At 42.5% G+C, this 72,089-nt stretch overlaps 2 protein-coding genes and 1 pseudogene across 8 annotated transcripts in view; 1 reads left to right on the forward strand and 2 right to left on the reverse strand.

Moving 5' to 3' along the window:
* Window positions 1-12,999: 12,999 nt before the first annotated feature.
* Window positions 13,000-52,460, forward strand: LOC129825403 (uncharacterized). 4 transcript variants are annotated; one of them, XM_055885492.1, is made up of 16 exons: window positions 13,000-14,190; window positions 20,754-20,807; window positions 20,959-21,013; window positions 21,135-21,223; window positions 21,329-21,466; window positions 25,367-25,423; window positions 25,591-25,661; window positions 26,021-26,082; window positions 29,305-29,366; window positions 29,458-29,535; window positions 29,970-30,038; window positions 31,762-31,928; window positions 35,124-35,263; window positions 38,025-38,058; window positions 38,198-38,285; window positions 50,502-52,460. In XM_055885492.1, the coding sequence occupies exons 1-16, from the start codon at window positions 14,107-14,109 to the stop codon at window positions 51,684-51,686; spliced, it is 2,433 nt and encodes an 810-aa protein (XP_055741467.1). In that variant the 5' UTR covers window positions 13,000-14,106; the 3' UTR covers window positions 51,687-52,460. The 4 variants fall into 4 exon arrangements, with proteins under 4 accessions (XP_055741467.1, XP_055741465.1, XP_055741468.1 ...); XM_055885490.1 differs by having other exon boundaries at window positions 13,001-14,190; window positions 31,711-31,928; XM_055885493.1 differs by having other exon boundaries at window positions 13,001-14,190; window positions 29,970-30,026.
* A 3,115-nt stretch (window positions 52,461-55,575) lies between these two features.
* On the reverse strand, window positions 55,576-60,145 carry LOC129825405 (kelch repeat and BTB domain-containing protein 11-like; annotated as a pseudogene).
* An 8,013-nt stretch (window positions 60,146-68,158) lies between these two features.
* The window catches only part of LOC129825406 (disks large-associated protein 2-like), a 183,097-nt gene continuing 179,166 nt past the window's right edge, over window positions 68,159-72,089 (reverse strand). For all 4 annotated transcript variants that reach the window (XM_055885494.1, XM_055885497.1, XM_055885495.1 and 1 more), the window contains one exon: window positions 68,159-72,089. This exon is cut by the window's right edge and continues 7,545 nt beyond it. The gene's annotated coding sequence lies outside the window, so the exon portion shown is untranslated.

Raw genomic sequence — 72,089 nt, forward strand, 5'->3', positions numbered from 1 at the left:
ATACTGTTTTAGTACAACCTCACTATACTGTGTTAGTACAACCTCACTATACTGTGTTAGTACAACCTCACTATACTGTGTTAGTACAACCTCACTCTACTGTGTTAGTACAACCTCACTATACTGTGTTAGTACAACCTCACTATACTGTGTTAGTACAACCTCACTATACTGTGTTAGTACAACCTCACTATACTGTGTTAGTGCAACCTCACTATACTGTGTTAGTACAACCTCACTATACTGTGTTAGTACAACTTCACTATACTGTGTTAGTACAACCTCACTATACTGTGTTAGTACAACCCCACAATACTGTGTTAGTACAACCTCACTATACTGTGTTAGTACAACCCCACTACACTGTGTTAGTACAACCCCACTATACTGTGTTAGTACAACCCCACTATACTGTGTTAGTACAACATCACTATACTGTGTTAGTACAACCTCACTATACTGTTTTAGTACAACCTCATATACTGTGTTAGTACAACCCCACTATACTGTGTTAGTACAACCCCACTATACTGTGTTAGTACAACCTCACTATACTGTGTTAGTACAACCTCACTATACTGTGTTAGTACAACCCACCATGCTGTGTTAGTACAACCCCACTATACTGTGTTAGTACAACCTCACTATACTGTTTTAGTACAACCTCATATACTGTGTTAACACCACCCCACTATACTGTGTTAGTACAACCTCACTATACTGTGTTAGTACAACCTCACTATACTGTGTTAGTACAACCTCACTATACTGTGTTAGTACAACCTCACTACACTGTGTTTTTACAACCTCACTATACTGTGTTAGTACAACCTCACTATACTGTGTTAGTACAACCCCACTATACTGTGTTAGTACAACCTCACTATACTGTGTTAGTACAACCTCACTATATTGTGTTAGTAAAACCTCACTATACTGTGTTAGTACAACCCCACTATACTGTGTTAGTACAACCTCACTATACTGTGTTAGTACAACCTCACTATATTGTGTTAGTACAACCTCACTATACTGTGTTAGCACAACCTCACTATACTGTGTTAGTAGAACCTCATATACTGTGTTAGTACAACCTCACCATGCTGTGTTAGTACAACCCCACTATACTGTGTTAGTACAACCTCACTATACTGTGTTAGTACAACCTCACTATACTGTGTTAGTACAACCTCACTATACTGTGTTAGTACAATCTCATATACTGTGTTAGTACAACCTCATATACTGTGTTAGTACAACCTCACTGTACTGTGTTAGTACAACCTCACTATACTGTGTTAGTACAACCTCAATATACTGTGTAAGTACAACCCCACTATACTGTGTTAGTACAACCTCACTATACTGTGTTAGTACAACCTCACTATACTGTGTTAGTACAACCTCACTTTACTGTGTTAGTACAACCCCACTATACTGTGTTAGTACAACCTCACTATACTGTGTTAGTACAACCCAGCTATACTGTTTTAGTACAACCTCACTATACTGTGTTAGTACAACCTCACTATACTGTGTTAGTACAACCTCACTATACTGTGTTAGTACAACCTCACTATACTGTGTTAGTACAACCTCACTATACTGTGTTAGTACAACCTCACTATACTGTGTTAGTACAACCTCACTATACTGTGTTAGTACAACCTCACTATACTGTGTTAGTGCAACCTCACTATACTGTGTTAGTACAACCTCACTATACTGTGTTAGTACAACTTCACTATACTGTGTTAGTACAACCTCACTATACTGTGTTAGTACAACCCCACAATACTGTGTTAGTACAACCTCACTATACTGTGTTAGTACAACCCCACTACACTGTGTTAGTACAACCCCACTATACTGTGTTAGTACAACCCCACTATACTGTGTTAGTACAACCCCACTATACTGTGTTAGTACAACCTCATATACTGTTTTAGTACAACCTCACTATACTGTGTTAGTACAACCCCACTATACTGTGTTAGTACAACCCCACTATACTGTGTTAGTACAACCTCACTATACTGTGTTAGTACAACCTCACTATACTGTGTTAGTACAACCCACCATGCTGTGTTAGTACAACCCCACTATACTGTGTTAGTACAACCTCACTATACTGTTTTAGTACAACCTCATATACTGTGTTAACACCACCCCACTATACTGTGTTAGTACAACCTCACTATACTGTGTTAGTACAACCTCACTATACTGTGTTAGTACAACCTCACTATACTGTGTTAGTACAACCTCACTACACTGTTTTTTTACAACCTCACTATACTGTGTTAGTACAACCTCACTATACTGTGTTAGTACAACCCCACTATACTGTGTTAGTACAACCTCACTATACTGTGTTAGTACAACCTCACTATAGTGTGTTAGTAAAACCTCACTATACTGTGTTAGTACAACCCCACTATACTGTGTTAGTACAACCTCACTATACTGTGTTAGTACAACCTCACTATATTGTGTTAGTACAACCTCACTATACTGTGTTAGCACAACCTCACTATACTGTGTTAGTAGAACCTCATATACTGTGTTAGTACAACCTCACCATGCTGTGTTAGTACAACCCCACTATACTGTGTTAGTACAACCTCACTATACTGTGTTAGTACAACCTCACTATACTGTGTTAGTACAACCTCACTATACTGTGTTAGTACAATCTCATATACTGTGTGAGTACAACCTCATATACTGTGTTAGTACAACCTCACTGTACTGTGTTAGTACAACCTCACTATACTGTGTTAGTACAACCTCAATATACTGTGTAAGTACAACCCCACTATACTGTGTTAGTACAACCTCACTATACTGTGTTAGTACAACCTCACTATACTGTGTTAGTACAACCTCACTTTACTGTGTTAGTACAACCCCACTATACTGTGTTAGTACAACCTCACTATACTGTGTTAGTACAACCCAGCTATACTGTTTTAGTACAACCTCACTATACTGTGTTAGTACAACCTCACTATACTGTGTTAGTACAACCTCACTATACTGTGTTAGTACAACCTCACTATACTGTGTTAGTACAACCTCACGATACTGTGTTAGTACAACCTCACTATACTGTGTTAGTACAACCTCACTATACTGTGTTAGTACAACCTCACTATACTGTGTTAGTGCAACCTCACTATACTGTGTTAGTACAACCTCACTATACTGTGTTAGTACAACTTCACTATACTGTGTTAGTACAACCTCACTATACTGTGTTAGTACAACCCCACAATACTGTGTTAGTACAACCTCACTATACTGTGTTAGTACAACCCCACTACACTGTGTTAGTACAACCCCACTATACTGTGTTAGTACAACCCCACTATACTGTGTTAGTACAACCCCACTATACTGTGTTAGTACAACCTCATATACTGTGTTAGTACAACCTCACTATACTGTTTTAGTACAACCTCATATACTGTGTTAACACCACCCCACTATACTGCGTTAGTACAACCTCACTATACTGTGTTAGTACAACCCCACTATACTGTGCTAGTACAACCCCACTATACTGTGTTAGTACAACCTCACTATACTGTGTTAGTACAACCTCACTATACTGTGTTAGTACAACCCCACTATACTGTGTTAGTACAACCTCACTATACTGTGTTAGTACAACCCACCATGCTGTGTTAGTACAACCTCACTATACTGTGTTAGTACAACCTCACTATACTGTGTTAGTACAACCCCACTATACTGTGTTAGTACAACCCCACTATACTGTGTTAGTACAACCCCACTATACTGTGTTAGTACAACCTCACTACACTGTGTTAGTACAACCTCACTATACTGTGTTAGTACAACCTCACTATACTGTGTTAGTACAACCCCACTATACTGTGTTAGTACAACCTCACTATACTGTGTTAGTACAACCTCACTATATTGTGTTAGTAAAACCTCACTATACTGTGTTAGTACAACCCCACTATACTGTGTTAGTACAACCTCACTATACTGTGTTAGTACAACCTCACTATATTGTGTTAGTACAACCTCACTATACTGTGTTAGCACAACCTCACTATACTGTGTTAGTACAACCTCATATACTGTGTTAGTACAACCTCACTATACTGTTTTAGTACAACCTCATATACTGTGTTAACACCACCCCACTATACTGTGTTAGTACAACCTCACTATACTGTGTTAGTACAACCTCACTATACTGTGTTAGTACAACCCCACTATACTGTTTTAGTACAACCTCATATACTGTGTTAGGACAACCCCACTATACTGTGTTAGTACAACCCCACTATACTGTGTTAGTACAACCCCACTATACTGTGTTAGTACAACCCCACTATACTGTGTTAGTACAACCCCACTATACTGTGTTAGTACAACCCCACTATACTGTGTTAGTACAACCCCACTATACTGTGTTAGTACAACCTCATATACTGTGTTAGTACAACCTCATATACTGTGTTAGTACAACCTCACTATACTGTTTTAGTACAACCTCATATACTGTGTTAACACCACCCCACTATACTGTGTTAGTACAACCTCACTATACTGTGTTAGTACAACCTCACCATGCTGTGTTAGTACAACCCCACTATACTGTGTTAGTACAACCTCACTACACTGTGTTTTTACAACCTCACTATACTGTGTTAGTACAACCTCACTATACTGTGTTAGTACAACCCCACTATACTGTGTTAGTACAACCTCACTATACTGTGTTAGTACAACCTCACTATATTGTGTTAGTAAAACCTCACTATACTGTGTTAGTACAACCCCACTATACTGTGTTAGTACAACCTCACTATACTGTGTTAGTACAACCTCACTATATTGTGTTAGTACAACCTCACTATACTGTGTTAGCACAACCTCACTATACTGTGTTAGTAGAACCTCATATACTGTGTTAGTACAACCTCACCAAGCTGTGTTAGTACAACCCCACTATACTGTGTTAGTACAACCTCACTATACTGTGTTAGTACAACCTCACTATTCTGTGTTAGTACAACCTCACTATACTGTGTTAGTACAATCTCATATACTGTGTTAGTACAACCTCATATACTGTGTTAGTACAACCTCACTGTACTGTGTTAGTACAACCTCACTATACTGTGTTAGTACAACCTCAATATACTGTGTAAGTACAACCCCACTATACTGTGTTAGTACAACCTCACCATGCTGTGTTAGTACAACCCCACTATACTGTGTTAGTACAACCTCACTATACTGTGTTAGTACAACCTCACTATACTGTGTTAGTACAACCTCACTTTACTGTGTTAGTACAACCCCACTATACTGTGTTAGTACAACCTCACTATACTGTGTTAGTACAACCCAGCTATACTGTTTTAGTACAACCTCACTATACTGTGTTAGTACAACCTCACTATACTGTGTTAGTACAACCTCACTATACTGTGTTAGTACAACCTCACTCTACTGTGTTAGTACAACCTCACTATACTGTGTTAGTACAACCTCACTATACTGTGTTAGTACAACCTCACTATACTGTGTTAGTACAACCTCACTATACTGTGTTAGTGCAACCTCACTATACTGTGTTAGTACAACCTCACTATACTGTGTTAGTACAACTTCACTATACTGTGTTAGTACAACCTCACTATACTGTGTTAGTACAACCCCACAATACTGTGTTAGTACAACCTCACTATACTGTGTTAGTACAACCCCACTACACTGTGTTAGTACAACCCCACTATACTGTGTTAGTACAACCCCACTATACTGTGTTAGTACAACCCCACTATACTGTGTTAGTACAACATCACTATACTGTGTTAGTACAACCTCACTATACTGTGTTAGTACAACCCACCATGCTGTGTTAGTACAACCCCACTATACTGTTTTAGTACAACCTCATATACTGTGTTAGTACAACCCCACTATACTGTGTTAGTACAACCCCACTATACTGTGTTAGTACAACCTCACTATACTGTTTTAGTACAACCTCATATACTGTGTTAACACCACCCCACTATACTGTGTTAGTACAACCTCACTATACTGTGTTAGTACAACCTCACTATACTGTGTTAGTACAACCTCACTATACTGTGTTAGTACAACCTCACTACACTGTGTTTTTACAACCTCACTATACTGTGTTAGTACAACCTCACTATACTGTGTTAGTACAACCCCACTATACTGTGTTAGTACAACCTCACTATACTGTGTTAGTACAACCTCACTATATTGTGTTAGTAAAACCTCACTATACTGTGTTAGTACAACCCCACTATACTGTGTTAGTACAACCTCACTATACTGTGTTAGTACAACCTCACTATATTGTGTTAGTACAACCTCACTATACTGTGTTAGCACAACCTCACTATACTGTGTTAGTAGAACCTCATATACTGTGTTAGTACAACCTCACCATGCTGTGTTAGTACAACCCCACTATACTGTGTTAGTACAACCTCACTATACTGTGTTAGTACAACCTCACTATACTGTGTTAGTACAACCTCACTATACTGTGTTAGTACAATCTCATATACTGTGTTAGTACAACCTCATATACTGTGTTAGTACAACCTCACTGTACTGTGTTAGTACAACCTCACTATACTGTGTTAGTACAACCTCAATATACTGTGTAAGTACAACCCCACTATACTGTGTTAGTACAACCTCACTATACTGTGTTAGTACAACCTCACTATACTGTGTTAGTACAACCTCACTTTACTGTGTTAGTACAACCCCACTATACTGTGTTAGTACAACCTCACTATACTGTGTTAGTACAACCCAGCTATACTGTTTTAGTACAACCTCACTATACTGTGTTAGTACAACCTCACTATACTGTGTTAGTACAACCTCACTATACTGTGTTAGTACAACCTCACTATACTGTGTTAGTACAACCCACCATGCTGTGTTAGTACAACCTCACTATACTGTGTTAGTACAACCTCACTATACTGTGTTAGTACAACCCCACTATACTGTGTTAGTACAACCCCACTATACTGTGTTAGTACAACCCCACTATACTGTGTTAGTACAACCTCACTATACTGTGTTAGTACAACCTCACTATACTGTGTTAGTACAACCCACCATGCTGTGTTAGTACAACCTCACTATACTGTGTTAGTACAACCTCACTATACTGTGTTAGTACAACCCCACTATACTGTGTTAGTACAACCCCACTATACTGTGTTAGTACAACCCCACTATACTGTGTTAGTACAACCTCATATACTGTGTTAATACAACCCACCATACTGTCCTGACAATGTTTGCAGCTGTCAGTGTCCTTCCCTGATCAATTTTCATTTCCCTCCATTCTCTCTGAAAACAAAATGAATTGATCATCACAATGAAACCATACTGAATCTGACTGCTGTACGTACACTATGCACCATTGTCCTTATTGGTGTTTTTCCCCCTCACAGGAGCCAATGAATGAACAAAACTTTGACACTTATGTGAGTACTTTGACAGACATGTACACCCATCAGGACCAATACCAGAGTCCAGAGAACAAGGAACTATTGGAGAACATCAAACAAGCAGTGCAAGGCATCCAAGTGTAGTAGCCTATCTTCTGGCCAAAAGGCCCAGTCTGAGGCCAAATCAAATGATGTTAAAGCAACAAATTAAAGTCAAAAGAGAATGAATTATGATTGTTGCTGCTGTAATTTACCGTAGTATTTATTTGATTCATTATGCTGTAATGCTCTGAGCTCCATTGTAATGGGTTTTTTGCCTTGCTTTAAAAATAGTTCCCAATGGCAAAAGTTTCAAAGAACATTCCCGTTTTGTACATTTTCATATGACCTAATATAATGTGATGTACTGTTTATAGCTGCTAATGTATGCACATTTTAGTGTATATGTATTTATTAATTGTAAGCTTGTATCATTCATTATTTTAACGATATTGATAAAAAGGACAAAACTGAGTGCCACGGGCGGGGAGCCAGATGAGGGCAATGTGAGGACCAATCAAAACTGAGTGCCACGGGTGGGGAGCCAGATGAGGGCAATGTGAGGACCAATCAAAACTGAGTGCCACGGGTGGGGAGCCAGATGAGGGCAATGTGAGGACCAATCATTTTTAGATAAGCTTTTCTCTAAGTATGTCATAGAAAACAAAAATGACCTTTGGTGTGAAGATTGTTTAAATGGATGTAAATGTATTGATTTTTGTAACAATGTTTGAAAAACTCTTTGTCTTCAGTGGTCTGTGAACACTAATAATAATGTCTGTGTTTAAATCAAGTCTAAGAAGAAACCATGTATAAATATGACACATTTGAAACATCATGACACGGAAACTACTAACTGGTCCAACTCCCATAACCTAGAAGGACTATACTTCATTTAGTTAGAAATAAAAAGACTTAGTAATCTGTGTTGTTAAAAACACACAGCGAGATGTCCAACGACCATGGCTATGGAAAATATAAAGGAGACAATCTAGCATTGCTCATTTATTTTAATTCTATTGAATACTTAGTAGGACCACTTATCAGCAATATTGGTATAACAATGATTACACCACTTGTTTAGATATGAGATGCAATCGATATAGAAAAAGTTTGGGTATATGCAATTTCTTATAAATGAAATTATAGCTGATAAAAATCTTTTTACTAACAATGTAAATGTATTAAGTTTTGTATAAATCTTTTAATACAATCATGTTTTAGGAATTCAACAAGGGGAGATCAGTTCCAAAATGAACGATGGATGAGTTAATGAGTTTCGTTCTTTTCGTGTTAAATTTTGCACAGGGACACCTTTGTTTCCATGTTTTGATGTTTTGATTGAAACTTAAAGAGGTACTTGAACGCTCAAATTGATGGTCAGAGGTTTTGTAGAAAAGTTATCTTTATAAAGGCTGATTGATGCGCTCGACTTACAGGGTCAACGTCCTTCATTAATCATAGTATATTATTGCACTTGTTCAGTTGAAATGGCTTTGCGATCATGCATCTATGTGTCTGAGCCACAACACATTACATGAGATAAAGACTGCTCTTTGATTCAGTCCTAAAAGTGGATATATTGGTAAAAAAAATATGTTATTGATATCAAATATAACAGCAAAGAATGCTAACCAACAACAGTGATATTGGTAATAGTGGTCCGTGATTGTTTCTATGATTGATGACAATTTCATGAGTAAATTGCAATCACTTTCTAGGAGACACCCGTAATAAATATATTCATAGTACTTAAAGGCCCAATGCAGTCAAAAACATGATTTTTCTGTGTTTCATATATATTTCCGCACAATGAGTTTGGAATAATACTTGAAATTGTGAAATTGTGAAAATTATGATAATGCCCTTTTCGTGTAAGAGCTGTTTTAAAAGACCGCCTGAAATTTCTGCTTGTTTTGGTGGGATGGAGTTTTGGCCATAAATTAGTTAAAAGACTAATAAGAAAGCGAGTTCCAAATCTCTCTGCAAATAACAGCTAGTTTTCAGTTTTCCCTTCCCCACTCAGACCACTCCCAGACAGTCCAAGAAACATTCTTGCTTGAGAAATTGCTATTAGCTGAGAAGCTATTTTTGTTTATTTTTGACCATTTTAATTGAAAACAATCACAGTAACCTACTTGTTGCCCAGAAAGGATTTGATATTGAGATAAAAACAGCTGAATTTGACCTTTAAAACACCATTATAATGCAATGTAAGTGTCAATGTCAGCCCCCTATAATGCCGTTATCTTTTAAACATCAGCCAACTGCAGTAATCTATCCTTACATAGTATGTACTTATTACTAATTCAATTTCCTCTACAAATTGGCATAACCATGTTACTTGCACTTGCTGAAGATGACTCTACTAATGGATTATAAATGTGTTCTTTAATACAGTTTATCGTGCATGCACTTAATGCGAGTATGAATATGGGTAAATAGAGAGAATGATTCACGTAAGACGTTTGTGGAAGTAAGTTAGTGTGTGGAGTCAACGAGACAGAGCTCCGTGAGTCAAGTTCACTTCAGACATCCCTTTTTGATAGTCAACCTGAGGGTGCTATAGTCATTGACCTGATCTCACAGGTGGAATGTGGACTTCTACTAGACTAGAGGTCCACATTCCATATGACTCCTCATGTCCGTGTCTAAAGCTTTGTGTCAGCAGCTTATTGCCAATATAGCAAAGCTTTAGATAGATCGACAGCTTCTACTATTTTTCTTTAGTCAATTATTCTTACTAATACAAAGGAAATGGGAATTTTAAGCACAAATCTGCTGCTCACCAACAGTCAGTTCATATTGTAATATCAAATGTTAAAATTTATCTGTAATTATTTACATACAGAACACTAACATGTCACATGCTAGAATGCAGAATAATTTTCGTATGAATATTTGGGAATTCATGAATTTATTAAACTGCTACAATTATAATTTATTTTGAGTAATGCTTTGATGAAAATGATTTTATACAAAATGTATTTCCTTCTCTCCTTTCCCCTGTCCCCTCTTGCAAACTTTCCAACTTAATTTTGGTACCACATGGCATGATTTTTGTTGATCTATAATTTTTGTTGTATATGTTTAAAATCACATGTTGCTATGATATTTCATTTGAAATTGTGACGTTTGTACGATTTTTATCATGCTGGTGTTAACATCTCTTACTCTGAATAAAACTTGTGTTGCAACACTAACTTGTACTGTTTCCTCAAATGATTGCCTCAAAATTGTTAAAGACATACAGTATGAGAAGAGAAATAGCCTAGTCAGAGAGCATTGGTGCAGTCACTTACCTGACTTGGTCAGAGCATGCATGCAGCTGCAAGTTATGTGAAGTGTTGATAATTGGATATGGAGAAGGGTGAGCCGGTCAAGGATCGATTCAGACAAGGTGATAAATTGTATGACAAGCGACAGTTTAATTATGAGTAAAGATATCTGGTACAAGCGTATACGGTCTCGTTCCTTTAGCTCATAGAGAACCTCCAGAAAAAGCCCAGATAACAGAATGCATAGACATTTTATACAACACAGAAAGTAGGTTGAGTCTGGAAGTTCTGGTCCTTTGGTTGGTTCTGGACAGGTTGTTGTCTTCACAGATTGGTCCTGATGAGCTGGGCATCATCCTTCTGAGTCTTATAGCAAAAGTTCTTTGTTATCAAATGTTCAGCTAAACAGGAGATTTTGTGTGTGCGTAGTCAGCCCTCTGTCCTTGGGTATGTGTGTGTGTGTCTTATTATCTCGTGAAATGCGGGCCCAAGCACCCTTTTCTTATCAGTGTTTATGAAAGGTTTACGTCAGCCCTCTGTCCTTGGGTGTGTGTGTGTGGGTCTCTGTATCTGTTTATAAGTTTGTGAGAAACCCTGTTTATAAAGAAGTTAGTTATAACAATGTAACAGCAATATGCTTGTGTTATTTTAAATGGTATTTATTACAGAAGCTAGCCACAAAAAAGATTAGCCACAATAGTGGAATTTGCAGTTTGCCTTTCAAATAAATGAAAGTCATGCAAATAATAGAATTTGTGGAATCATGCCATAATGGAATAGATGATGCTAAACAAGGTTGGAATGTTCTTATATAAATTCAACAAAAGACAAAAATGTGTTAATTTGACAAAAATCTGTTGAAACCACATTGGATGTATTAGACTTTAGAATAGCATTAGGGGCATACTTATTTCACTGTACAGCATCTTCTATAGATTGTGGATCAATGACATGGGGTATCAGTCTACTGACTCCGTGAACTCCAGAGAACTTTAGCATCGTAGCTCTTATTGCAGAACTCTGAAACCACTGTGAATTGAGCCACATTTATTGTACCAGTCAACCTACTATGTGTATGTCATTGATTCCCAATCATTAAGTAAAGCTGTACATTGCAATGTGAACGTCAATACGCACAATAGTCTGACTGGGGAGGTGATTTCCCACAGTCAAAGTCCCGCAATAAGAGCTAATATTTGCCTAAACACTTCACAGTTGTGTTCTCTGGGTGTCAACGCTTAGACTGATACCCCATTTCATTGCTCCGCATTCCAACACTCCATTCATGTTTAACATTACCTCGTCTAAAAATGGCATGATTCCACCAATTGTAACTTTCTGCGTTACTTTCAAATATGGATTTTTATTTTGAAGGCGAACAGCAAATTCCACTATTGTGGCAAGCTTCACAATACAACCCGGTCTGGTCAAGCCATAGTAGCTAGATGAAGCTAGCTGGCTGCTTATAAATGTAGTTTTGGGCAACAGGGTTAAGTAGCTGGCTAGCTAGTTATTTCAATAGGAGAACAAGTGGATACCTAGCGAATACTTACTCACATAGATTCCTAAATCATTGCTAAGAATATTGAACATGACTACAGTTTCTACTGTTCATTGTTTTCAGGCTGGTTGCATTGGTGCTAGCTAGGTACCAAGCTAAAGCTGTCTAGACACCCCAGAATTTGCTAATAACAAATGTATCAAAGATATTTGCAAAATAATGTATCCTGCTCGTTTGATCCTGATCTAATTTCAAACGCTCACACAGATGTTTTCCCATTCGATCAAACAAATGATGCCTTATTACCAACGCAGTATTGTACAGATTTGACAGTGATCTTAGTGGTGCCGCTTGGCTTGCACGTGCAAATTCAGCACACACAACATTCTATAATATAATTGTGTTATTTGACGTGTCAAATGAAAAGCTTATTTGAGTGTCGAATAGTGTTATTTGACGTGCATCTTTTTTGACACGCAAAGATCTAAACGGCGTGGGCTCCCGAGTGGCGCAGTGGTCTAAATAGACACTGCATCTCAGTGCAAAAGGCGTCACTACAGTCCCTGGTTTGATTCGAGGCTGTATCACATCCGGCCGTGATTTGGAGTCACATAGGGTGGTGCACAATTGGCCCAGCGTCGTTTGCGCTAGTGTGCACACAGCGGTTAGCCGGGGTAGGCAGTCATTGTAAATAAGAGTTGGTTCTCAACTGACTTGGTTAGTGTTGATGATTCTTAAAGGAGGAAGGAGAGTCGGTCAAGGAGCGATTCGGACGAAGTGTTAAATTGTATGACAGTTGACAGTTTATTCAGAGTAAAGATATTTGGTACAGCGTGCACAGTCTCGTTCCTTTAGCTCAGAGGGAACTAGCAGAGCAGAGCCCCTAAAACAGTTTGTTTACATGTTTTATACAACACAGAAAGTAGGTTGAGTCTGGAAGTCCTGGTCCTCTGGTTGGTTCTGGACAGGTTGTTGTCTTCTCAGATTGGTCCTGATGAGCTGGGCGTCATCCTTCTGAGTCTTGTAGCAGAAGTTCTTTGTTACCAAATGTTCAGCTAAACAGGAGATTTGGTGTGTGCGTTTGTGTGTTCCTGTTTCCAAAGTCTGGTGTGTCAGTGTGGCTCATGTTGTCACAAGGTATGTTGTCAGTGGTCAGCAGGGGCACTTCCCGATATTCTCAGTGAGTGGAAACATTGGGTCAGTTTCTGTAAGTTGTGTTGTGTCAGCTATCTGCTCTTCTGCAAGTGTGTGTAATTAGCCTCTTGTGAAAATAGGGAAGTCCCATGTGTTATAACAGCTTCATCATAGTAATATGGTTATTACATTGCCAGGCGCATGTTTAAGCTAGGAATTCCTACAAATTAATAAACTGTAGCATGGAGGAATTCTTACATTAGTTAAATAAAGGTTACATTTTAATAAAACAATGTTATTGTAAAGGCACACAACTGTGAGAGAGAACACTATGGAACAAATGTCACGGCCAACCATTCCCAACCACCCACAAAAAAAGCACTCAAACCTTAGGACTGTGTAGCCTAAGACAGGTCTGCAAATCAACAGCAACTTCAATCAAAAATATCTGATAGACAATTCAATTCAGTCATATCTCTCTATGACTCAGAGTCATTGTGGCACTAAAGATATGCAAGTCTCCGCAGTTTCGCTCGTGCAAGGAGCAGGCGCTGAATTTGCTGGTTACTTTTTCCTGGAATCGGTGTTGCTGAATTATCAGTAGCTGCCCTGTCCTCAGTGTTTGTTTTGGTTGTCAGCTGAAAGAAAGATGTCTGCAACGGAGGACGACACTGAGTTGCGGGATCTTTTGATCCAAACCTTAGAAAACAATGGGGTGTTGAATAAACTAAAGGTACGTAGCTACATAACTTGTAAAGCTATGTCGAAAGGACAGTTCTAAGACTGAGAATGTTGCTGTAACGCAGCTAACGTTAACATGTCGCAATAGCTACATAGATAGCACAGTGGAAACGTTAGCTGGCTGTCTGGCCCGCGCTGAAGTCCCCGGCTTACTGTCATGAGATCTAGTGAGCTAGCTAGCTTCTAACTTTGGATAACCAACTGCTAGTCAGCTAGCTAACTCATTTATAAGTATACATATTGTAACGACCCGGTATTGTGTTCTGTGTTTGTGGGTGTGTTATTGTTCTCATGGCTACTAGCAGGGGTTGAATATGTCAGGACAGATGGAAAGGTTGGGGGGGTATGATGGGTAATACCGCGGGATTTGGAAATGCATAAATAGGGATTACTGTCTCATTGTTCTCTCTCTTCTGTTCGTGCCTTGATCTGTTCCTATGAGAGTGACTCTTGACCCGACAGGGTAACATTGTGTACGTTCGGCATTTAGCGGCGTGGGTTGTGGCCGGAACAATAGCCCAGTTTATGAATAAACCTGTGTTCTGACCTGCACACCTAGAGTCCGTCTCTTTTCCCTTTATGACCCAGCCGGGTCATTACATTGGTGTCAGAAGTGCTTTCGAACTACGGGATCGTGACTAGGCGAGTTAGCTGTTCAGTATAGGCCGGGTTGGCTTTAGCGTGACTCGCATCTACGGTCATGTCGCTTGGGGCGAGGCGGAAAATTAAGGAAGAGTCGGACAAAGTGTCCGTTGTGGGCTCGGGGGTACCCGGTCGGGAGGGTCAGGCGGCGACTGCCGTAGGGAAGCTGGAGAGCCACATGGCGGGAGTTAAATTGTCAGTCAGCAAGATGGCAGAACTGGCGGGTTTTCCTTCGCATCGCTCGAGAGCTGACGTCACGGCGACGGGGATATCGACGTCACCGGGTGCGGAAATGGCTGGGCCTGCTAAGGTAAACAGAGATGGCGGCGACCTATTGCCATTAGCCACGGTAGCGGCTAAACTACCAAAGTTCAATGGACAAGGTAAATGGGAAGTTTTTTTCACTCAATTCGAGTTGTTGGCTAGAGCCGGGAGGTGGTCTGACGAGACGAAAGCGTTACAGCTTGCCCTGAGCCTGGCGGAGGAGGCGTCGGAATGCCTGCTAACGCTAGCCCCGGGCGATAGGGGCGACTACGGTGCGCTAGTGGAGGCATTGGGGGGCCGTTTCGGCAGCGACGCGCAGCCCAACATGCTGCGTATTGAACTGTGTAACAAAAAGAGACTTCAGGGGGAATCATTAAAGGCGTTGGCAAGTGGTATTCTGAGCCTGACCAGGCGGGCTTATGCAACTATGCCGATTGGGGTGCAAGACGAGCTGGCACGGGACAGTTTTATTAGAGCGCTCTCTTCCACCGAACTGGGTAAGCATGTTCAGATGGCGGACCCACCATCTCTGCAGGCTGCAGTGGAGATAGCCAGGAAGAGGGAGCTGATCTGGGGTGAGGGAGTGAGAGTGGAAGTCACCAGTCAACCAGAGGTGAGAGCAGCGGTGGCTGGGGTGCCAGGGGTCACAAAGCCAGAGTGGGTTGACGAGTTGGGCGGGCTGGTCAAGACTGCTTCGCTTGTCATGGAGAGGGGCTCAAGGCAACGTCGCAGTGTCAGCTCAACTCCTATTGTCTGCTGGGGTTGTGGCCAACCTGGCCACATTCAGCGGGAGTGTGGCAGATTCCCCCGTCACCAGGGAAACGACAACGGGTTCTCGCGCAGGGGGCAGCGCGGATCCACCCCCCCGCCCCCGAACCCACTGTAAGCAAAGGAGGTACCCAGCAGCGCAGACAAGAGGGTGGGGTCCTGCTCCCCCAGGGTGTAGCTGCCGCCGTGTTTCCTAGTCCGGTAGTTGTGGTGGGACGTACCACCGTTGGGGACTTCTGCAATGTCGTCGTCAAGGTAGAGGGGGTGGAATGTTTGGCCCTGGTCGACACGGGCTCTACAGTAACCCTGGTGAGACCAGACATACTACCTGTTGGGGTGCGGGTGGAGCCGACCCATGTCCAGCTACGGACTGTCACGGGGGAGCTAGCCCCCATGTTAGGGAAGTGTCAGCTATCTGTGACTGTGGGGGGGAGAACTGTGGGGTGTCCGGTGTGGGTAGCAGCGGTGCAGGACCCCTGTATACTGGGAATGGACTTTTTGAAAAACTGTGGGGCTCAGTTGGACTTAGCGTCAGGTACTTTGAGGCTGTCGGGGGGGCCCACAGTGGGAATGTCGCCTTCGGGAGGGCCAGCAGGTGGCAGGGCTGTTCCTCCGTCTTCCTCCAAGCTTGCAGAAACTCCACCGGTCATCCCGGCTGCTCCCTTGGTCGTTGTGCCATCCCAGCAGCTGTCTCCGGCGGCGACGGCCTTCACTCCCCATCATGGTGCAAGCACAGGCAGCCCAGTAGCCCAAAACACACTGGCCCCTTCAACCCATCAGCCCGACGGGGGGAAGGAGGAAGCTATCGACGCCGTCGAGGCTGTGTGGCTGAAGAACTGTCAGGGTCTGGATGAGGGACAACAGAGACAGTTAAAGCAGCTGCTGTTGGACTTTAAAGATAGCTTCGCTTGGGGGGAAGATGAGGTAGGACAAACGCACCTAGTTCAGCACGAAATAGACACTGGGGACGCCCGACCCATTAAAATTCGGCCCCGTCGTATTCCCCTTGCCAGGAGGGAAGCAGCAGACACAGCTATTGTTGACATGTTGCGGGCTGATTTCATTGAGCCATCAGATAGCCCATGGTCCGCGCCGGTCGTCATGGTGCCTAAGAAAGGGGGTAAACTTAGGTTTTGTGTTGACTACAGGGGCCTAAATTCTGTCACCACTAAAGACTCTTATCCCCTACCGAGGATTGATGAGTCGCTAGACCACGTGAGAGGGTCCTCGTGGTTCTCCTCCCTTGATCTGCGCAGTGGCTACTGGCAGGTGCCCCTCTCGCCAGGGGCACGTGAAAAAACGGCCTTCTCCACAGATAGGGGCCATTGGCAGTTCAAGGTGCTGTGCTTCGGGCTCTGTAATGCTCCTGCCACCTTTGAGAGGCTCATGGACAGAGTGCTGGCGGGGGTTCCGAGAGACGAGTGTGTTGTGTACCTAGACGACATATTGGTGCACGGCACATCGTTTGAGGGGGCACTGGGGGCAATTAGGCGAGTGTTGGAGAGAATCTCGGGGGCGGGGCTAAAATTACATCCGGGAAAGTGCCATTTCATGCAAAGGGAGGTGGCGTTCCTGGGGCATCAGCTGGGTGGTGAGGGCATCAGCACGATGCCAGACAAAGTAGAGGCTGTGAGGGGGTGGCCAGTTCCAGGGGGAAAAAAAGAGGTTAAGAGCTTCCTGGGACTGGCATCCTACTATCGTAGGTTTGTGAAGGGGTTTGCGGGGATAGCGGCTCCTTTGAACCAGCTACTCAAGGAGGACACTGTTTTTCAGTGGACCGAAGAGCACCAGCGGGCGTTTGAGGCCCTCAAACGGGCCCTGATGGAGGCCCCTGTCCTGGCCTCACCAGACCCGAACCGTCCGTTCATCCTGGACACCGACGCAAGCAATGAGGGGTTGGGGGCTGTGCTGGCTCAGCGGGGTCCTGATGGGGAACACGTAGTAGCTTATTACAGCAGGACTTTTGATAAGGCTGAAAAACGCTACTGCGTGACAAGGAGAGAGCTTTTGGCTGTCGTGGCAGCAGTACGCCATTTCAAGTACTACCTGGGGGGCCTGCCGTTTGTGGTCCGGACGGATCACTCCGCCCTGCAGTGGCTTCTCTCCTTCAAAGAGCCAGAGGGTCAGATTGCCCGCTGGCTGGAGGAGCTACAACCCTACGACTTCCAGGTGGAGCACAGAGCCGGCCTTCGCCACAGCAATGCAGACGCCTTGTCCCGCCGCCCGTGTGCTGAGGATGGCTGTGGGTACTGCGCCAAACGGGTGGAGCGAGAGAGAGAACTGTGCAGGGAGGAGGGAGTCACCGCCACGGTGAGTCAGCTGAGTGTGACAGAGTGCCGGGAGCTTGAGGCTGTGGACGTTGGGGAGTGGAGGCGTCGCCAGGAGGAGGACGCAGAGCTGCGTCCTGTGCTGCGGTGGGTGGAAGAGAGAAGACGACCGCCGTGGGGGGAAGTAGCCCCTCTATCACCAGTCACCAAAGGACTGTGGGCTAAATTCACAGTCCTTAGAGTGGCTGAGGGAGTGCTCCAGAGGGGGTGGAAAAAGCCAGCGACTGGAGAAATTACGTGGCAGGTAGTGGTGCCCAAAAGGCTGCAGGGGAGCGTGTTACAGCAGCTTCATGGGGGAGTAGGCGCAGGGCATTTTGGGGTCTCCAAAACGTTAAAGCGCATGCGTAAAGGCTTCTATTGGGCAAGGCACAGGAGGGATGTTGAGGACTTTTGTAGGCAGTGCGACGAGTGTGCTGCTAAAAAAGGACCTCCAGGTCAGTCACACGCCCTCCTACAACAATTCCCAGTAGGGGAGCCCATGGAGAGACTGGGGGTAGACATAGTAGGGCCGTTTCCAATCACAGACAGCGGTAACAGGTGGATTCTAACCGCCATGGACTACTTCACCAAGTGGCCGGAGGCTTACGCTCTCCCAGACCAGGAGGCGGGGACAATAGCTGATGCGTTGGTGGGGGGAATAATCAGTCGGTTTGGGGTGCCACAGTCTATTCACAGCGACCAGGGAAGAAACTTCGAGTCACGGGTGTTCTCAGAGTTGTGTAGACGGTTGGGCGCGGAGAAGACGCGCACTACTCCGCTTCACCCGCAGAGCGATGGGTTGGTGGAAAGATTTAACAGAACATTAGCACAGCAGCTGGCCATCGTTACCTCAAAACACCAGAGAGATTGGGACACCCACTTACCGTTTATTCTTATGGCGTGTAGGTCGGCTGTTCAAGAATCGACTGCGTGCTCCCCAGCACTACTAATGTTAGGTCGTGAGTTGCGCACCCCAGCCGAACTAACGTTTGGCCACCCTCCTGATAATGACGACGGGGTTTTGCCTGGCCCGAACTATGTGTGTCGTCTGCAGAACCGGTTAGAAGCGGCTCACACCTTCGCAAGAGAGCAACTCGAAAACGCAGGGGTGCGCCAAAAGCGCCACTACGACTCGCGCGCTAGGGGGAGGCACTTTGGAGCGGGAGAATGTGTGTGGCTTCACAACCCCACGCGCAAGAAGGGGCGGTGCCCAAAGCTGGACAGTGCATGGGTGGGGCCGTGTCTGGTGATAGAGAGAGTGGGGGAGGTGACGTACCGGGTGGAGGTTCCCCCACGGAGCAGGAAGGTGGTGGTCCACCGGGATCGATTGGCACCCTACAGAGGGAGGAAAACGGTAGGGAATGGGAGTGAGGGCTCTGATGTGAGCCCACGGGAACAGTCTAACGAGGAGACTCTAGCACAACCTGAGCCTGGGGAGGGGGCTGCTTCTTCGGAGGGCGCTGGAAATGACATTGGGGCAGAGGAGCGTTCTGGGGGGCCACCGCTGAGAGTCACGGGGAGGCCCAAGAGACTGATGCGACCTCCGGGTCGTTTTAAGGATTTTGTTGTGTAACCCTAGGGGCTAGGGTTTAGAAAGGGGGGGGCTATGTAACGACCCGGTATTGTGTTCTGTGTTTGTGGGTGTGTTATTGTTCTCATGGCTACTAGCAGGGGTTGAATATGTCAGGACAGATGGAAAGGTTGGGGGGGTATGATGGGTAATACCGCGGGATTTGGAAATGCATAAATAGGGATTACTGTCTCATTGTTCTCTCTCTTCTGTTCGTGCCTTGATCTGTTCCTATGAGAGTGACTCTTGACCCGACAGGGTAACATTGTGTACGTTCGGCATTTAGCGGCGTGGGTTGTGGCCGGAACAATAGCCCAGTTTATGAATAAACCTGTGTTCTGACCTGCACACCTAGAGTCCGTCTCTTTTCCCTTTATGACCCAGCCGGGTCATTACAATATGTAGGTACTTAGTTACCTATCTAGTGTATTGCTAATGTTGATGATTCGTTACTAGAGAAATGAGACCAAGTCAATAGGCTGGACAGGGTGGAACAGTATTTAGTAAGACAGTTTTATTCAGTGTGAGGATATCTGGCAAATCGTGCAGCACGGCTCCTTCTGTCTGATTCGTATAGAATCGTCGGAAGAGCGCTAGTTTAAACAGTTGTACAGTTTTATATAGACAACAAGCAAAGTAGGTTGATCTGGAAGTCTGGCCTTCCGATTGGTCGATCTGGGTCTTGGGTAGTCCTGAACAGGCCTGGTGTCAACGTTCCATTGGTTCCTGAGATAGTTCTTTGTCTTGAGCTCCAACCTTGAGTTGTGTGTGTCTGTGGTTATTATGGGGGAGGGGAATTGTGTGTGTCTGTAGTTGGTGTCTTAATAAGTCCAGCATATGTCCAAGAGAAATGAGGAGTATGTGTATTTTGTATAAAAGATGGCTTATGTTGAAATGTTGTTATTACTAGTTTCCAGTCTCTATTACAATTTCTTACACTAACTAGTTTATGCGGCCCACTTGCTTTGGCCAACACCCTCTTTTTGGTGTTCCGGTATTTTGCAGGCAGAAATGCGTGCTGCCGTCTTCCTGGCCATGGATGAACAAGCTAGAGTGGAGGTAAGATAGATAACTAGCTGACTTGGGAGGTTTAGGGCTACTTATTGCTTCTCTTTAATAATGACTTTTAATTTTATGGATGTGTCTAAAGCATATGATTTATCCACATCTGTATAACTTTTGCTTCACTCTCATTCACTTCCCCCCACAGAATAAAACTCCACTTGTCAATGAAAACTTGAAGAAATGTCTTAATACACAGGATGGTAAGCCATGGTTTTATTATCCACCATGATTGTCATAATCTGCTCATCCCATAATCAACATACTTTACAATTACTCATTTTTTTTTTCATGATGAGGCTGATCATATCCTTCCCTTTGTAGGACACCTGGTGGCCAGCCTTATCATAGACTTCCTGCAGGTGTTCCACATAGACTTCACACTTGCTGTCTTCCAGCCAGAGATCAACTCAGTGAGTGTGTTACTCCCAGTGGATGGGGCTGGCCGGACATTTGGTCAAATAAAATACTTCCAAATGTCAGTGCTGCATTCACCGTGTGTGTGTTTTTATTTTCAGCTAAATGGCCTGGGCAGCCGTGAGCAGGTGTCTCGTGATCTGGGTATCACTGAGACCGATATGAATAGGACCACTCCTCTGCTGCTTGAGCTTGTCAAGAGAGGCAGACACAGGGAGAAGGCCTCCATCTTCTCAGCGGTAAAGACACACCAGTACACAGGGCTTACCATTTTACATACTGTTATTCATCCACATACATTAGCATATTCCTTTGTTCTCCAAAGAGACTCTGACATTAGCAGTTGTCCAAACCCGAAGCCCCGCTGATTTGATTGTGCTGTTAAATGGCTATCCTTCACCTCCTGTTAAGCGTTTTTTTCATCCGAATGGAGTGTCCAGCTTGTGGTTATAATGGACCGCTTTCCTGCTCTGTACTCCCTCTTCTTTCGCTGCTCTGGCCTACTGTTATCTGATGTCAGGGGGGTAAAGCCACATTTGTCTACCTTCTCACTCACCAGGGTACATTTACATCTACCTGTGCAGTACCAGTCAAAAGTTTGGACACCTACTTATTCAAGGGTTTTTCTTTATTTTTACTATTTTCTACATTGTAGAATAATAATGAAGGCATCAAAACTGTGAAATAACACATATGCAATCATATAATAACCAAAACAGTGGAAAACACAACTCTCTTTCTAAAATTATCCGCTGAAATTGTTGCAACCCCTATTACTAGCCTGTTCAACCTCTCATTCATATCTTCTGAGATCCCCAAAGATTGGAAAGCTGTCACGGTCATCCCCCTCTTCAAAGGGGGAGACGCTCTAGACCCAAACTGTTATAGACCTATATCCATCCTGCCCTGCCTTTCTAAAATCTTTGAAAGCCAAGTTAACAAACAGATCACCGACCATTTTGAATCCCACGGTACCTTCTCCACTATGCAATCTGGTTTCCGAGCTGGTCATGGGTGCACCTCAGCCACGCTCAAGGTCCTAAACGATATCATAACCGCCATCGATAAGAGACAGTACTGTGCAGCCGTCTTCATCGACCTGGCCAAGGCTTTTGACTCTGTCAATCACCACATCCTCATCGGCATACTCAACAGTCTTGGTTTCTCTAATGACTGCCTCGCCTGGTTCACTAACTACTTCTCAGATAGAGTTCAGTGTGTCAAATCGGAGGGTCTGTCGTCCGGACCTCTGGCAGTCTCTATGGAGGTGCCACAGGGTTCAATTCTCGGGCTGACTCTTTTTTTCTGTATATATCAATGATGCCGCTCTTGCTGCTGGTGATTCTCTGATCCACCTCTATGCAGACGACACCATTCTGTATACATCTGGCCCTTTGGACACTGTGTTAACAAACCTCCAAACGAGCTTCAATGCCATACAATACTCCTTCTGTGGCCTCCAACTTCTTTTAAATGCTAGTAGAACTAAATGCATGCTTTTCAACCGATTGTTGCCTGCACCCGCCCGCCCGACTAGCATCAGTACTCTGGATGGTTCTGACTTAGGTATTTGTAGTTGTCCATATATTCTAAGTGTCTGGTTAGACTAACTCTCCTTCCAGACTCATATTAAACATCTCTAATCCTAAATTAAATCTAGAATCTGCTTCCTATTTCGCAACAAAGCCTCCTTTGTTCTTCAGAGTTCAAGTAACAGACACATTCTTCAGAGTTCAAGTAACAGACACATCTCAACATCAACTGTTCAAAGGAGACTGCGTGAATCAGGCCTTCGTGGTTGAATTGCTGCAAAGAAATCACTACTGAAGGACACCAATAATAAGAAGAGACTTGCTTGGGCTAAGAAACACGAGCAATGGACATTAGACCGGTGGAAATCTGTCCTTTGTTCTGATGAGTCCAAATTTGAGATTTTTGGTTCCAACTGCCGTGTCTTTGTGAGACGCAGAGTAGGTGAGCGGATGATCTCTGCATGTGTGGTTCCCACCGTGAAGCATGGAGGAGGATATGTGATGGTGTGGGGGTGCTTTGCTGGTGACACTGTCGGTAATTTATTTAGAATTCAGGGCACACTTAACCAGCATGGCTTCCACAGCATTCTACATCAATATGCCATCCCATCTGGTTTGCGCTTTAGTGGGACTGTCATTTTATTTTCAACAGGACAATGACAAAACACACCTCCAGGCTGTGTAAGGGCTATTTGACCAAGGAGAGTGATGGAAAGCTGCATCAGATGACCTGGCCCCCACAATCACCCGACCTTAAACCAATTGAGATGATTTGGGATGAGTAGGACCGCAGAGTGAAGGAAAAGCAGCCAACAAGTGCTCAGCATATGTGGGAACTCCTTCAAGATGTTTGGAAAAGCATTCCTCATGAAGCTGGTTGAGATAATTCCAAGAGTGTGCAAAGCTGTCATCAAGGCAAATGGTGACTACAATATGTTATAGTTTTGATGTCTTCACTATTATTCTACACTGTAGAAAATTGTAAAAATAAAGAAAAGCCCTTAAATAAGTAGGTGGCCAAACTTTTGACTGGTACTGCACATCAAACATTTTAGCGGTCCACTCTTGACAGCGGAGAGAGAATTTCCTGCAATTCTACATATTTTGCCATGGTGTTTAGAGAACACTTTAGCTTTTTAAAACAAGTTTTCACATTTTGCCATGGGGTGGAGAGAAGATTTAGAAATGTTATAACGAATTTCATTCAATTTAGCTCATTTTTCCATGGGGCTGAGAGAGAAATGTTTGCAGTTTTTAATATGATATCTGAGTGAGAGTGACTAACAAAATCAATGGGGGACCCCGGTCGGTAATTCGACCATGATTACTAGATAGCTGGCTAGACTCATTAACATTTCTTAGATTGGTAATCTACCCTGGCTAATTGAGTGACTGACATAACAAGAGAAACTGCTGATGCACAACCAAATGTAGAAATTGTATTTTACTATTCTAACTTTAAACAATAAGTTGAGACCCAGACTGAGTTCTTATTTGATCCACGGGCCTACAAAAGGGGGGTGGCCCATGGGCCACCAGTTGCCCGTCACTGGGCTACAACATGAACACACAGATGTTATCATTTATACAACAACATTTAGGCTCTTTGTCCATAGACCTGAGCTGCCTGGAGAGAAAAGAAACTTAGTATATCTCATGGTTGTCATTGACTACCAAATGCAGATATGACTAACAAATGCTAATATTATCTGGGTCATAAGAATGAATGGTGCTTGAAAGGTTGACAGATGATTGAGAGAAAATGGTTTTCCTGTTGATCAGCGAGTTTCTGACATAACAAGTTTGTCCTACTTTCTTTCTTCATGTTTCATACTCATGCATACTAAGAACCCTGTGGGCCACAAAGGTGCACATGAACAACTAGCATATAACACCACAAACGACAGTTTGAATCAGGTTATGTAGATATGAATCTCATGCTCACAAGTTTGTTCGTTTTCCCCAGGAGGCTGCCTTTTTAAAAAGCAACAAATCCCTTTGAAAACTACCTATCGAGTCAAAAATGTATTAGTGTCAAAATTGACTGCAAAGTGGAAATAGGATCATTTTGGTCATAAAGTCAGTCTCATCTAAAATGGACATTGGACATACGTGAGTCACAACGGGTAAATGAAGGTTGGGTTTTGATTTGACGATGTCCATTTTCCCACTAACATGGGGGTGAACAGTTGTGGGGATTGCTCTCTATCCAATAGCATAGGCAGTGAGACAGACCTGCCCAGCAGCCAGACTTTATTTACATAAGACAAGTCACACATTTTTTTTACTTGAGAAATAACGCAACAAACACCTTAGTTAAATGTGCAACTAAAACATTCTTGGCAAAAATGTACACATGTATTACAGATTTCTTGAATTATCTTCGATATTATTTGGATTTTGAGGAAGTAAAATAGGCTACAGTGTCTCATGAGGGACAAAACATCATTAACCAATGGCGGAATTGTTTAGGGAACACACCTCCAAGACTGAAATCAAATTTTTCTAAGGATTAATAGAAAAACACGATTGGCATGGTCAGTGGCTCTTTAAATGTAGAGATATTGCTTGGTCTGCTATTAATGTTTTTCCTTGTTGTCTTCGTAGGAACTATCCCCCAGGCAAATAGCAGATGCTCGGCAGAAGTTTGACAGTTATGACAAGGTGGTAATTTTAAGTCAAATATTTTTAAGCCATGTCTTAAAATGTAGGTGTGCTCATATTTGATCACCTTCATACAGTCTCCATTGCCTGTCTTGTGGAGGTGTTTAAATGTCCAAGATTCTTCCAAGATCCTGGCTCTTATTGTGTTTCAACTATCCACTTCACAGGACAGAACTGATGGGATATGCAAAGAGGATTTGGAAGCTCTGTTCGGAGATGTATTTCCCAACTTCAACAAGTATGTTTGTGCAGACAAAACACTGAGTGCTGCATTCTTGGACCAATATTTAACCAAAACACATGCATTTCCATTGAAAATGCTTTGTCATTCAGGAATAGACATAATCTGGGTCTGGGAAACCTGCCCTCATTGCAAAGATGGTACTACAACACTACTTTTGGCCTCAATCCACAGTTCATCCAGTTTTCCTTAAAGGTGCACTATGCAGAAATCGCTCTGCCATAATTAACATTTATTTATTTTTTATTCTCCCCAATTTTTTGATATCCAATTAGTAGTTAGTCTTGTCCCATCGCTGCAACTCCCATACATATTGCAGCTTTAACACAAGCCGTTGTCTGTGTGTCCAATAACAGGAACATGCTGGAGAGGTTCGTCACTGATGAGCTCCGAGCTGGAGACAAAGCCTCCAGTAAATGTAAGTGTTCTGTAGGAAGTGACGTATTGTTAATGAATGGTTGCTTTAGTTACAAGCATGGCAACACAAAGCTGCTCTGATGCTTTGTCTCCATGTTTCTCGACTTCCGGCGCCGACCGAGATGGCCGCCTCGCTTCGCGTTCCTTGGAAAATATGCAGTATTTTGTTTTTTTATGTGTTATTTCTTACATTGGTACCCCAGGTGATCTTAGGTTTCATTACATACAGTCGGGAGGAACTACTGAATATACGATTAACGTCAACTAACCATCGTTCCTACCAGGAATATGACTTTCCCGAAACGGATCCAGTGTTTTGCCTTCCACCCAATACAATGGATCTGATCCCAGCCGGCGACCCTACGCGACGCTGTAAAAGGGGCAAACGTAGCGGTCTCCTGGTCAGGCTTCGGAGACGGGCACATCGCGCTCCACTCCCTAGCATACTACTCGCCAATGTCCAGTCTCTTGACAATAAGGTTGATGAAATCCGAGCACGGGTAACATTCCAGAGAGACATCAGGGATTGCAACGTGCTCTGCTTCACGGAATCATGGCTAACTCAAGAGACGCTAACGGAGTTGGTGCAGCCAGCTGGTTTCTTCACGCATCGCGCCGACAGAAACAAACATCTTTCTGGTAAGAAGAGGGGCGGGGGGGTATGCCTCATGATTAACGAGACGTGGTGTGATCATCATAACAACACACAGGAACTCAAGTCATTCTGTTCACCTGATCTAGAACTCCTCACAATCAAATGTCGACCGCATTATCTACCAAGGGAATTCTCTTCGATCATAATCACAGCCGTATATATTCCCCCCCAAGCAGACACATCGATGGCCCTGAACGAACTCTATCTGACTCTTTGTAAACTGGAAACCACACACCCTGAGGCTGCATTCATCGTAGCTGGGGATTTTAACAAGGCTAATTTAAAAACAAAACTCCCTAAATTCTATCAGCATATCGATTGTGCTACCAGGGCTGGTAAAACCCTGGATCATTGTTATACTAACTTCCGCGACGCATATAAGGCCCTCCCCCGCCCTCCTTTCGGAAAAGCTGACCACGACTCCATTTTGTTGCTTCCAGCCTACAAACAGAAACTAAAACAACAAGCTCCCGCGCTCAGGTCTGTTCAACGCTGGTCCGACCAATCTGATTCCACGCTTCAAGACTGCTTCGATCACGCGGATTGGAATATGTTCCGCATTGCGTCCAACAACAACATTGAAGAATATGCTGATTCGGTGAGCGAGTTCATTAGGAAGTGCATTGATGATGTCGTACCCACAGCAACGATTAAAACATTCCCAAACCAGAAACCGTGGATTGACGGCAGCATTCGCGTGAAACTGAAAGCGCGAACCACTGCTTTTAACCAGGGCAAGGTGACCGGAAACATGACCGAATACACACAGTGTAGCTATTCTCTCCGCAAGGCTATCAAACAGGCTAAGTCCCAGTACAGAGACAAAATAGAGTCGCAATTCAACAGCTCAGACACAAGAGGTATGTGGCAGGGTCTACAGTCTATCACGGATTACAAAAAGAAAACCAGCCCCGTCGCGGACCAGGATGTCTTGCTCCCAGACAGGCTAAATAACTTTTTTGCCCGCTTTGAGGACAATACAGTGCCACTGACACGGCCCGCTACCAAAACCTGCGGGCTCTCCTTCACTGCAGCCGAGGTGAGTAAAACATTTAAACGTGTTAACCCTCGCAAGGCTGCAGGCCCAGACGGCATTCCCAGCCGCGTCCTCAGAGCATGCGCAGACCAGCTGGCTGGTGTGTTTACGGACATATTCAATCAATCCTTATCCCAGTCTGCTGTTCCCACATGCTTCAAGAGGGCCACCATTGTTCCTGTTCCCAAGAAAGCTAAGGTAACTGAGCTAAACGACTACCGCCCCGTAGCACTCACTTCCGTCATCATGAAGTGCTTTGAGAGACTAGTCAAGGACCATATCACCTCCACCCTACCGGACACCCTAGACCCACTCCAATTTGCTTACCGACCCCCCAGGTGGTGAGGGTAGGTAACAACATCTCCACCCCGCTGATCCTCAACACTGGGGCCCCACAAGGGTGCGTTCTGAGCCCTCTCCTGTACTCCCTGTTCACCCACGACTGCGTGGCCATGCACGCCTCCAACTCAATCATCAAGTTTGCGGATGACACTACAGTGGTAGGCTTGATTACCAACAACGACGAGATGGCCTACAGGGAGGAGGTGAGGGCCCTCGGAGTGTGGTGTCAGGAAAATAACCTCACACTCAACGTCAACAGCAGCGCCTCTTCAACCTCAGGAGGCTGAAGAAATTCGGCTTGTCACCAAAAGCACTCACAAACTTCTACAGATGCACAATCGAGAGCATCCTGTCGGGCTGTATCACCGCCTGGTACGGCAACTGCTCCGCCCACAACCGTAAGGCTCTCCAGAGGGTAGTGAGGTCTGCAGAACGCATCACCGGGGGCAAACTACCTGCCCTCCAGGACACCTACACCACCCGATGTCACAGGAAGGCCATAAAGATCATCAAGGACAACAACCACCCAAGCCACTGCCTGTTCACCCCGCTATCATCCAGAAGGCGAGGTCAGTACAGGTGCATCAAAGCAGGGACCGAGAGACTGATAAACAGCTTCTATCTCAAGGCCATCAGACTGTTAAACAGCCACCGCTAACATTTAGCGGCCGCTGCCAACATACTGACTCAACTCCAGCCACTTTAAAAATGGGAATTGATGGAAATTATGTAAAAATGTACCACTAGCCACTTTAAACAATGCCACTTAATATAATGTTTACATACCCTACATTACCCATCTCATATGTATATGTATATACTGTACTCTATATCATCTACTGCATCTTGCCATCTTTATGTAATACATGTACCACTAGCCACTTTAAACTATGCCACTTTATGTTTACATACCCTACAGTACTCATCTCATATGTATATACCGTACTCTATACCATCTACTGCATCTTGCCTATGCCATTCTGTACCATCACTCATTCATATATCTTTATGTACATATTCTTTATCCCTTTACACTTGCGTGTATAAGGTAGTAGTTGTGGAATTGTTAGGTTAGATTACTTGTTGTTATTACTGCATTGTCGGAACTAGAAGCACAAGCATTTCGCTACACTCGCATTAACATCTGCTAACCATGTGTATTTGAATAATACATTTGATTTGATTTGTAGCTAGTGACTTCCAAGAGTTTCTGGGCTTGTACAGGCGCTTCTTCAGTCAGTGTCGAAGTGTGGTAAGACACCTTTACTATTCCTTTATAGATCAAATCATAGATTGAACTTTGTATGAACCAACACATTGTCATAAGGGTCCTTCCCTTCCAGATCACCCATGACACCAGTGATGTCATTCACAATCCCAGTGGATTTGTTGAGAAGATGAGCCCTTCACCGGCGAGTAAGGTATGTTGGTTCTATTCAAACTATAGCGCACTGCATGTTCTAATGATGTAGTTCTGTCTATAAAATAGTTTCTCATAGCATAACTATTTTCTTACTTTGTTAATATTGCATTCCTTTAATACCTGTTTGTGAACAGCTTACTTGCGAATCAATTAATTTCTACAGAACTTGCCCTAAAGTTACATGAACTCATAACAAGAGACCTAGCTCTGTATTTCCAGGATGTGAACATAGGGTCTAAATGACATGAACATTTAAGAGAATGTTGATTGTTAAAACAAAGCTTCAGATTTTTATTTTGACGCTTTCTTTCAAAAGGACGAAGAGGTCAGTAGACTAAACTGTGTTTTATTCTCCCTAAATGTAGCCTCCTTTTAGGGCCCCAGTACCCAACCTGTTAGTGAGCAGGCTGATAGCACTGTTCTCATACACAGATCCCCAGGTTTAAAGGACATAAGAACAGTGCGCAGGAGGAGAAGGCTGACGCCAAGGTAAACTGCAAGGTGGGGAACAGGTTTGTGTTCATTAGACACCAAATGGAAGAAAATGTTCCGAAAGGGGGAGGGAAGAGCTGAACTCGTTTTTGTTTGGTTTGCCCTAATGAACACACCCCTGGTGTAGAATAGGCTCATACCAACTTAACCAGGGGAATTTTTCTCAACACTGGCTGGAATGTGTTTTTAACCAATCAGCATTCAGGATTAGACCTACCCGTTGTATAATTGGTACAGGGTCACCACTAGCACAGGGAAGATGGGACAGCGGTCTTCAACAAGGCAACTGCTTCTTAACTGGGCTCTAACTACTGAGATACAGCATCTATAATGTGCTTTATCATCCAAATCATCTGATTCTAATGAATTATGAGTGTTGACAGTTTTGATTTGAAAATCTCTTGCCTGTGCTGGGTGCATGTGTTTTACTAGTGGTTTTACTAAGACTAACATAGCTAATGGGTTAGTTGTCAACTGTCCTAATGGGTGATATAGTAGGTAAGACTAACATAGCTAATGGGTTAGTTGTCAACTGTCCTAATGGGTGATATAGTAGGTAAGACTAACATAGCTAATGGGTTAGTTGTCAACTGTCCTAATGGGTGATATAGTAGGTAAGACTAACATAGCTAATGGGTTAGTTGTCAACTGTCCTAATGGGTGATATAGTAGGTAAGACTAACATAGCTAATGGGTTAGTTGTCAACTGTCCTAATGGGTGATATAGTAGGTAAGACTAACATAGCTAATGGGTTAGTTGTCAACTGTCCTAATGGGTGATATAGTAGGTAAGACTAACATAGCTAATGGGTTAGTTGTCAACTGTCCTAATGGGTGATATAGTAGGTAAGACTAACATAGCTAATGGGTTAGTTGTCAACTGTCCTAATGGTTGATATAGTAGGTAAGACTAACATAGCTAATGGGTTAGTTGTCAACTGTCCTAATGGTTGAAATAGTAGGTAAGACTAACATAGCTAATGGGTTAGTTGTCAACTGTCCTAATGGTTGATATAGTAGGTAAGACTAACATAGCTAATGGGTTAGTTGTCAACTGTCCTAATGGGTGATATAGTAGGTAAGACTAACATAGCTAATGGGTTAGTTGTCAACTGTCCTAATGGTTGATATAGTAGGTAAGACTAACATAGCTAATGGGTTAGTTGTCAACTGTCCTAATGGTTGATATAGTAGGTAAGACTAACATAGCTAATGGGTTAGTTGTCAACTGTCCTAATGGGTGATATAGTAGGTAAGACTAACATAGCTAATGGGTTAGTTGTCAACTGTCCTAATGGGTGATATAGTAGGTAAGACTAACATAGCTAATGGGTTAGTTGTCAACTGTCCTAATGGGTGATATAGTAGGTAAGACTAACATAGCTAATGGGTTAGTTGTCAACTGTCCTAATGGGTGATATAGTAGGTAAGACTAACATAGCTAATGGGTTAGTTGTCAACTGTCCTAATGGGTGATATAGTAGGTAAGACTAACATAGCTAATGGGTTAGTTGTCGATATTTCCTCGCAAATATTTCAGTGCCACAACTAACTTCCTGTCGCTTCAAGTCTTACCATTTGCAAATAAATGCGAGCTAACCCACTCAAATAAACAGAAGCAACTTTAAACGTCTGTTTTTATGTTATTTTTGTTGTCTTGCTCCTGTATGGTACCACACAGGGCGAGGAGGTCAGCCACAGTGACACCAGTCTGAACTTCGTCTCTCTAAAGGGTAAAGGTCAGGGTCACGTGGTGTCGAGGCACAGCGAGGCGTCCGGGGACAACGGCAACGCCCCCGTGGCGAGCCTGAAGAAGGGTCTCGAGGTGGAGGAGCACGCAGACGAGAGCAACTCGTTCTTTGACGACCCTTTGCCTAAACCACAGAAAACCTATGGCTGGTGAGGATGCTTTGACCACCGGGAGGTTGACTACCACAGGCTTTGTTTCTAGGCCCCTTACATTAAAGAGATGGAGAATGTAGACCTATGTGATCCTCGATTGAACAGGTGTGCTGCTCCATGATCCATCACATAAGTAATGCGTTAGGGATAAATGTAAAACATGCATGTCATTAATATTAGTGTAAAAATGTATCATGACTAATCTTGCAACCGTATATCTAAGAATCTTAAAATGCAGGGTTGTTAGTCAACTCTGAGGGGTTAGGTCTATTTGGAAAAAGTGGTGCTGCAGGATATTTTTGTGACAAAGTATTGTAGCCAACCTGCCGTAATTTGTGTAGAGCAGTGCGGCTCTGCTCACTGAATGTTCTCTCTCTTCTGTCATGCTGCGTATGGAAGTAGTAGTGTCCCCCTGACTAAGAGTAATTCAGGGGCCAGTCTGTCTAACAAGAAAACCAGTCAGAAAGAGTATGTCCTCACTGTAAACTCAATGAGTTGGGCTCATTACAGTGACGCGTGAGTTGGAAATGCAGGGCTGTGATCATTAGGTAGCACCGTAACAATTTTTTTTGCAACTTTCAGTCAATTTTCTTCCGTTTTGGTGCCTGATGAACACAACTCTGTTCTATCTATAGCAGGTCATCTGAAATATACAGTTGAAGTCGGAAATTTACATACACCTTAGCCAAATACATTTAAACTCTGTTTTTCAATTCCTGACATCCTGACAATTCCTGACATTTTAATCCTAGTAAAAATTCCCTGTCTTAGGTCAGTTAGGATCACCACTTTATTTTAAGAATGTGAAATGTCAGAATGATAGTAGAGAGAATGATTTATTTCAGCTTTTATTTCTTTCTTCACATTCCTAGTGGGTCAAAAGTTTACATACACTTTATTATCATTTGGTAGCGTTGCCTTTAAATTGTTTAACTTATGTCAAACGTTTCGGGTAGCCTTCCACAAGCTTCCCACAATAAGTTGTGTGAATTTTGGCACATTCCTACTGACAGAGCTGGTGTAACTGAGCCAGGTTTGTAGGCCTCCTTGCTCGCACACGCCTTTTCAGTTCTGCCCACAAATGTTCTATAGGATTGATGTCGGGCTTTGTGATGGCCACTCCAATACCTTGACTTTGCCATTTTGCCACAACTTTGGAAGTATGCTTGGGGTCATTGTCCATTTGGAGGACCCATTTGCGACCAAGCTTTAACGTTCTGACTGACTGTCTTGAGATGTTGCTTCAAAATATCCACATCATTTTCCTCCCTCATGATGCCATCTATTTTGTGAAGTGCACCAGTCCCTCCTGCAGCAAAGCACCCCCACAACATGATGCTGCCACCCCCGTGCTTCACGGTTGGGATGGTGTTCTTTGGCTTGCAAGCCTCCCTCTTTTTCCTCCAAACATAATGATGGTCATTATGGCCAAACAGTTCTATTTTTATTTCATCAGACCAGAGGACATTTCTCCAAAAAGTACAATCTTTGTCCCCATATGCAGTTGCAAACCGTAATCTGTAATTTTTATGGCGGTTTTGGAGCAGTGGCTTTTTCCTTGCTGAGCGGCCTTTCAGGTTATGTCGATATAGGACTCATTTTACTGTGGATATAGATACTTTTGTACCTGTTTCCTCCAGCATCTTCACAGGGTCCTTTGCTGCTGTTCTGGGATTGATTTGCACTTTTCGCACCAGAGTACGTTCATCTCTAGGAGACAGAACGCGTCTCCTTCCTGAGCAGTGTGACGGCTGCGTGGTCCCATGGTGTTTATACTTGCGTGCTATTGTTTGTACAAATAAGCGTGGTACCTTCAGGCGTTTGGAAATTGCTCCTAATGATGAACCAGACTTGTGGAGCTCTACAATTTTTTTCTGAGGTCTTGGCTGATTTCTTTTGTTTTTCCCATGATGTCAAGAAAAGAAGCACAGAGTTTGAAGGTAGGCCTTGAAATACATCCACAGGTACACCTCCAATTGACTCAAATGATGTCAATTAGCCTATCAGAAGCTTCTAAAGCCATGACATAATTTTATGGAATTTTCAAAGCTGTTTAAAGGCACAGTCAATTTAGTGTATGTAAACTTCTGACCCACTGGAATTGTGATACAGTGAATTATAAGTGAAATAATCTCTGTAAACAATTGTTGGAAAAATGACTTGTTATGCACAAAGTAGATGTCCTAACCGACTTGCCAAAGCTATAGTTTGTAAACAAGAAATTTGTGGAGTGGTTGAAAAACGAGTTTTAATGACTCCAACCTATGTGTATGTAAACTTTCCACTTCAACTGTAAATCTGTGTTAGGTTAGTGTTCTGTACTCAAGTTGAAAGTACATTGGAGGTGTTTGTTAAGATGACTAAAGTCCCGTAAAAACATGAACCTGTGTGACCTTGGCCTAAGTTGTGTGGCAGATTGTTTGGTTTAATCACAGAAGCACTGTGCTGTCTGGATCTGCTCTGTTGCTCCATGTCCTTGTTCTTCCACTGTAGCTTCCTCTGTTTCCTCCCGTCTTTCTTTCTGTTTATCTGTGTTTGTCCCTTCCCTCTGTCCCCAAGCAGCTTCGTCCACTCTCTGAGGGAGGAGAGCCTCTCAGGGCGCTCCTTTACTCCAGTGAGGAGGGGCGCTAGCCTCAATGTGTGAGTGTGCATGGTGTTGGTGTGTCACTCCTCCATTAGCTAAGTTAGTTGTGCAGCTCCGAGTGATGTGAAAAATCACATCATTTGCCTCCTGCCTCAACTGTAATGAATGTTGTTTTGTAACGTTTGCTGTCAGCCTTGGAATGAAAAGTCCGTACTTTAGTCGGTACTTTAACATCCAATATGGAGGTTATGGACTTGTACTTTTCTGTGTGTGTGTATTTCTGTGTGTGTTGTGCGAGTGTCCTTCCTTCACTGCACTCCTGTCTGTGGTCTCACTCACTCACTCTCACTCAGCCTGTCTACTCTGGGCAGTGAAACAGAGGGTGATGGGGACCAGCTCTTTTCTGACCATGATAATAAACTGAGCTGTTCGGAGAACAGGTGAGCTGCAGGCTCAAGGCATCCTCCCTCTCTCGGTGTGTGCGTGCGTGCACACACCTTTATATCAACTACATGTCTACCTCAGTGAATGTCTCCTCGACCTTAGTGAATGTGTGTTGACTGCGTGTCCTCCAGACTGAGGCCTTGCCTCGTCTGTTCATCCCCCAGGAGAGCAGCAGATTTGGGGAGGGGAGTGGGCAGCAGAACCCTGGCCTCCTTTTTGGACCCGGCCACACAGCGGAGTGCTGCAGGTGGGGGGTCTCACTCAGGAGAATCCCACCACAGAGACCTCTCAGGCAGCAGGAACGGTGAGAGAAGCATGTGTGTGTAAGGAAGATATACTGAGTGTACAAAACATTAAGAACACCTTGCTAATATTGAGTTGCACCCCCTTTTGCCCTCAGAATAGCCTTAATTCGTTGAGGCATGGATTCTACAAGTTGTGGAAAGTGTTCCACAGGGATGCTCGCCCATGTTGACTCCAATGCTTCCCACCGTTGTCAAGTTGTCTGGATGTCCTTTGGGTGGAGGACCATTCTTGATACACACAGGAAACTGTAGAGCGTGAAAAACCCAGTGACATCAATAAGGGATCACAGCTTTCACCTGGATTCACCTGGTCAGTCTGTGATGGAAAGAGCAGGTGTTCATAATGTTCTGTACGCTCGGTGTATACTGGAATAGAGGATGCATCTTCAACATCACTATGTGAATGGTAAATGCTTTTATTTCTGCCATTTTTTTTCTGTTAAGCACTATTACACTTGATTGATGTGAATAGGTTTGTTCGGGTTTTTTGTTGTGAAGTAATGCTTGAATTCTTTCAGGTACTTCACACTCCAAAGACAAAGGATTGAAAGACTTTAAAATGATGGAAGATAAAACTGGATCTTCAGTGCAGGGTCTTAGGTTCTAAATAAACAGAGTTTAAAAACTAGCAGACAATTAGGAAAAGCTCAAACCAAGTGTATTCACCAGACAGCTGCTGAACAGACTTGCTGAACAGACAAATACATGTTCCTTCCCAGCACAAGTGTTTATACCCCACTTCAGGCAGAGTCTCCTCCTTTTCTCTGAACATCACATCTTTATTGCAAGGCAGGAAGTTAGATTCTGGCTAATATACTGTTCTTTCTTCCTTAATGTACCTGACCTGACCTTGGTCCCCATTCCTCACTAAACCACAGCTCTCCACCCTTATCAGTGACCACAACCATGTGACTGCCTTTCCCTTACTCAGTAACATTCCAAGCCCCTGGCTCATATCCAATCTTAATTGACCCCACCATATACTTTCCTCCTACAGATAACCATTAGCTTCTGCTGCAGCACGTATTTCAAATTACAACCCAACAACTGAAACCAGGCTGTGTCCCTTCTCCTTCCCATAGGATACCTGATGTCTAACAATAACACGTTCTGACAGAGTGTAAACGTTCTGCATTCCCCTCTCTCCCTCAGGAACATGAACAAGGATATTCAAATTTCAAGTTTAGAAGTCAGAACCCATCAAGGGAATAATGTTAACCCAGTTCCATGTTTATTTCTTTATTTTCTATGTTGTTTTGGTGGGTTACTGTAATGCCTAATATATATTACAGCAAATAATATGGCTCAACTCTGATGTACTGACAGAGGATAAACCAGTTTTCTTGTAGAGAATGTATAAGGAAGGTATCATGTTTATTAATGACATTGTAAACAACAACGATAAAATTGTCACACGAGCAATCAATCAGGGTGTGTGGAGAAGTATGCTCAATACAAAATTAGCACCAACCTATCGCAGCTCTGCCACAAAAATGGAAGCGGCATTACATGAGAGAGAAAAATAATAAACTGGTTTGTCTGCAACCAACTAAATGGCTTAAAATGACTAATAGAAATCGTAAATGGCTTAAAATGACTAATAGAAATCGTAAATGGCTTAAAATGACCAATAGAAATCGTAAATGGCTTAAAATGACCAATAGAAATCGTAAATGGCTTAAAATGACTAATAGAAATCGTAAATGGCTTAAAATGACCAATAGAAATCGTAAATGGCTTAAAATGACTAATAGAAATCGTAAATGGCTTAAAATGACCAATAGAAATCGTAAATGGCTTAAAATTACCAATAGAAATCGTAAATGGCTTAAAATGACTAATATAAATCGTAAATGGCTTAAAATGACCAATAGAAATCGTAAATGGCTTAAAATGACCAATAGAAATCGTAAATGGCTTTTAATGACCAATAGAAGTCGTAAAATGTGTCAGTTTCACTCATGGTCAAGAGGTTTGACAACTATGCCGCATACAATTCAAGATGGTTAGGAACAGATTTTCGATGTCCCAATACAATGACAAAGTGGTTTATGAACTGATATGCAAAACAACAATTAACCCATCAATCTGTTCTTTTCAGTGTAAGCTATTTTATCAAATTCTCGCAACAAAAAGTGAACAGTCAGTGATGCAGATTTTGCCACGTTGAACCAGAATCAATAGAGCATATCTTTTAGTGCTTTTCAACCTTTGGCTTGTTTTTGGAGTCAGGTCCAGGAGTGGTTGTTATGCCATAATATCAGGGCGTGATTGGACCTGCAAACTGTATTGCTGGGGGAAATGTCATTCTACTGTTGGGATTTTTTTTATTTTAGGGCAATTTGGTCAGAAATGTTGCAGATGGAAAGGTTCAAGTCCCTAGTGAGACACCACGGTAGAATGGAGGGATGTATTGCAGGTGAAAATGGAGGAATTATGATTTACTGGGAAAGATGGGTTGAACTGTGGCTGTATGAATTAATGAGTGTTGGAATAAATACATACACATGCACAGTATAAATGTTTGAGGTCCTCCAATCAGGAGTGAGGGTGGGGATTTTGTGTTTATGCGTGTTTGGTTTCACACTGTGGGCGGGGGCTTTGCCCTGAAGGCATCTCGGGGCAGGTGGGGGCAAGCACACCCACTGACCAGAGCACCCACTGACCAGAGCACCCACTGATGCGAGCACCCACTGATGGGAGCGGCCATTCATATTGTCTTGGTATTGTTTTTATACTTAAATACCTCTGTTTTAACAGATGATGACGTTGACTGTGATGATGACTTTAACAGGTAATGTAGGGCATTGTCCTGTATCTTCACTAGATCTTGCTAGCTATTTTTAGATGTTCAGTGCTCATTCACTTGTATGTCTTATCTGTACAATGAGAGATACAAATCTAAAGGGTTTCCTGTGTTTCACCTCCACCAGCCATCGATCAGATATCTCTAAGAGTGAGGTGAGCATTGGAGAAGAGATCGAGGAGGTTTCCGTAAAGGGACCTGACAACAGCAATAAGGTATGTATGATAGTAAGGATAACAGGCATTCAACCCTACGTATCTGTGTTCAGATAGTGAGCAGCAGTGGGCTCCTCTAGTAGTCTAGACAGGAAGGTATTGACTGCTGTTTTGTTCAGGTTTAGTTCTATGTAGAGAAAAGGAAAGCTGGTTGAAGACATCCACTTGCAAATGTCAGAGAGTAAGTAATCGGTGAATTAAAAATCCCAGTATAGTGTGGGTATATGAATCAAAATGTAATCAACAGTTTATTCTCTTTGAGTACACAACATGACCAAAAGTATGTGGACACCTGCTCGTCCAATACCTCATTCCAAAATCATGGGCATTTATACGGAGTTGGTTCCCCCTTTGCTGCTATAGCAGCCTCCTCTTCTGGGAAGGCTTTCCACTAGATGTTGGAACATTGCTGCGGGGACTTGCTTACATTCAGCCACGAGCGTTAGTGAGGTTGGGCACTGATGTTGGGCAATTAGGCCTGGCTCGCAGTCGGTATTCCAATTCATCCCAAAGGTGTTTGATGGGGTTGAGGTCAGGGCTCTGCAGGCCAGTCAAGTTCTTTGACACTGATCTCGACAAACCATTTCTGTGTGGACCTCGCTTTGTGCACAGGGGCAGGAAAGGATCTTCCCCAAAGTTGGAAACACAGAATCGTCTAGAATGTCATTGCATGCTGTAGCATGAAGATTTCCCTTCACTGGAACCAAGGGCTCTAACCTGAACCACGAAAAACAGCCCCAGACCATTATTCCTCCTCCATCAAACTTTACAGTTGGCACTATGCATTGGGGCAGGTAGAGTTCTCCTGGTATCTGTCAAACCTAGATTAGTCCGTCGGACTGCCAGATGGTGAAGCGGGATTCATCACTCCAGAGAACGCGTTTCCACAGCTCCAGAGTCCAATGGCGATGAGCTTTACAACACTCCAGCTGACGCTTGGCATTGCACATGGTGATCTTAGGCTTGTATACGGCTGCTCGGCCATGGAAACCCATTTCATTAAGCTCCCAATGAGCAGTTATTGTGTTGATGTTGCTTCCAGGCAGTTTGGAACTCGGTATTGAGTGTTGCAATGAGGACAGACAATTTTTACATGCTTCAGCATTCGTCGGTCCTGTTTCTTGAGCTTGTGTGGCCTACCACTTCACAATAACAGCACTAACAGTTGACCAGGGCAGCTCTAGCAGGGCAGAAATTTGAGAAATTGACTTGTTGGAAAGGTGGCATCCAATGACAGTGCCACATTGAACGTCACTGAGCTCTTCAGTAAAGCTACTTTTCTACTGCCAATGTTTGTCTATGGAGATTGCATGGCTGTGTGCTCAATGTTATACACCTGTCAGCAACAGGTGTGACTGAAATAGCAGAATCCACTAATTTGAATGGGTGTCCACATACAGTGCACTCTGAATGTTTTCAGACCCCTTCACTATCCATATTTTGTTACATTATAGCCTTATTCTAAAAATTATTACATCGTTTTTTCCCCCCATAATGACAAAGCAAAAACTATTTTGGGAAATTTTTCAAAAATGTATTAAAAATTGTAAACTAAAATTACATTTACATAAGTATTCAGACCCTTTACTCAGTACTTTGTTGAAGCACCTCTGGCAGTGATTACAGCCTTGAGTCTTCTTGGGTCTTCCAAGCTACAAGCTTGGCACACCAGTATTTGGGGAGTTTCTCCCATTCTTCTCTGCATATCTTCTCAAACTCTGTCAGGTTGGATGGGGAGCTATCTTCAGGTCTCTCCAGAGATGTTCGATCAGGTTCAAGTCTGGGCTCTGGCTGGGCCACTCAAGGACATTCAGAGACTTGTCCCGAAGCCATTCCTGCGTTGTCTTGGCTGTGTGCTTAGGGTCTGAGATCCTGAGCGCTCTGAAGCAGGTTTTCATCAAGGATCTATCTGTACTTTGCTCCGTTCATCTTTCCCCCCCAGTCCCTGAAAACAATCTCTACAGCATGATGCCGCCACCACCATGCTTCAGCATAAGGATGGTACCAGGTTTCATCTAGATGTGACACTTGGCATTCAGGCCGAGGAGTTCAACCTTGGTTTCATCAGACCACAGAATCTTGTTTCTCATGGTCTGAGAGTCCTTTAGGTGCCGTTTGGCAAACTCCAAGCGGACTGTCATGTGCCTTTTACTGAGGAGTGGCTTCCGTCTGGCCACTCTACCATAAAAGCCTGATTGGTAGAGTGCTGCAGAGATGGTTGCCCTTCTGGAAGATTCTCCCATCTCCACAGAGAAACTCTGGAGCTCTGTCAGGGTGAACATTGGGTTCTTGGTCACCTCTCTGACCAAGGCCCTTCTCCACCATTGCTCTGTTTGGCCAGGCGGACAGCTCTAGGAAGAGTCCTAGTGGTTCCAAACTTCTTCCATTTAAGAATGATGGAGGCCACTGTGTTGTTGGGGACCTTCAATGCTGCAGAAATGTTTTGGTACCCTTCCCCAGATACTTCAAACTCATGGCTTGGTTTTTGCTCTGACATGCACTGTCAACTGTGGGACCTTATATAGACAGGTGTGGTTCTTTCCAAATCATGTCCAATCAATTGAATTTACCACAGGTGGACTCTCATCAAGTTGTGAAACTTCTCAAGGATGATCAATGGAAACAGGATGAACCTGAGCTCAATTTCGAGTCTCATTGCAAAGTATCAGTCAATAGTTCGGACATCTAATCATTCAAGGGGTTTTCTTTATATTGACTATTTTCTACATTGTAGATTAATAGTGAAGACATCAAAACAATGAAATAACACATATGGAATGATGTAGTAACCAAAAAAGTGTTCAACAAATCAAAATATATTTTATATTTGAGATTACTCAAAGTAGCCACCCTTTGTCTTGACAGTTTTGCACACTCCACATTCTCTCAACCAGATTCATGAGGTAGTCACCTGGAATGCATTTGAATTAACAGGTGTAACTTGTTAAAAGTTAATTGGTGGAATTTCTTTCCATCTTAATGCGTTTGAGCCAATCTGTTGTGTTGTGACAAGGTAGTGGTGGTATACAGAAGATGGCCCTATTTGGTAAAAGACCAAGTCCATATTATGGCAAGAACAGCTCAAATAAACAACCAGAAAAGGCAGTTCATCATTACTTTAAGACATGAATCGACAAAAGTTAAAGAACTTTGAAAGTTTCTTCAAGTGCAGTCGCAAGAACCAAGCACTATGAGGATTGCCACAGGAAGTTACCTCTGCTGCAGAGGATACTTTGGAGTTACCAGCCTCAGAAATTGCCTCAGAAATTGCAGCCCAAATATATTCTTCAGAGTTCAAGTAATAGACACATCTCAACATCAACTATTCATAGGAGACTGCGTGAATCAGGCCTTCATGGTCGAATTGCTGCAAAGAAATGACTACTAAAGAACACCAATAAGAAGAGACTTGCTTGGGCCAAGAAACACGAGCAATGGACATTCGAACGGTGGAAATCTGTCCTTTTGGTCTAATGAGTCCAAATTTTTTATTTTTCGTTCCAACCGCCGTGTCTTTGTGAGATGCAGAGTAGGTGAACGGGTGATCTCTACATGTGTGGTTCCCACCTTGAAGCATGGAGGAGCAGGTGTGATGGTGTAGGGGTGCTTTGCATGTGACACTGATTTATTTAGAATTCAAGGCACACTTAACCAGCATGGCTACCACAGCATTCTGCAGCCGATACACCATCCCATCTGGTTTGTGCTTAGTGGGACTATCATTTGTTTTTCAACAGGACAATGACCCAACACACCTCCAGGCTGTGTAAGGGCTATTTGACCAAGAAAGAGAGTGATGGATTGCTGCATCAGATGACCTGACCTCCACTATCACCCGACCTCAACCCAATTGAGATGTTTGGGATGAGTTGGACCACAGAGTGAAGGAAAAGCAGCCAACTAGTGCTCAGCATATGTGGGAATTCCTTCAAGACTGTTTCCAAAAGCATTCCTCATGAAGCTGGTTGAGAGAATTCCAAGAGTGTGCAAACCTGTCATCAAGGCAAAGGGTGACTACTATATGGTCATTTGTTTAACCCGTTTTTGGTTACTACATGATTCTAGATGTGTTATTTCATAGTTTTGATGTCTTCACTATTATTCTACAATGTAAAAAATAAAGAAAAACCCTTGAATAAGTAGGTGTGAACTTTTGACTTGTAGTGTATAGTTTACATTAGATTAGCTAAATATGGCCTCTTCCCTATCATCATGCCCTAATGCTATGTTTGAGTAAATAAGAAAGTAGGGTGTCTTTGGTGGTATTGGTATATTACCCTGTCTCTCACACACTCTTACCCTTTATTTTCTCCTCTCCCCCAGCCTATCTACAATAAGTTGGGTGGATTTTGGCCCATTCCTCCTGACAGAGCTGGTGTAACTGAGTCAGGTTTTTAGGCCTCCTTGCTCACACATACTTTTTCAGTTCTGCCCACAAATTTTAAACAATTGTGTTTGTTGTCCGTAGCTTATGCCTGCCTGCCTGCCCGCCACTAGACACTGAGGTCCTGAGTGATATCTCAGCTCAGCCAGACTCAAGGAGCTGACTACATGGAGGAGGTGGCATGACAGTCCATCAGCCTTATACCACACAGGCCATTTCTACTATGTTAACTATTATTTATGTTGTGTGTACCAGATGAGGCTGGTGGGAGGAGCTATGTGAGGATGGGCTCATTGTAATGGTATCTTTGGAAAGGAGTTAAATGTGTTTTGACTACGTTCCATTAATTCCATCCCAGCCATTACAATGAGCCAATCCTCCTATAGCTCCTCCCACCAGCCTCCTATGGCGTGTACACAGACCTAATAAAATGACCCCTTACCCAGATTGTTCTTGAAGACTGTTTCTATTGTGCTCCGTTATAACATCATGTATCCAGATGAATGTCAAGGATCTCAGGGATGACATGTTGATACATGAATGACATGTTTTCTGTCAATCTGAAACCACAATGTGGGAGTTTACTGTAATTTATGCTGTGCCACTAACATATGTTGGCAGACAGTTTAAACCACAGAAACCAGGGTGGTTTTTCTCGCAAAGAAGGGCGCCTAATTTATTTATATATTTTTTAAGGCAGACATTGAATATCCCTTTGAGCATGGTGAAGTTATTAATTAATTACACTTTGGATAGTGTATCAATATGTCCAGTCAGTACAAATATACAGGCGTCCTTCCTAACTCGGTTGACCAATGGTGACTTTTTAAAACAGTGAAGAATGTAATGGCAGTAAGGGAAAAAAGGCCATGCCTGTGCACGTGACTTTCCCCGCAGTCCCATTAGAGTGATTTCTCCCTTTCTCAGCTGTCTATCAACAGCCTCCTTGATTCCAAGGCCCGAATGCATATTTAGACTCCCCATCCCAGGTCAGTGGTTGTCGTTGTCGGCAGATGAAGACCCAAGTTATCAGTATTTCTACCAGGAAGATTGTGTGTGCATCCATAAAGTGGTTTGTGAGATTATACTCGTGGGTTTTATGCTGTTAGCAATTCTGACTCTTTTATTGTTACTTCCTTACATTTTAACTGCACATACAGTACTGTTTAACATGAAGCTAATGTTTGTGTATATTTCAGATATGACATCCATGGTATTTACAGTTGAAGTCAGAAGTTTACATACACCTTAGCCAAATACATTTAAACTCAGTTTTTCACAATTCCTGACATTCATTTAATCCTAGTAAAAATTCCCTGTTTTAGGTCAGTTAGAATTACCACTTTATTTTAAGAATGTGAAATGTCAGAATAATAGTAGAGTGATTTATTTCAGCTTTTATTTCTTTCATCACATTCCCAGTGAGTCAGAAGTTTACATGCACTCAATTAGACTTTGGTAGCATTGCCTTAAAATTGTTTAACTTGGGTCAAACGTTTCGGGTAACCTTCCACAAGCTTCCCACAATAAGTTGGGTGAATTTTGGCCCATTCCTCCTGACAGAGCTGGTGTAACTGAGTCAGGTTTTTAGGCCTCCTTGCTCACACACACTTTTTCAGTTCTGCCCACAAATGTTCTATAAGATTGAGGTCAGGGCTTTGTGATGGCCACTACAATACCTTGACTTTGTTGTCCTTAAGCCATTTTGCCACAACTTAGGAAGTATGCTTGGGGTCATTGTCCATTTGGAAGACCCATTTGCGACCAAGTTTTAACTTTCTGACTGACTGTCTTGAGATGTTGCTTCAATATATCCACATCATTTTCCATCCTCATGAAGCCATCTATTTTGTGAAGTTCACCAGTCCCTCCTGTAGCAAAGCACCCCCACAACATGATGCTGCCACCCCCGTGCTTCACGGTTGGGATGGTGTTCTTCGGCTTGCAAGCATCCCCCTTTTTCCTCCAAACATAACGATGGGCATTATGGCCAAACAGTTCTATTTTTGTTTCATCAGACCAGAGGACATTTCTCCAAAAAGTACAATCTTTGTCCCCATGTACAGTTGCAAACCTTAGACGGGCTTTTTTATGGCGGTTTTGGAGCCGTGGCTTCTTCTTTGCTGAGCTGCTTTTCAGGTTATGTCGATATAGGACTCGTTTTACTGTGGATATAGATACTTTTGTACCTGTTTCCCCTATCATCTTCAGTGTCCTTTGCCCCTGTTCTGGGTTTGATTTGCACTATTCACGCCAAAGTACGTTCATCTCTAGGAGACAGAACGAGTCTCCTTCTTGAGCGGTATGATGGCTGCGTGGTCCCATGGTGTTTATACTTGCGTTCTATTGTTTGTACAGATAAAGGTGGTACCTTCAGGCATTTGGAAATACCTCCCAAGGATGAACCAGGCTTGTGGAGCTCTACAATTTTTTTTTCTGTGGTCTTGGCTGATTTCTTTTGATTTTCCCATGATGTCAAGCAAAGAGGCACAGAGTTTGAAGGTAGGCCTTGAAATACATCCACAGGTACACCTCCAATTGACTCAAATTATGTCAATTAGCCTATCAGAAGCTTCTAAAGCCATGACATAATTTTCTGGAATTTTCCAAGCTGTTTAAAGGCACAGTCAACTTAGTGTATGTAAACTTCTGACACACTGGAATTGTGATAGTGAAATAATCTGTAAACAATTGTTGGAAAAATTACTTGTTATGCACAAAGTAGATGTCCTAACCGACTTGTCTAAACTATAGTTTGTAAACGAGAAATTAGTGGAGTGGTTGAAAAACCAGTTTTAATGACTCCAACCTAAGTGTATGTAAACTTCCCACTTCAACTTTATATTGTCTGTGCCAGCATTGCCTTAATTGCATGAGTATTTATTCATAATATGTTAGTTTAGAGATGGTTATTGTGTAGCCTGTAGTTTCTGCACATACTACCACTGCGCATTCATACTTTGCACTAGTGCTATGCCATGTTGTGTTTCTATACTGAACAACATAAACACAACATGCAACAATTTCAAAGATTTTACTGAGTTACAGTTCATATGAGGATATCGGTCAATTGAAATATAATCATTAGGCCCTAATCTATGGATTTCACCTGACTGGGAATACAGATATTTATCTGTTGTTCACAGATGCCTTGTAAAAATATATATTTTTTAAATGGGCCTCACAATGGGCCTCAGGATCACCTCACGGTATTTCTGTACATTCAAATTGCCATCAATAAAATGCAATTGTGTTTGTTGTCCGTAGCTTATGCCTGCCTGCCTGCCTGCCTGCATGCCTGCCTGCCCGCCACCATCCAGCGCTGTGTTCACAACGTTGACATCAGCAAACCCCTCGCCCACACGACGCCATACACGTGTTCTGTGGTTGTGAGGCCGGTTGGACATACTGACAAATTCTCTAAAACGTTAAATTCTCTGGTAACAGTTCTGGTGGGCATTCCTACAGTCAGCATGCCAATTGCACGCTCCCTCAACTTGAGATAACTGTGACTTTGTGTTGTGTGACAACTGCACATTTTAGTGGCCTTTTATTGTCCCCAGCACAAGGGGTCCCTGTGTAATGAAATTGTATCTATTTTTGTCCTGGTGCCACAGGGTTGTAAATTACAATACGCATGCGGGAGCTCCAAGAACCATCTGAAACTGTTATTAGGTAACATGTAAATTGTTGGTCCCATGTTTTATGAGCTGAAATAAAATAAAATTTTGCAACTTTTGTGCACAAATTAGTTAACATCCATGTTAGTGAGCATTTCTCCTTTGCCAAAAGGATCCATCAACCGGACTGGTGTAGCATATCACGAAGCTAATACAACAGAATGAACATTACACAGGTGCACCTTGTGCTGAGGACAAAAGGCCACTTTAAAATGTGCAGTTTTGTCACAACACAATGCTGCAGAAGTCAAGTTTTGAGGGAGCTTGCAATTGGCATGCTGACTGCAAGAATGTCCACCAGAGCTGTTGCCAGAGAATTTTATGTTTTTTTCTCTACCGTAAGCCGCATCCGTCATTTTAGAGAATTTGGCAGTACATCCAACCGGCCTCACAGCAGCAGACCACGTGTATGGCGTCGTGTGGGCGAGCAAGTTTGCTGATGTCAACATTGTGAACAAAGTGCCCTGCGGTGGGGGTGGGGTTATGGTATGGGCAGGCATAAGCTACGGACAACGAACACAATTGCATTTTATCCATGGCAATTTGAATGCACAGAGATCAGTGATGAGATCCTGAGGCCCATTGTCGTGCCATTCATCCACCGCCACCACCTCATGTTTCAGCATGATAATGCACTGCCCCATGTTGCAAGGATCTGTACACACTTCCTGGAAGCTGAAAATATCCCAGTTCTTCCATCGCCTGCATATTCACCACACGTCACCCACTTAGCATGTTTGGGATGCTCTGGATCGACCCGTACGACAGCGTGTTCCAGTTCCCACCAATATCCAGCAACTTCGCACAGCCATTGAGGAGTGGTACAACATTCCACAATCAACAGCCTGATCAACTCTATGCGAAGAAGTGTCATGCTGCATGAGGCAAATGGTGGTCACACAAGATACTGACTGGTGTTCTGATTCACGCCTGTGACCAAAAGATGCATATTTGTATACCCAGTCATGTGAAGTCCATAGATTAGAGCCTAACGCATGTATTTAAATTGACTGATTTCATTATATGAACTGTAACTCAGTAAAATCTTTGAAATTGTTTCAGTATGCCTTTACAATTTTGGTCAGTATAATTTGACCGAACTTTGAAAAGAATAATGGGCAAATGTTGTGCAATCCAGGTGTGGAAAGCTCTTAGACTTCTCCAGAAAGACTCACAGCTGTAATCACTGCCTAAGGTGCTTCTACAACGTATTGACTCGGGTGTGAATACTTATGTAAATTATATATTTCTGTATTTTGTTTTCAATAAAATAGCAAACATTTCTAAAAACATGTTTTCACTCTGTCATTATGGGGTATTGTGTGTAGATGGGTGAGAGAAAAAAATATATTCAATACATTTTTAATTTGGACTGTAAAAACAAAATGTGGAATAAGTCAAGGGGTATGAATACTTTCCGAAGGCACTGTAAAATGTATGTATGCTTTATTCACATGATAGTACTAATCAGTGACACCGCTTTGAAACTTTATCCCCCATGTAATGCATGTCTTTAAAATAATCCACACTGTTTCCAGTGTACCTAATATTCAAAATAGTTGAACGAATAGAAGTGAGCAATCATTAACAGTCAATACGTTTCAAAGGTCAATAAAGAGTTAAGGTGTAATGAGCATGTTTCTTGAGTTCTTCTGCTCAGATCTTTGGTATGTACGTGTCAGCCAATAGGTTTTTATTTGAGAGCGACAGTGCATGCTGCGACAGTGCTTGTTTCCACAGCTGACAGTCTAGGTTGATCAAACAGAGAAAAACTTGACTTCTTCCTGTTTTCTCTAATTGAGAGATTCTGAGGTTCACAGCTTCCTTTCAAACTTGGTTTAGAATAGTCCCAAGAGTCTTTTGAAACTTGATTACTCCGTTTTTCTGGTAAGTCCTCTCTTACACAATACATGGAATAATATGTGACTGAAGCAATCTTACCATGTTTAATAAAATATATAATTTACTGTTGTTCTTAATGTAAAGAAAACTGCTGGGTTAAATATGTTCAACATGCACTTAAATCTTTATTTGGAAACATGACATTCAACTAGATCTTTCTGTAGATTACATTGTGTGTATTGTAATAAAATCCGTTGATTTCTAAACATGTCATACCTGAAATTGACACAGTTGTTTGCAACTCGTTTCAATTCTACTTTTTGACTGTATTGTCTGAAATGTAATTGTCTGCATTGATGCACATTATACAATTTTAATTACCATTCATTCATTTCACAAAAGTACTTTTTCTATCATAAGTCTGTCACACTTGGAAAAAGTACTCAATTGTCATTCGTGAGAAAAAGTAATGATGCCTTAATAGAAAATTACTCAATTAAAAGTGAGAGTCACACAGTAAAATATTCCTTGAGTAATAGTATTTGGTTTTAAATATACTTATGTATCAAAAGTAAAAGTATAAATATTTTTTTATTCCTTATATTAAACCATCCAGACGGCACAATTTTCTTGTTTTGTTATTTTTATTTATGGATCGGCAGGAGCACACCAACACTCAAAAGACATAATTTACAAATAAAGCATTTGTCTTTAGTGAGTCCACCAGATCAGAGGCAGTAGGGGTGACCAGGGATGTTCTCTTGATAAGTGTGAATTGGACCATTTCCCTGTGCTGCTAAGCATTCAAAATGTGACGAGTACTTTTGGGTGTCAGGGAATTGAGCAAAAAGTACATTATTTCCTTTAGGAATGTAGTGAAGTAAAAGTAGTCAAGAACATAAATAGTAAAGTAAAGTACAGATACTCAAAAAATAAAAATAAAGTATTTTTACTTAAGTACTTTACACCACTGAAAACAGTTACTTGTCTGCAATAGGTCCATGCTACATAAGACTGCTTTTATTTGTTGTTTAGGTTTATTACACGGTCTGAACTCACATAACCTGGGAATAAATCCCCCAAAATCTCAGGATCTTGCTGAAATGTATGTATACACTCTGCAGCTAGGAAAGGGGAACCTCACCGCAGAGAATAAGCAATGTCCCACAAAACATATTCTACAACATAGCCTATGCAAAAGCCTTTGACTAGGCTGTCTGGCCCAGATTGATCCTCCACAGCCAACATGAATGAACCAAAATGGTTGTAGTTAAGCCACCATCACTAATAGGTCAGAAGAGAGAAAGAAAATAAAGCCAGTGGATGTACCTTTAGTAGACCTCAGAGGGATGTATAGAAAACAGTAAGGTACGTCGATGTACTGTATGTCTTCACTTCATCTGTCAGGTGGTGGGGGATGTTATATAAGAATGAAGCGGGAAATACAGTATGTTTGAGTAATCTAACACGGATGAAGGTATACATAAAATAATGTTCCATGCACACATCTGATATAATTTCTAGATATCCAAATAGCTTCATATGAACTCACAATGCTCCTTGTACATATATTCATTTCTCCAATATCCATTTAGCTGATCATGTGCTTCAGTTGACATTTGATCAGGGAAGTCAGGCGAGATGATAAATCAATTCATTGTTGCCTTGCTGTGGTTGTTTTGCCACCCCATGTAATCTTTATGCTTTGGGAACAGCCACCATGCAGAAGTGAATAGTAGGAACAACAACAAGAAGCAGAACAACACTGGCATGTCTGTCAGTAACATTGAGACATTTTTATATTCAAAACACAGATTTTTTTTAAATTACAAATGTACAATGAATTGCCAATTGATAATGCCAGCATTGCCCCTAAAAGTCTCAATACTGACATGAAGTACTGTGCATCATTGAAAGCCAACCCCAGTTGTTCACTTCAGATACTTAACCACACTCGTGCATTTAAAGAAGAATTTGGGTCACAGTCAAGCAAGATTAGGGTTATGTGACCTGGTTCTCTGCAAATTTCCTTTCTCTGAATCGCATCACACTGCCAACCCTCTTCGACTCCAGATTACTTCAGTCACACCTTTGTAAGGATGTTAATTAACTACAATCAGAATTTTGCTTTATAGTTAAAATAACATACGTATACAGTAGTTGATAGTGATAGGATACATTTCAATAAAACAGAAATGCTTTTGGGGGGGGGGGGGGGGGGCATGAGTACATAGTATATGTTGAAATAAATTCCAAGTGTGTTATTAAATGAAAGACCTGTTCTTCTCTGAGTGCTCTCTCTATCCATAGGAGAAAATGAACCATACGGATAATGGCGAGGAAACAGTTAACAATTCAGTGGTGTATGACTATGATGTGGTGGAGCCATGTAATATGGAAGACAACAACAGTGTGGAGACAGTGGTGCGACTCTACATCCACTCTGTCATCTGCATCCTGGGTTTACTGGGCAACATCCTGGTGATCGTCACCTACGCCTTCTACAAGAAGGCCAAGTCCATGACGGACGTCTACCTTCTGAACGTGGCCATAGCAGACATGCTGTTTGTGGCGGCTCTACCCCTGATCATCTACAATGAGCAGAGTGGCTGGGCCATGGGGACGGTGGCCTGTAAGGTTCTCCGCGGGGCCTACAGCGTCAACCTGTACAGTGGCATGCTGCTGTTAGCTTGTATTAGCACCGACCGCTACATTGCTATCGTCCAGGCCCGTCGCTCCTTCCGGCTCCGCTCCCTGATCTTCAGCCGCATCATCTGCGCTGCAGTCTGGAGCCTGGCCCTGCTCCTCTCTGTCCCCACCTTTGTCTACTACGAGCGTTATGTGCCTGCACACAGCACCCTTGGAAATTATTATGACAACTATGATTACAACAATGCTACAACACCGTTTGATCTGGAGAACACCATATTCTTAGAGGAGGAGGACTATGTAGTCTGCAACTTCAGGTTCCCAGACAATGCCACAGCCCGTCAGATGAAGATCCTGGTCCCGAGCACCCAGATGGCGGTGGGCTTCTTGCTGCCCCTGTTGGTCATGGGCTTCTGCTATGCCAACATCATTGTCACGCTGCTGCGTGCCAAGAACTTCCAGAGGCACAAGGCGGTGCGCGTGGTGCTGGCTGTGGTGGTCGTGTTTATCATCTGTCATCTGCCCTACAACGTCGCGCTGCTCTACGACACGGTCAACAAATTCCAGAACCTGGCCTGCAGTCACGTGGATGCCACCGAAGTGGCCAAGACAGTGACGGAAACGGTGGCCTACCTGCACTGCTGCCTCAACCCGGTCCTATACGCCTTCATCGGGGTGAAGTTCAGGAACCACTTCAGGAAGATTGTGGAGGATGTGTGGTGCATTGGGAAGAGGGTCATGAATCCCCGACGCTTCTCCAGGGCCACGTCAGAGATGTATGTCTCCACTGTCCGCAAGTCTATGGATGGTTCCTCTACAGACAATGCATCTTCTTTCACCATGTGAGGACGAGACCCTGTGGTGGAGACTGCTATTGCTGTGAACCCTAGCGTAGTCTGATACATTTATCAATGTACCTATGCCATCTTTATTGAATGTTTCCATAAGCCTTACATGGAATAATCAATGTAAAATAACAAAAGCGTTTATTTAAATGGTACCTACTGTAATGTCAACTGTTTCTACTTGCTGTTTATTGTTTATGAATATGATATATCGGTTGTTGCTTTTATGCAGTTCTGTCTTTGGTTAATGCACAATTGTGGTTTATGTCTATGTTTGAACATATTTTGAAAGACAAAGTAAAACAATACTTTTTTATGGCCTATATTAATTTCCTAATGTATTTATTGACGGAAGGACAATACTATGTAATCTGGGTTTCAGCATGGCAAACTGCTCACAATTAGTAGATATACCAGCGTTGTTATTGTTACCCAGTAGATGGCGCCATTTACCCTCTTTACACTATGTCTCTACACAGTCTGGAATGAAGTGTTGTAAAATCAGTGCGGAGACAGCTTCCCTGGAATTAAGTGAGTTCTACAAAGATAAGGCAGTATTGTTGTTTAAGAAAGCCAAATATTAGGTCATATTTGATTTGAGTGAAATTATGTTATTGTCTTAGGTAATTGGTTCATAGCACAGACAATCTCATATGCACTATTTAGTTAGTGCATATTATTGTCAACTTAATGTTACATTTGTTGCTGGTTTTTAACCTTTGGGGCTTGATTGCTGTCATTTGTGCGCACTTGCTAATTAAAGATCCAAATTGAATTGTCTGTCTCTATGTAATACCCGGTGTACAGTTGTGAGAAGCTTCTGCAGGGGGTCTGTTGTGTTCATGACTCTGCCCTCAACCTATCATTATCAACAATTCATCATTAATCATGCCTAAGCATATATGACACCCCTGATTCAATTATTAAAATCATAATTTGTAATTATCCAACATTTCTTATGTCATTTTAAATGTTTAAAACTAAACAATAGTCCTATTTTCAACACAGGAGGCTGCTGAGGGGAGGACGGCTCATAATAATGGCTGGAACAGAGTAAATGGAATGGTATCAAACACAAGGAAACCATGTGTTTGATGTATTTAAGACCATTCCACTGATTCTGATCCAGTCATTACCACAAGCCCGTTCTCCCCAAATAAGGTTCCACCAACCTCCTGTGATGTTTAAGTTATGTAAGGATACTGTCTAAAATATTATAGTATTACTAAAAGTGAATTGATCCTGCTAAGCTACCAATACTACAAGCAGCCCTCCCAGAGAGTGACATTGAAAACCTGACTGACGAGTGAGGAAAATTATGTTAGCATGTTGTTAGCACTTTCCTTACACAAGTGGCTGTCTGTCATTCATTTAACTGGCAAGTCAAAACACTGTGACTAAGGGTTCCGCTATGTTTATGAAAGATATTATCTAATACTTGTACTTTTGTACCTTTAAATTACTAAAGGTATAAAAGAGGTTTAAAGGAGCAGGTACAACCAGTTGAATCCACGTAGAGACAAAGACGCAGTCATTCAGATGTAAGAACGGATTTTTTTAGGCATTCGTCGGATCCTACAAGCATTTCGCTACACCTGCAATAACATGTGCCTAGTATGTGTATGTGACCAAGACAATTTGATATAGTTTTAGTACAAAGGAGATATTGTGAAATGTAACCTTGGTTTGACCAAGTGGATAAAAAAAAACTATTTGGCAAACATATTGCGTCTCCTGCAGCAAGTCACACCATCACGCAAGCCACAAGGCTGTGAGAATAACTGTTGGCCAAGTCCTCCTCTATTCCCATGGCAATAACTAGTGTCAGTTCAGCTTCCAAGGCCAACTCATAAAGCGTATTGATGATCAATGCTTGACTCGGACTGAAATAGTTAGCGGTACTCATTTTGGGTGTTGGTGTTGTGCCGAAAAGCTCCCCTCTGACAGAATTCTTCGCATGAATGCGCACGCACTCAATTCTTCATTCCTGCGACTTGCTTGCTAGTTGAGATTTCTGATCACTTTAGGCTGCTATTTGGTTAACTACTTAACTATTTAGCAGTATTATGGCTTGGTGGTAGAAGCTGTTCAGGGTTTTGTTGGTTCCAGACTTGGTAGAACGGTAGCGCTTGCCATCCAGTAGCAGAGAGAATAGTCTATGACTTTGGTGGCTGAAATCTTTGACAATTTGACAAAGAAACTGTATATTTGTGTGCAGGAACCCTACATCCGTCAATGAGGCAGTACGTTAACACACCAAAAATCAATATATTGATAATGTACTATACACCACTACAGTAGTGAATGTGGTTGGTTTGGAGTTGAAAGGCTGTCATACAGCAGATAAGGTATGATTGAAAACCATTGAAGCTGTCAAACCATAAACAGGAAATAAAGAGCCAGTCAGCGAGTGAGCGAGCAGGCAGGAGATGCAAATCACTGGTTTTATTACAGCAATTCAAACATACTGAAACTGAAACACCCAACACCATCACTCACAAGCTTACAAGCCTTGGATTAGTATTATTAGCCTTTGGCCATTAGTTCGGCAGTACGATTGCCTTGGTCCACATAAACTTAACTCACACAGCATGCTCATTCATGAAGACGTTTGATTAGACTCAGCAGCAAGCTGAATATAGACTAGCAGCGGGATCTTTGTCATACACTGCTCAAAAAAATAAAGGGAACACTTAAACAACACAATGTAACTCCAAGTCAATCACACTTCTGTGAAATCAAACTGTCCACTTAGGAAGCAACACTGATTGACAATAAATTTCACATGCTGTTGTGCAAATGGAATAGACAAAAGGTGGAAATTATAGGCAATTAGCAAGACACCCCCCAAAACAGGAGTGATTCTGCAGGTGGTGTCCACAGACCACTTCTCAGTTCCTATGCTTCCTGGCTGATGTTTTGGTCACTTTTGAATGCTGGCGGTGCTCTCACTCTAGTGGTAGCATGAGACGGAGTCTACAACCCACACAAGTGGCTCAGGTAGTGCAGTTCATCCAGGATGGCACATCAATGCGAACTGTGGCAAAAAGGTTTGCTGTGTCTGTCAGCGTAGTGTCCAGAGCATGCAGGCGCTACCAGGAGACAGGCCAGTACATCAGGAGACGTGGAGGAGGCCGTAGGAGGGCAACAACCCAGCAGCAGGACCGCTACCTCCGCCTTTGTGCAAGGAGGTGCACTGCCAGCGCCCTGCAAAATGACCTCCAGCAGGCCACAAATGTGCATGTGTCAGCATATGGTCTCACAAGGGGTCTGAGGATCTCATCTCGGTACCTAATGGCAGTCAGGCTACCTCTGGCGAGCACATGGAGGGCTGTGCGGCCCCACAAAGAAATGCCACCCCACACCATGACTGACCCATCGCCAAACCGGTCATGCTGGAGGATGTTGCAGGCAGCAGAACGTTCTCCACGGCGTCTCCAGACTCTGTCACGTCTGTCACATGTGCTCATGTGCTCAGTGTGAACCTGCTTTCATCTGTGAAGAGCACAGGGCGCCAGTGGCGAATTTGCCAATCTTGGTGTTCTCTGGCAAATGCCAAACGTCCTGCACGGTGTTGGGCTGTAAGCACAACCCCCACCTGTGGACGTCGGGCCCTCATACCACCCTCATGGAGTCTGTTTCTGACCGTTTGAGCAGACACATGCACATTTGTGGCCTGCTGGAGGTCATTTTGCAGGGCTCTGGCAGTGCACCTCCTTGCACTAAGGCGGAGGTAGCGGTCCTGCTGCTGGGTTGTTGCCCTCCTACGGCCTCCTCCACGTCTCCTGATGTACTGGCCTGTCTCCTGGTAGCGCCTGCATGCTCTGGACACTACGCTGACAGACACAGCAAACCTTTTTGCCACAGTTCGCATTGATGTGCCATCCTGGATGAACTGCACTACCTGAGCCACTTGTGTGGGTTGTAGACTCCGTCTCATGCTACCACTAGAGTGAGAGCACCGCCAGCATTCAAAAGTGACCAAAACATCAGCCAGGAAGCATAGGAACTGAGAAGTGGTCTGTGGACACCACCTGCAGAATCACTCCTGTTTTGGGGGGTGTCTTGCTAATTGCCTATAATTTCCACCTTTTGTCTATTCCATTTGCACAACAGCATGTGAAATTTATTGTCAATCAGTGTTGCTTCCTAAGTGGACAGTTTGATTTCACAGAAGTGTGATTGACTTGGAGTTACATTGTGTTGTTTAAGTGTTCCCTTTATTTTTTTGAGCAGTGTATAAACACAAGCACCAATGATCCTCAAAAATAATAATCAAAAAATGTTTTTTTTATATAATCCAAAAAGTTTTTTATTGCAGTAAGAAACACCCTAAATGACAGAGGAAGCTAGGGCTTGAAGTTACAGTACATTAAAACCTGGCCTTGCCCTCAGCAATGGGTGCGGCACGGACAGGCAGCTACATTGGTGCACTCTTCACTGAACAGGATAAAATAAGGACATACTGTAAAGGGTGACTTCACGTCTTTGAATGTCATCCCTTTGAAACAGGATCTATGACTATGACAGAGAGGTGAGGGGATGATTGATTCTATTGTTAGAGCCTATAGGCTCCCACAGTAAGTGGACATGGCATACCTTAGAGCAGAGACCATCAGCATATGGGCCCACCGAGACTTGGCAGCAAGTCACAGGCCTCACACTGTGTGTGTGTGTGTGTGTGTGTGTGTGTGTGTGTGTGTGTGTGTGTGTGTGTGTGTGTGTGTGTGTGTGTGTGTGTGTGTGTGTGTGTGTGTGTGTGTGTGTGTGTGTGTGTGTGTGTGTGTGTGTCTGTCTGTCTGTCTGTCTGTCTGTCTGTCTGTCTGTCTGTCTGTCTGTCTGTCTGTCTGTCTGTCTGTCTGTCTGTCTGTCTGTCTGTCTGTCTGTCTGTCTGTCTGTGTGTGTGTGTGTGTGTGTGTGTGTGTGTGTGTGTGTGTGTGTGTGTGTGTGTGTGTGTGTGTGTGTGTGTGTGTGTGTGTGTGTGTGTGTGTGTGTGTGTGTGTCTGTCTGTGTGTGTGAGCGCACGCACATGCGAGAACAATTGGATTTTCATTCACTGGCAGACAGGGTCATATTCTCATTTCACAGTGAGTCTTTTCCCCTTGAAGCTTGAGTGAATTACCCTCTCTTTGTCCCTGCAGGCTGGACTGGGTGACCAGGCAAAGCACACATTGGAGCAAAGCCCTGGTCCTGCTGTAAACAGCCGTAGCCCTCTCCAGGCGCTCTATAAGGAAGGTTAATTAAGGTTAAATAAATAAAAGGAAGCTGTGCAGCAACAGCAACTATCCCAACTGTAAATTTCACAACATGCTGTCGGGTACATTCGTTTCACAAACTGCTGTCCATTGATGGATTGATAAATAAACTATTGCACAATCGCCGCAGACAAGGGTGAAAAGTGTAACAACAAAAAAATCAAATAAAAAAATACTCGAAGGTGTCAAAAAACATGAATCTCACAAATATCTTTAGTGCCTAACTCAGCACATTTTGGAGAGTTGGCGTTATGGGTCAATATGCCCAGCTCTAAAATGAGTGTCCGCCTGTGGTCAGGGCATCAGGGCTGAGAGGGTTTGGAAGACAAGTCCACCTAAAGATGCCATACTTACAGTAATGTGAAAAATGAATGTTGTTTTCCAGGTCACAGACTAATAGACAATATAGCCACTCAAACCAGACTTTCCTTAGACATTCAAATCGGTTTCTTTATGCTGCTAATCCTTTACGGTGAGATGTTCTATTATTCCCTGTAATACAGTCATAGGAGCTAGGTGATATCATATCAACAGTGATCCTTGTTATCTCCCAGTGTGTATATCTCCCCTGCCTTTGGCAAAAGCTGCTTTGCAACACGTTTTATTCCTACTCTAAGAAAGAACACGGCAATGTTTCCACTTAGTAATAACAGGTAATACTCTCAGAGGAAAACAATTTCAATCATGCAATAGTTGTATTGACATTGAATTATAAACACCTGGGAATAAATATTGCTTTGGCAGTGCTGTTGATGAAAAAGTTCTGCCTATTGACATCACCTAGGTCTATACAGTAGGCTACATTGTTTCTGTAGAGCTGTTGAAGTGTATAGCCATAGTGGCAAGATAAGAGAAGCCTATCACAATATTACTGTCCTCTGGCAGGAATTACAAATACTGTTCATGAAAATTAACAAATTATTTAATTTGTCATTCTTATCACAGTCTTTTATCAAACACAACATATTTTGTCCTCAAAAGACATTTCTGAGGCCGCTTTTAGTGAGTCTCCAAAAATAGGTAAATATTGTGCATTATTCTGTCTCAGGCTGTCTTGGGCAGAGCCAGGACAAATGGAACAAGGGCACCTTTAGCCTCTACAGGTGCTTTGAGTGCCAGTGCCTCAGGCAAAAACTGTTCATTCTCCTCTTCCACAACAAACTGCAATGTTTGGGACTTGTTCACACAGTAAATGGTGTTGCCAATGACAGCACAGCGAAAGGGCAAGGGGTTGGTCTGCTCCAGGGACGCACTATCATGCCATATTTTCACCACAGTGTTGTATTTGAACACGTTGACGCCATAGTCACGGTTCACGTCAAACCTGTAGATGAAGTTTTTGAACGCCACCATGTCGGTGGATTTCTTCCTGCTGTTGTTGAACGGGCATTCCTCCCAGTCAGCTCTTCTTTTGTCATATCTTAGCAGACGATAAAAGAGAGAGCCTCCTGATACGAACAGCTCTCCATTACAGGTCGTTGCCTCGTGCGCAACAGCGAACGCCCCTTTTGGTAGAGGCGCCACAGGGCTCCATCTGTCAGTGCGAGGGTCGTATTTCTCCACCGTGAAGAGACACTCCCCTCCGATTGCAAACAGGTAGCCGTCCATGGACACCAGCTTGAGCTGAGACCGACCCTGGGTGAGCGGTCGTATTTCGCTCCAGCTGTCAGTGAGAGGGTTGTAGCAAAACACCTTGTCCGAGACTTTGCCTTTGTCGCCCTGCACTTTGATTCCACCTGCTACGAATAGATAATTGTACATGGTGCATATCCCAGAGCCCTTTGTGTTGATTTCATCCGGTATCTTCGTCAGCACTTTCCAGTCCTTTGTCTCCTCGTTGTAATAGTAAATCACATAGTTCTCCTCCAGGGACACCATCGATAGAGGGCTCTGGGGGCGACTGTTCTCGCGGCTTGGAGGTCTGCTCCCGGCGCGGTCATACACCTCGTTGATTTCAGCCACCACCAACGCCCTCTTTCCCTCCATTCTCATAGTGAGAATCAGCTCTCTCTCCCCTCCGGTCAAACGCCCATAGACAGCAGGATCACGCAGTATTTCCAAGAAATTGTCACTCATGTGCTTATAGGCTTTCTGCTTCAATTCACCGATACGTTGCCTTTTGGCTATTGTCAAAATCTCATAGCAGTTCTCAGCAGTAATCTGCTCCGACATTTTATCGACAGCAGCTTGAACCGCGCAAGGAATTTAAAACACTTTAGCCCGGGTGATGACCTCTACAATATGAACCTTACTAACCTCCATTCGGGACGAGTAAATGTAATCCACCAATATTGTCAGAGTCTTAAAACTCACCCCCTTTACTCGGCATACGTCTCGGGACTGCCGCGCCTTGAAATAGTCACTTTTCTCATCCAAAACGGCTTTATGAGCTTCAAGTTTCTTTCCAGACACTTCAATCACTAAATCAGACTTATCTTCAGAAGCACAGACGCCGTTCCCACATCCCCATCCTTCCTGCCTGGACTGCGGTGCTTGGTTTCCCTGTGTAGCTTCTGGGTCGCTCTCTACCCGCACAGCCGTCTGTCCCGCACTGCCTGTCTGTCCGCGCTCATGTGCTGGCTGTGCTTCTGCGCTGATACAAAAGGTGACAGGCGCAGAACTCCCCCCCCTCTTTCCCCGCCTGGGAACTCGCTTTATAAATCTAACACTGACCTTTCACAGCTCCACCGCTGACTTGACACACGAGAGGTGCGCTCCGTGTTTTCGTTTCGTCATCCAGGCAGAAGAGGGAAAGCCCAGGCTGTGCGCCTCGTCCACCTTCGCGCGGCAGTTCTCCTCCACCGCATCGGGCTCTATTGAACAGTGCTGCTCTTTGTTGAGATGTGGGGTTGGGGTATTCTCATTCATGGCTGACCCATGCATGCGATCTTCATTTGCATTTACTGAGCCATTCTTTGGTGGGCTACCATTATAACATCTAAGACCCATGACAGCATTATCCATTTCAACAAGTGGGCTCCCGAGTAGCGCAGTTTAAGGCATCGTTTAAGGCGTCGTTACATTTCCTGGTTCGAATCCAGACTGAATCACATCCGGCCGTGATTGGGAGTCTCATAGGGCGGGCCACAATTGGCCCAACGTCGTCCGGGGTAGGCCGTCATTGTAAATAAGAATTTGTTCTTAACTGACTTGCCTAGTAAAATAAAAAGTGGTCCATTAGTCTCCGTAATACATTGTGCACAAAGTTTTGATTCTCTCTGGAATTTTCATCTAGGGGATATTTGCAATGGAGTCCTGCGTCACCAAAGCCATTTTGTCTACTTGCCCTTTCTCGTGACAGACAGGGGAGGTGTCAGCATCAGCGCTGTTTTGGCGCTACTCTGCCACCTCTGGGTTTAACAATGCGCACTCTCATCCATTATCGCAACGCACGGGTTTGGGATATATTCATTTTTGTTCATGTTTTAGATAAATCAGACAAGTCCAATATTCCAATATTGCTGCAATATATTGATGTAATATAAATTAAGATATTTCATTGTAATCGCTCCTGAAATATCCCTTTTTAGTCCTTCAATCCCTTGGGCTACAGCAAGCAATACTATGATCTCATTGTATTGTTGTATCTGCTATCTCCTCGGGTCTGTTATTCCCCCTTTTCATTTGATCAGAGGGAAATAGAAATGAAATGAATTTCCCATGCAGGAACAGAGCCAGAGGATTACGACATGCAAGGAACGGAGGATCAACGACGACACAATCCTATTGTTGCCTTTGTCCATCTTCATTTTAGGGTTCAACAGGTGCTGGTGTCGTCATCTGTGGAGAGCTGTGGGAGTTAGAAGCAACAGCATCGAGATAAACTCATTTCACTCTTCTAAACACAATTCTAGTTAATTGTTTCTTATGGCTATGCAGCTCAGTGACACAATTAAACATATTTGAGACTGTGCATGGCTTTGCCAAAGGCAAGGTTGATAGGAATCCAGGAAGCTCACAGGGGCGCTCTAGTGATATAAATCCCGTGTGTGGCTGTGGCTGTATTCACCACTGTATTCTGACTTTTGAAAAATAATGAATATATCTATATTGATAAATTATCTTTTTGAGATATAAAATGTAATATGGCCCATATCAGAGGATTTGTTGATTTTGTAAATACTTATTGGGTGTAACGCTTTTGTGCGCCAATCTGTTCTGAGTGAAGCTTCATTTGAAACATGGAAGCACCTCAATAAATAACAAATCACATTTTCAGAACGAACCATATTAATTGTAACTAACTAAAGAACAACTGCATTAACTACAACACCACAGTAAGCAAAATGCAAAGTTAATGTCATACTTAGGCTACTACACTCCCCAGCTGCAGAATGTGATGCGTCAATGCAGTCTGGTTGTTTTTCCGTTGCAGCGCCGTTATAAGGGCTTTACCGATGGCAAGACCGCTTGAAGAAAGAGCCATTCTAACGCTTCGATCACACCGACAGTGTCGGGCAGCATCATCTGGATATGTATGCAACAAAAGTTCAACATTCACCTTCTGCTACCATTTCTGTCAAGCCATCTACGCGTACAGTTTGACGCATACGTTCGGAAAAAACGTGTGCACCACACCGAACGCACTGCAACTTCCTCTGCACAACAATGCAATGGCCAGGTCGCAGTTGTAAATGAGAACTTGTTCTCAACTGGCTTACTTGGTTACATAAAGGTAAAATACAATAAAAATGTTGCAAGGCAAACGCAGCATTTCTTTGGAAATTAATGTAATTCTGGTGTATCAAAATGCAAACACACTGTTGGTGTGATCGAAGTGTTAGCTCTAAAAGGTGGACTGTCTGTTTCGGGTTTAGATTTGAATTAAGTCACCCTTCACCCTTAATTCCTTGCAACAGAACTTTGAATCCTACCCAAACCAAATTTGAGAAAAGATGTAAAAAATAGTAATGCTGTTGATTGAAAATGTACCTTGCTCCTAAACTAATTTTGTGGATGATGTAATTTAATGTCGGGACAGAAGGTGAGTTGTACACTAAATATCTCTGCAAAGAAGGCTAAAATATGACTCACTTGTTCTATGAATGTAAATCTGTGATATATTTTTGGAAAAACCTTGCAGAATACTTATTTACCTTTTTGAACACTACCCAACGTTTTGACATGAAGGATATAATATGTTACTATTGCAATGATAACAAGACCATTGAAATGATTGTGATTTTTAAAATAATTTTTGTCGAATACTTTATACACAAACAATAATTCCAGATTTTTATACCAAAATTACCACTATTTTTGATTGTGTCACGTTCCTGACCTATTTCTGTTAGTTTGTTGTATGTGTTAGTTGGTCAGGACGTGAGTTTGGGTTGGCATTCTATGTTTTCTGTTTCTATGTTGGTTTAAGGGTTGCCTGGTATGGCTCTTAATTAGAGGCAGGTGTTTGGCGTTCCTCTAATTGAGAGTCATATTTAGGTAGGTTGTTTCACAGTGTTTGTTGTGGGTGGTTGTCTCCTGTGTCAGTGTTTGTTGCAACATATTGGACTGTTCGGTTTGTTTGTTCATCGTTCTTTTGTGTAGTCTATTTTCCCTGTTCTTGCGTTCTTCGTGTTATTTGTAAGTTCGTATTTGTTCAGGTCTGTCTATACATTTCGGTTTTGTTATTTTGTAGTTTATTCAAGTATAGGTCGTTTTCTGTCTTCATTGTTTTGTCGTGTCTTTATTAAATTATGTATTCACAACCCGCTGCGCCTTGGTTCAATCACTACTCCTCCTTTTCGGTTGAAGAGGAGGAGGAAAACCGTTACAGATTGAATTTAGTAATCTTGTTAAGACATTGTCCCTAGTGAATAACAACAAGAATAACATCTTCCTGAATCATTATAATTATATTTTTTCTGAGTGAATACAATTGCACTAGAATTGTTACATTTTTAAAATTATATTGTTTTATATAATTTTTGTTTTTAATGTTATATATATATAATTATTTTTTGTATCTATTTAGTATTTTCTTGTTTATACCTGTGTTTTGTTAGACATGTTTGAGGTAGGGAAGTAAGTTGTTGATTATTTTGCATAATGACATTTTTTTTTAAAGAAAATTTTTTTTTTCACTAAAGCCTCCTCCTTTATTAACTCTTCACAGAAGTGGTTATGGTCTGTGATATTATATATGACTTTAATGAATGCCATAGAAATGCACGCATACAGGACAAATGGTTTAATCTATACTCCTTGATACATGTTTGATCGGATTATTGCTAATTTATCAAATCAAATTGTATTTGTCACGTGCGCCGAATACAACAGGTGTAGACATTACAATGGAATGCTTACTTACAAGCCCTTAACCAACAACGCAGTTTTAAGAAATTAGAGTTAAGAAAATATTTACTAGACTAAAGTAAAACTAATGTAAAAAATGTAAAAAGTAACACAATAAAATAACAATAATGAGGCTAAATACAGGGGGTACCGGTACCGAGTCAATGTGCGGGGGTACAGGTTAGTCAGGCTAAATACAGGGGGTACCGGTACCGAGTCAATGTGCAGGGGTACAGGTTAGTTGACGTTCTACTGCAGCCTTATGTTATTATATGAAGGCTGTAATAAGAAAAGAGCAGTGTGGGGTTGGATAGCTAAACAGAAACGTATACAGCAGATTCACACAGTGCAAATATCCAGTTCATCCAACTCAATATCGAAGGCACCTAAAATGGAACAGTGGCATTGAAATCCCAGAGGAAGTAGGTCTACAATATAAAGGGGTAAACGTGGTTTGGCATTTTCAAAATTCCCTTCTGCCAAACGCCTAATTTCTTATCTCTAACCGAGAAAACAAGTGTGCATTGAATAATCCCAATGGGAATAGCAAATAGAACAACCAGCAACCGCTAACCAGAGCCCAAGCCCTCTAAAATAGTATTTTAATAGTACCTGTGGTATCGTGAGGTGAGACTGGCTCAGGACATGTAGATAACCACATGAGAAAAGCCTCACCTCTGCACAGTGCATTAGAAATGGCTGTTGGTACAGTGAAGCAGAAGGTCATTCTCAACAGCTCAGGAACAATGGTGAGAAAGAGCCAGTCCACGGGCTCTTATAGGAGAGATAAAGAAGCTTAGTGGATGGGCTCCAATAGAGGAACAATGGTGAGAAAGAGCCAGTCCACGGGCTCTTATAGGAGAGATAAAGAAGCTTAGTGGATGGGCTCCAATAGAGGAACAATGGTGAGAAAGAGCCAGTCCACGGGCTCTTATAGGAGAGATAAAGAAGCTTAGTGGATGGCCTCCAATAGAGGAACAATGGTGAGAAAGAGCCAGTCCACGGGCTCTTATAGGAGAGATAAAGAAGCTTAGTGGATGGCCTCCAATAGAGGAGCAATGGTGAGAAAGAGCCAGTCCACGGGCTCTTATAGGAGAGATAAGGGATCTTAGTGGATGGCCTCCAATAGAGGACTACACACAACTCCTGGATAAATCACTGATGCCTGACCTCACCCTGTGACAGCAGAGATGAGCTGATGAATGAGGGATATTCCAGCAATAAAGCCAGGGGGGGTGTGGTATATAATTCAGCAATAAGGCTCAAGGGGGTGTGGTATATAATTCAGCAATAAGGCTCAAGGGGGTGTGGTATATAATTCAGCAATAAGGCTCAAAGGGGTGTGGTATATAATTCAGCAATAAGGCTCAAGGGGGTGTGGTATATAATTCAGCAATAAGGCTCAAAGGGGTGTGGTATATAATTCAGCAATAAGGCTCAAAGGGGTGTGGTATATAATTCAGCAATAAGGCTCAAAGGGGTGTGGTATATAATTCAGCAATAAGGCTCAAAGGGGTGTGGTATATAATTCAGCAATAAGGCTCAAAGGGGTGTGGTATATAATTCAGCAATAAGGCTCAAAGGGGTGTGGTATATAATTCAGCAATAAGGCTCAAAGGGGTGTGGTATATAATTCAGCAATAAGGCCCAAGGAGGTGTGGTATATTTAAGCAAAAAGGTTCACCGAGTGGCACATGAAGTTAGACATAACAGCAGTTTATATCTACACCATGCAAAACAACAGTAATACTTTACTGTAGATGATAGCAAGTGTAGTAAGTACTGTATGGTTGCCAACTATATAGGGCAAGTGTTGTGCCGCTGCCAACGAAGAGGAAATTCAAAGACTCAAAATGTACTCATTATCTGCAAGGAGTTCCGCAGGTCTCTGCTTCAAACCAAAATGGTTGCAGGAACTTTAATGACATGCTCATGAATATTATAAAATAGTTCTAGCAGCAGCAGAGAGCTTTGATTTAGAGAGCTCTTCTGATAGAGAAACACTGTGCTGGAAATATGAATATGAATCTATCTGTGCTCTTGATAGTACCAGTGCTCTTGCTACCATCACTGCTCTTGCTACTATTACTGCTCTTGCTACTATCACTGCTCTTGTTACTATCAGTGCTCTCGCTACTATCACTGCTCTTGCTACTATCACTGCTCTTGTTACTATCAGTGCTCTTGCTAGTATCACTGCTCTTGCTACTATCACTGCTCTTGCTAGAATCACTGCTCTTGCTAGTATCACTTCTCTTGCTACTATCACTGCTCTTGCTACTATCACTGCTCTTGTTAATATCACTGCTCTTGCTAGTATCACTGCTCTTGCTAGTCTCACTGCTTTAGCTACTATCACTGCTCTTGATAGTATCACTGCCCTTGCTACTATCACTACTCTTGCTAGCATCACGGCTCTTGTTACTATCACTGCTCTTGCTACTGTCACTGCTCTTGATAGTATCACTGCTCTTGTTACTATCAGTGCTCTTGCTAGTATCACTGCTCTTGCTACTATCACTGCTCTTGCTACTATCACTGCTCTTGCTACTATCACTGCTCTTGTTAATATCACTGCTCTTGCTAGTATCACTGCTCTTGCTAGTATCACTGCTCTTGCTAGTATCAGTGCTTTTGTTACTATCACTGCTCTTGCAACTATCACTGCTCTCGCTACTATCACTGCTCTTGCTAGTATCACTGCTCTCGCCACTATCACCGCTCTAACTAGTATCACCGCTCTTGGTAATATCACTGCTATTGCTGGTTTTACTGATCTTGCAAGTACAACCGCTCTTGCTAGTATCACCGGTCAGGATAGTGTCACTGTTCTTGCTAGTATCACCACTCTTGCTAGTATCAGTGCTCTTGATAGTACCACTGCTCTTGCTACTATCACTACTCTTGCTACTATCACTGCTCTTGCTACGTTCACTGCTCTTGCTATTATTACTGCTCTCGCTACTATCACTGCTCTTGCTAGTCTCACTGCTTTAGCTACTATCACTGCTCTTGCTACAACCACTGCTCTTGCTAGTATCACTGCTCTTGTTACTATCAGTGCTCTTGCTAGTATAACTGCTCTTGCTACTATCACTGCTCTTGCTAGTCTCACTGCTTTAGCTACTATCACTACTCTTGCTACTATCAGTGCTCTTGCTAGTATCAATGCTCTTGCTACTATCACTGCTCTTGCTACTATCACTGCTCTTGCTACTATCACTGCTCTCGCTACTATCACTGCTCTTGCTAGTCTCACTGCTTTAGCTACTATCACTGCTCTTGCTACTATCAGTGCTCTTGATAGTATCAGTGCTCTTGCTAGTATCACGGCTCTTGTTACTATCAGTGCTCTCGCTACTATCACTGCTCCTGCTACTATCACTGCTCTTGCTACTATCAGTGCTCTTGCTACTATCAGTGCTCTTGCTAGTATCACTGCTCTTGCTACTATCACTGCTCTTGCTAGTATCACTGCTCTTGTTACTATAACTGCTCTTGTTAGTATCACTGCTCTTGCTAGTATCACTGCTCTTGATAGTACCACTGCTCTTGCTACTATCACTACTCTTGCTACTATTAGTGCTCTTGCTAGTATCACGGCTCTTGCTACTATCAGTGCTCTTGCTACTATCACTACTCTTGTTACTATTAGTGCTCTTACTAGTACCACTGCTCTTGCTACTATCACTACTCTTGCTACTATCAGTGCTCTTGCTAGTATCACGGCTCTTGCTACTATCAGTGCTCTTGCTACTATCACTACTCTTGCTACTATCAGTGCTCTTGCTAGTATCACTGCTCTTGCTACTATCACTGCTCTTGTTACTATTACTGCTCTCGCTACTATCACTGCTCTTGCTAGTCTCACTGCTTTAGCTACTATCACGGCTCTTGCTACTAACAGTGCTCTTGCTACTATCACTGCTCTTGCTACTATCACTGCTCTTGTTACTATTACTGCTCTCGCTACTATCACTGCTCTTGCTAGTCTCACTGCTTTAGCTACTATCACTGCTCTTGCTACAACCACTGCTCTTGCTAGTATCACTGCTCTTGCTACAACCACTGCTCTTGCTAGTATCAATGCTCTTGTTACTATCAGTGCTCTTGCTAGTATCACTGCTCTTGCTACTATCACTGCTCTTGCTAGTCTCACTGCTTAGCTACTATCACTGCTCTTGCTAATATCAGTGCTCTTGCTAGTATCACTGCTCTTGCTAGTATCACTGCTCTTGCTGCTATCACTGCTCTTGCTAGTATCCCTGCTCCTGCTAGTTTCACCGCTCTTGTTAGTATCACTGCTCTTGCTACTATCACTGCTCTTGCTAGTATCACTGCTCTTGCTAGTATCACTGCTCTTGCTAGTATCACTGCTCTTGCTAACTAGCAGTGCTCTTGCTAGTATCACTGCTCTTGCTACTGTCAGTGCTCTTGCTAGTATCACTGCTCTTGCTAGTATCAGTGCTCTTGCTGCTATCACTGCTCTTGCTAACTAGCAGTGCTCTTGCTAGTATCACTGCTCTTGTTACTATCAGTGTTCTTGCTAGTATCACTGCTCTTGCTACTATCACTGCTATTATCACTGCTTTTGCTACTATCACTGCTCTTTATACTATCACTGCTATTGCTACTATCATTGCTCTTGTCAGCCAAAGGGGGCAACACCAGCTATTGAAGCTAGGGGGGAAATGTTTTTTCCGCACTATGGAATTGGATTTCTGTAGATTTGTTATGAATAAATGATTGCAAAGTATAATCTTTTAGTGTCATTTGTTAAATTAGGTCACCTTTATCTGTCGATAGTGTTGAAGTGAAGATTATATATCCACCTGTCGAAATATGTACAAGAAAAGACAAATTTCCAGGGAGTGTACTTACTTTTTCATATGACTGTATACTGTATACACAGCAACAAAAAAAAGTTAGAAGCAGTTTTTTTTCAAAAAGTTTAATTTGCAGAAGTATTTACAACAGATGGTCATTAACAATACTTAATTCAAAGAGGCAGATTGATAAATTATGGCAAAAATACTGAAGCACATTGATAAAATACAAAATAAATACCATGATAAAGAACGTTCCAAAAAACTCTCATTTAGAAAAGAAAGGTTTACAATTCATTTCAGATAACCAAATATATAAATTAAATGTAAATAGTAACTGAATCAGCAAATGAATCATACAAATACAAAACAAACTGCAATACTGAACAGCAATGAAACATCAGATAATACCTTCATTTTCACTACCCTGCATGCTATCTTAAGACCTTATAAAATAACTTAGACAAATAAAAGTTTAAACAACAAAAACATGGTCAAGAGCAGAAAATAGTTCCGTTTAAATTAGGCATATATTTATATATTTATATATGTATATTTCTGTACAAATAATGCATATTTGGCATTATATTCATCCTCATTATTGATATGATATCTAATAATTAAAAATAGTTTAAGCTAAACAACTACCTTCATATGATTTTTTCTTCCATGTCACATTCCAATTGATTAATTCTACCCACAAGACATCAGACATTTCTCCACCATAGGTAAACATAAAATGAAAGCTGTCTCACCTCGCAAAACATTTAGCAAAAAGAGAAAATAGGACAGGTCAAGGGTGCCCTTTCTCTTCCCTGGGAGGGTTTCATTCGCTTTTAAAGGCTAACAACGCAATGACTGTCAATGTGAACAATGAACGCACATATGCCCCGAATGTCCATACAGTTGAGTTACATGTAGGCCTAGTTAATAGCAGGGGAATGGGTGACCTTGTGGGCAGAATCCTCCATTCCACAATATTGGCATTAACTAAGAAACAGAGTGTAAGCAGATTGGATGGCAGGTCAAATTGGAAGGTCATTTGATATAGAGGCTACAGTGCATTGTGAGTCCATTGTTTGAATGAAGCTTATTGCTAATCGGGCAGCAGGCACTCGCAGTCTATGAGGTTTTGAATGTAAAGCAGCCCTGATTCGATCAAACCTTTTTAAGTAAGCCATGAGTCAATAGCATTGCCTCGAGGAAATGAAGAAAGAGCCCATGGTATTTTGTGGAAATAAAGATCAGTGATAATGAAAACAATTAACTCTGTGCTCCAAATTGAATCAAATGTTTTATGAGAAGAGAGAGACATTCTTACAGTGTAACTGCACTGAAAAAAATGAAGAAATATAAGATTGAAAGAAAAAAATCAAGCAAAGTTTACAGGGCCTGTGGTGATGTCAAAATACTTCAAGAAAAGTTGTTCAAAAGAAAGAATATAGGGTGCCATCTTGATGACATCTTGTGGTACTGCTGTGAAATATGTAGTGTGTGTGTGTGTGTGTGTGTGTGTGTGTGTGTGTGTGTGTGTGTGTGTGTGTGTGTGTGTGTGTGTGTGTGTGTGTGTGTGTGTGTGTGTGTGTGTGTGTGTGTGTGTGTGTGTGTGTGTGTGTGTGTGTATCTGTTTGTTTGTGCTGATCAGACTAAACAGATCTCTGTAAATTTTGAACAAAAAAGAAAGAAGTAAAAAATAATATCATCCCCTTTAGTGACTCTTCTTTAAGGTTTTTAGCACAACAGCTCACCAAACACTTTCGTCCATGATGATGGAACATAAGTTTCAGCCCCTAAACAAGTTCCATACGTACAGGGCGCAGAGCAATATATCACAACCACTGTTGATTGATTTAGTACTGTGATATATGATACAATTTGTTATTCTAAATGTCTTTGTGTATGTGTGTTTAGCGTTTACGTCTTAAAGAGCATTATTTTCCTAAAATTATCATATTTTCAATCACTATAATGTATCAGGAAAGAAATTCATCACGGATATACAGTACTGTATCTATATGGACCTGAGCCACCCAGTGCTGCCAGTGTGGAATGCTTACTAGATGAGGGTTATGTATGTACCTAATAGAGCTTCTTTCAGAACAAGCAGTCAAGACGGCCAGTAAGAGTGCGTAAACACCAAAGTTACAGAAGATAGATTGTTGAAAACGTACTGCATTGACCTCATCATCCATGTGCCCAACAATTAAAATCTTCCACCCTCTTATCACAATCTCCACTTTCATAGCAATCATTACATAATGTGTCGTAATGCTTTAGAGGTCATGCCTGAAGACATGGGGACATGGTGCAGGACTGCTGCATAGAACACAGGCATGGCAAAGTGCTTTGATGGGCGTCATATACAAATACACCTATCTATCCCACTGCAACTGACTCTCAACCATGAGGTAAACAGCTGTATGTGTGCCTGCCTGTTGTATGAAGCACTATTACACTTTTGGCAGGTCAAGTTTAGTCAATCCCTTGTTTGTGGCGACCATAATAAACCATAAAGCATTGACAACTGGAACGAGGTTACGATATCTTAGCAAGGAGGCGGAGGAGAAGCGGGGTCATCTTCACCATCTCCTATCTGATGAGAATACTCTCTGGGATGTTGTTTTTCTCTGCCGACCCCCATGTTTGCTCCTGTTCCACTGATTCAATTAGATTTTGATAACATTTTCTACGCCGCTTTCTCTGTTCTTAAATAAATCAAAGACCATCAACATACAAGACTGCCTGATGATAAAGTATAAACAGTGTGTACCAATCATGAAGATACTTGCATTCTATTCCTAGAATCACATCCTTATATTCTAGACCTCATATCAACACTCGCAGCAGTCATACAACAGCATAACATTCAATATGATCCAACTCTAAATCGACAATAGTAATATCAATGCACTTGGATGAACAAAGCCACGCTAGTTTTCTCCCTAACAGCCGTTTGTGGTGAAACAACCCAAGCAACACAAGCAGTGATGGCCAAGCACTCTGCCAGGCATCGTATTCCAACCAAAGACCTCAACCTAAGACATTCATTCACAGATTCTAATACGTCTGATTTTAAGGCACCTAAGGATTTTTCCCACTATTCCTAGTTGCCTAACTTTACCCCTCCTTAGATCATGGAAAAGCAGCATGGGACAAACGTGCTAATAGAGAATGTTTGAGAAAGGGAAATGAGTTTGCTATGAAAACCAACAACCAGCTGTCAAAACCTATGCACCTACATTAAAAGCCTATATATACATTACAGTACTACACAATATGAGTAACTAAAGACTAGGAATTGATAGAGTGAAAGAAAACTTGAGAAAAGGCATGAAGCTCCATGAACAATTAACTTTGGTCTAATATCACGTTAAATATAATCTGTATCTGTTGACATACAGTAGCAGTGTGCAAACTTGGTAACTGTAGTGAATAGTTACTAGTAGGTCACCATAGCAGCAGTTGGTGACCCTGGGATTTGGAATCTTTCAGATGAGACCATCACAACAGGTGTGAAGGAGCTGAAGTGACATAATTTCTACTGCCCAATCAGCATACTCTAATGAGAACTGACTTTTATTTTTCTTATTATTTTAACATCTCTTCATCAAGCTATCAATGTCTCTCACTTTCTCCTGTGTACCTCACTAAGACCAGACATGGACTTGAAATCACAAGGGATGATATCACTGTACTGTTTGCTTTTACACAGCACCTACACAGCTCCTACACAGCTCCTACACAGCACCTACACAGCTCCTACACAGCTCCTACACAGCACCTACACAGCTCCTACACAGCTCCTACACAGCTCCTACACAGCACCTACACAGCTCCTACACAGCTCCTACACAGCACCTATGTCCTTTTTTTTGCATTGTTAGGGGCTCTACATTCATGAACGTTTTTGCTTTCCATGTGTTTAAGGCCGCCTGGTAAGTAAGTGTTTCATCGAGTTTCACAGCAGAGAGAGACTGACGTCAGGAAATGAAATGGGAGATGCTGAGTGGTTTACTAGAAGCTATATAGGAA

The sequence above is a fragment of the Salvelinus fontinalis genome, chromosome 27 (assembly GCF_029448725.1).
Source record: "Salvelinus fontinalis isolate EN_2023a chromosome 27, ASM2944872v1, whole genome shotgun sequence".
Taxonomy (NCBI): domain Eukaryota; kingdom Metazoa; phylum Chordata; class Actinopteri; order Salmoniformes; family Salmonidae; genus Salvelinus; species Salvelinus fontinalis.

Excerpts from the sequence above, each read along its gene's own strand:
- LOC129825403 (XM_055885490.1), top strand. The coding sequence starts at position 14,107 with ATGTCTGCAACGGAGGACGACACTGAGTTGCGGGATCTTTTGATCCAA. Across the intron at positions 21,467-25,366 it reads AGGCCTCCATCTTCTCAGCG|GAACTATCCCCCAGGCAAAT; the intron begins GTAAAGACACAC and ends TTGTCTTCGTAG. Across the intron at positions 38,059-38,197 it reads TGTGATGATGACTTTAACAG|CCATCGATCAGATATCTCTA; the intron begins GTAATGTAGGGC and ends CACCTCCACCAG.